This window comes from Saccopteryx bilineata, chromosome X, assembly GCF_036850765.1.
Source record: "Saccopteryx bilineata isolate mSacBil1 chromosome X, mSacBil1_pri_phased_curated, whole genome shotgun sequence".
In the NCBI taxonomy this organism is placed as follows: Eukaryota; Metazoa; Chordata; class Mammalia; order Chiroptera; family Emballonuridae; genus Saccopteryx; species Saccopteryx bilineata.
The window spans coordinates 49651673-49723761 of NC_089502.1; positions in this window are offsets into that span (position 1 = coordinate 49651673).

The following is a 72089-nucleotide window of genomic DNA, read 5'->3' on the forward strand; positions in this document are numbered from 1 at the left end:
CCTTCTCACCAAAACATACCTTTGTCTATCTGGTGCGTGTATATTTCAGGTACACTTGGCATTTTTTCTTTGTGTGTAGTTGTTGAATTTGTTGAAATTTCAAGGGGAGAGATAGGGAGTATCTTTAATACTGCCATTTCTCTGACGTCACTGTAGACATCTTTGATTTTTATATTTTTTGAAGTGAGACTCTTTTGGACATAATAACATTTTAAGAATTCATTTGTAAACTTCCTTTAAGTGTCAAAGATTATAAGCATAACGTTTCCTTTTTACATTTAATTTATTGATTTTAGGGATAAGAGAGAGAGAAGGTGGAGAGGAAAGATCAGGAAACAATCAACTCATAGTAGTTGCTTATGTGCCTAGATCAGGCAAGCCCAGGGCCTCAAACCAGCGACCTCAGTGTTCCAGGTTGATGTTTCATCCAGTGTGCCACCACAGGTCAGGCAGCATATTGTTTCATATTCTTTAAAATTAACAGTCTTTTAAAGTGCTTTTTTACTTTAAAAAACAGAAAAAGTAAATTTGTTATACTCCTTGAAAATTACCTGAGAGCATTTTGTTTAGTGCAATGTAATATTTTCACATATCAGGACAAATATGGAGACACTAACATATACACATGTTATAAAATTGCTAAAAATTTCTTGCCATGGTTATACTACATTTATACCTTAAATCTTCTCTGTATTATGTTAATTTTTATGCTACATTGTTCAGTGAATTTTTGATATATAAAATCAAAATAAATAGATACTGAAAAGAAAACCTTCACATATTCATTATACACTTCTTTTTATAATAAAAATGATGATAAATATTAATCAAATATATATCTGTATCTTATTACTGCCATATTTACATAATAAAACTTACTATGTTCATGAAACACCACTTACAAAAATAAAATTATATTAAAATTCAACTCTATATTAATATTTTAATCCATTGTTAATTTTTAATAAATATATTATCTGTATCTTATTATAAGAATTATTAATTTATTCATTAATTTATTCTATAAAATTCAATTTATTTTGTTACTCCCAGAATTGTTTTAGATCCTGGCAGAAGAATAAACAAACAAAAATATATACATTTGTGGAGTAACTATTATAGTAGTTGATTGCAAACAATATATAAATAAGTGAGTAAAACATAAAGTTTGCCTGATGGTCATAAATGTAATTTTAAAAAATGTGCTCCATGAACATATAAGAAGTATTGTTGACTCATAAATTTGAATGAGGTGAGGAAATGAGCCATGTAGATATCTGAAGGATGAAAGTTCTAGAAATTGGAAACTATCAATGTATGGGGACTTGAGACAGAATTATGCCTGGAATTTCAAAGAGTAATAAAAAAGCTGTATGACTGAAGTGGCATGATAAAAAAAAAGACAAAAAAAAGAACAAAGAAAAAAATAATTCTTAGACACAGACAACAGTATGTTGATTGCCGGGGGTGGTGGTGGTGGCTGTGGTGGTGGTGGAGGGCATGGAGGAGATAGTGATGGATGGAAAACTGAGTTGCAGGGAGGTGAACACACCATATGGTATACAGAAGATATGCTGTACAATTGTGCACTTGAAACCTGTATAATTGTGTTACTCAATAACGCCCCAATAAGTTCAATTAATAATTTTAAAAAGACAGTATATTGGAACAGAACAGCTAATATATGACCTGGTTCATATTTTGAAGTTTACTTAGATTATAGATATTATAGGATGCTATGAAAATATTCTGAGTGACTTGATGTAATTTACATTGTAAAACCATATGTCAGATGCTGTATTAATAATAGATTTTAGAGAGGTAAAGGTGAAGGAAAAAAGGTAATTTAAATGGTTGATGAAATACTCTGGATAAGAAATCATGTAGCCTTGGTCATTTGGCTCAATGGTAGAGCATCAACCCGGCGTGTGGAAGTCCAAAGTTCTATTCCCTGTCAGGGCATGCAGGAGAAGCATCAATCTGCTTTGGCACCCTTCCCCTTATCTTTCATGTCTATCTCTCTCTTCCCCTCCTGCAGCCAAGGTTCTGTTGGAGCAAAGTTGTCCCAGGTGCTGAGGATGGCTCCATGGCCTCCGCCTCAGGCACTAGAATGGCTCCAACCACAACAGAGTAATACCCCAGATGGGCAAAGCATCATTGTCTGGTGGGCATGCCCTGTGGATCAGGTTAGGCACATATGGGAATCTGTCTGACTACTTCTCCACTTATAACTTGGAAAAAATACAAAAAAATAAGAAATAAATCAGGTAATAGTATGGGTAGTTCTAGAGATATTGAGAAGTATTCTAATTCTGAAATAAAATCAACAGTATTTGCTGACAAATTGAGTATGGAATGTAAGATTAAAAGTTCAAAAAAATAATTCCAAGGTTTGAGGTTTTGGAAATGTATGGAAGCAACTGGCATTTATTGAAATAACTTGCCAACTATAGTCCTGGTTTATACATATTGATCTCAGAGTTATTATTAACCTTCCTTCTTTTAACTCAGGTTTGATTAATGAGTTTATGGTTATCTGAGATATAAGGAGGGGAAAAAAGCAGGAGAATAAAGAATTTCAAGGGAGAGGAAGGAATCAATTGAGTGTTTTTTACCATTAAGTTTGAGATATTTCTTGGGTGTTCAAGTAGAAACGTGCAACTGATTTGGACATGAATATTGATCTTATGAATGACTACAGGCAAGATACACAAATTTGTGAGTGGTCAGCATACTGATGTTATTTCAAGCCATGAGACTTAAAGTGTTCAATAGACAATATTAAATACTAAATTAAATACTAATTAAGTAGACTCATTTTCCTGATATTATTGTATCTTCTTAACAGAAATTATTGTTCTACAGCATGTCCAGGAAGTGAAGCAGTGGATAAGCATCATCTTAATGTGCTGAGGACCAGTTTCAAAACCAGGAAGTCGCAGGCTTGAGCCGAGGCTCATCTGACTTGAGTGCAGGCACTGGGTCATTGGCTTGGTTTGAGTGCGGGATGATAGACATGGACCCATGGTCACTTGTTTGAGCCTAGGGTCACTGGCTTGCTGAAGAGGTCACTGGCTCAGCTGGAGTCACTGGTCAAGGCGCATATAAGAAAGCAATCAATGAACAACTAAGATACTGCAACTAGGAGTTGATGCTTCTCATCTCTCTCCCTTCTTGTCTGTTTGTCCCTGTTTGTTCCTTCCTATGTCTTACTAAAAAGAAAAAATAAATTGTTCTACATATTGATGTTTTTATCATTGTAATACTTACTGAACATTTCTAGTATATAAAATAACAATTACTTATTTTCATTGGAAGGAGCATTGAATTTAGAACTGCCAATCTCAGGTTCCTCTTAAGTAAATTTAGAATAATGATATACAATAACATAGTACATAATTATGCAATAATAACAAATGATGCTAAAAATGCAATATTATTTCAGTGCAACATTATTTGTCTCAAATGTATGCTGTGAAGATGAGAAAAAAATAATATATACTGCTCACAAAAATTAAGGGATATTTATAGCTTTATATTTATTTTGAAATATTCCTTAATTTTTGTGAGCATTATATATGAAAGTGCTTTATAAACCATATGAGGGCTCTAGTTATGGAAGAATAAAAGGCTCTTCTACGATTCACTTTGATTTTGATAGACATACATAATTTATGAGAATAGTTTAGGAGGAAAATGTAGTTACAGACAGAGAATATAGTGAAGAGTCAAGTGACATTTTAATTTGTTATTTTTCAGACTTTCATGCTGATATCTCTTTTCTCATATTGTTGCCTCACTTTTCTGTTCATTGACTGTTAATTACTTTTGTGGATATTATATATTAAAACAATATTATTTTCCATATGATTACTTAAACGTTATTTTCTGCTTACATAAGATAAAAGTTGGCAACCAAATGCAAAATAAGATAAGGCCTCTGAAACAGTTTTCTTAGCTTTGAAAAGAATGGAAACACTCGTGATATTAACAACCACTTAGATTCATTATAATTGTATATTAATAGCTAGAAACTAAGTTGCACTCTCCTATTTTTATACTTTAACTCTGTAAGTAAGTGAAACTCTTGACAATTACTTATTGTCTGATAAGATTGGTAATTTAAAAAACTTTCCACTCCCCCAAAATATTATATAGCCTGAGTACATGACAATAAGATTTTAACAGGACACAGAATTTACCAAAACATGCAACATACATTTAAAAAACTACAATCTTTTTAAATTTCTAATCCAACTAGCAGAACAGAGTCAGGGTGACTTCTGGTAAGAGGGCAAAATACCTAAAGCCTGTGCTTGCCTCTTCTCTTAACTACATCAAAATTACAACTAAATTATAAAACAATTAACCTTGAGAACTGCATGAAGATTAACCAGTAATCTTATAACTACATATATAAAGAAGAAGTCACATTGAGACTAGTGGAGACACCAAAGGAGCTGGTCCCACACCCACATGTCGCAGTTGAGAATGAGGGGGGAAATCTCAGTTGCAGAGGTCCCCATTTAAAAGTGAGGTGCCTCAGCCCCACCCCAGGCTTTCCAGTCAAGAACACCAATACCAGGATGAGTTGTTCACACAATATTTGATTGTGAACATTATCAGGGACAGTCCAGGTAAGACAAGTACTGTTGGATTCTCAAGAATCCACTTAAAGGGTCCAAGTGCTAGCTTACTTTCTCATAAATACTTGCTCTAAACTCCAGAGAAGGGACAGCAGCTAGAAAGGTGCCAGGCACACATGGGGAGAAACTGAATTGTGTCACTCAGTAAGCATGCTACAGGGACATCTCCCTTGGGTACAAACAGATGCACTTGTTCCTCTGTTGATCAATCTGGTCTGCAGATGCAGGCAGGCACCATGTTTGAGTTTCCATATGCTGACTAACACCATTCTCACCACAACATGGTGATTCTTTAAGACCCCCACACTAACCAATTCATTTTTTTCCTTAAAAAAATTACATAACTGTTTATATAGAAAAGCATAAAGGTATGAAATAAAAAATTTACATTTCTCACCTTAACAAATCAGAAAAAGAAGAGCAAACTGAATACAAACTAAGCAGATGAAAAAAATAATAAAACAAACAAAAAACAACAACAGTATAAAACAATGAAATTGAAAATGGAAGAAGAATAAAGTTGCTAAAACTAAAAAGTTGTTTATTTTAAAAGATTCATAGAATTAAAAACCTCTATCAAGACTAATGAAGAAACAAAGAAATACAATATAAAAATATCACAGAAAAGGAGAAAAATATCAAAACAAAGCATACAGATTTTAAAAGAATAAAGAATGCTATGAAGACTTTATTTAAAAAAAAAAGTCTAAAACTTTTTTTAAAAGGGAACATATTATAACACACAAACTGCCAAAACTAATTCAAGGAAAAATAGATAAAGTGTATTGCAGTGAATCTATTTTTAAAAATCAAATTCTTACTTATATTCTTTCTAAAACAGTTAACTACAGCACAGGTGGTTTTACTTGAAATTCTCCCAAATATTTAAGAAAGAAATCAGTGGTAGAGCGTCGGCCTGGCGTGCGGAAGTCCCGGGTTCAATTCCCGGCCAAGGCACACAGGAGAGGCGCCCATCTGCTTCTCCACCCCTCCCCCTCTCCTTCCTCTCTGTCTCTCTCTTCCCCTCTCGCAGCCGAGGCTCCATTGGAGGAAAAGATGGCCCCGGCGCTGGGGATGACTCCTTGGCCTCTGCCCCAGGCGCTAGAGTGGCTCTGGTCACGATGGAGCGACGCCCCCTGGTGGGCATGCCGGGTAGATCCCAGTTGGGCGCATGCAGGAGTCTGTCTGACTGCCTCCCCGTTTCCAGCTTCAGAAAAATAAAAAAAATAAAAAATAAATAAAAAAAGAAATAACATGTATTTTATACAGTCTCTTCTAGAAGATAGAAGAGGGAATACTTCCCAAATCATTTTAAGAGACCAGAGCTATCCTTATTGCATATCCAGAAAAAAAAAATCACAAGGAAACAAAATCCAGACTAATAAACCTTATGAAATCCTAAAAAAAAAAAAAAAAAATAGGAAAGAAAATTCAGCAATATAAAGCGAGTATGATGCTCCAAGTCAAAATAAGATTTCTCTCAGGATTATAAGACTGGTTCAACATTTGACAAATAATCAATGTAATACATAATATCAATAGGTCAAAGAACAAAAATTGTGTAAGTATGTCAAATGATGCCAAAAAATAATTTAATTAAATCTAGTACAAATGCATGATAAAAACTTAGCAAACCAAGAATACAATTTGATTCATTCTTCAGAAACTATATACCATAGTTCAGATGAAAAGCTTAATGCTTTCTAAAATTTAGAGCAAAACAAGGATGTCCACTCTCATAACTCTTATTCAACAACCCTGAAAACCTTACACACTGCAATTGAAAAAGAAACAAAATAATTATATCTTGGAAATGAAGAAGTAAAATTTCTATTCAAAGACAACATGATTAAATACATAGAATATTCCATGAAACATACAAAAGTTTCTAAAACCCATAGGTGCATTTAATGAGATCACAGAACACAAGGTCAATGTATAAAATCAATCTTAGTTCTATTTAGTAGCAGCAAAAATTAGACACCCAAATTTATATAATAGTGTAATTTATAATCACATCACAACAATAAAGTACTTTACTCTAAATCTATATAAATATGCTAAATTTATAAGTTTTAAATATGAAATGGTGAAAAAATGAATCAATAAATTTAAGGTATATATTAATTATTAATTGATCTATAAATTTACAAACATCTCAAATTTATAACAAGGATATTTGGTAGACACAAGCAATCTAATTCTTAAATTTATATGGAAGGACAATGAAAATATGATAAAATTGGACACAGATGTAAATGCAGAAAAAGAAGCAAAAAGTCAAAAGTTTTATATTACCTGATTTAAGATACACCATAAAACTGAATTAAACAAGATACTGTTACTTGATCACAAGATGGAAAAAATAAATTTGGACAGAAAAGAGACTCCAAAAATAGACCCATCCAAAAGAAAAGGTCAATTGTGTTTGAAAAAGGTATAAAGACAGGTCAATAAAGTAAGAGTATTTCTTTTGAAAAATAGGCCTAAAACAATTAAATGTTCATATGAAAAAAATGTACCTAGACACATTCCTCATACTTTTTATACAAATATTATCTAATAATAATTAATTTCAGACTTAAGTGAAAAGCATAAAATTATTGAACTCATAACAGGAAACAGAGAAAAAAGTCTTGACCTTAAGTTAAGCAAATATTACTTAGATGTGGCACCAAAGAGTAGTCTGTTAAAAAATGTAATAATTTGAACCTCATCAAAATTAAAAACTATGACACTTAAGAGAATGAAAAGACAAAACACAGAGTGGGAGAAAGTAATTGTACATCAAATAGTTTTCAAAGTATATATGTTCAAAATACTTCTAAAACTCTCAAAACTCAATAGTAAGAAAACAAATAATTCAAATAAAAAATGGAGCAGACACTTAACCTAAAAGGAAAACAAATGGTAAATAAACATATAAAAAGATGCTCAATGTTATGTCATTAGAGAAATACAAATTAAAACCTTAGTAAAATATTACTACACAGCTATTAGAATATGTAAAATAAGAAAAAATAGACAACAACTACCAACAAAAATGTAAAGCAACCTGAAACACACACATTGCTGGTTAGAATACAAATGGTGTAGCTACCCTTGTTACTAGGACTCTAATATTTTTTGTTTTGTTTTGTTCTGTTATATTTATCTACCTGTACTCACTGGGCCAAAGAAATGAACAAACAAGAGTTTGCAGCACAGAAAGTAAAAATACTGTACCATTAAGAAGGCCATATGGTGGCAGAGAGTTCATGCTCTAAAGACTTAACTCCCCTATGGCATGTAAATTATAGGTTATGTATGGCAAAATCTTAAGACACTGTGTGTTAAGCAGAGCAGAGTCACAATGGGAGCTGATTAGTCAAAAGTGAAGTAAGGGTAATAAATTATTTCTTCAGGTCTTCAGGACTGTTCTGAGGTCTCTTCCAGCATCGCTGTGTCTGGTGTCGTGAGAAAATAGATAGAGGATCATTCTATATTAGGGCTCAGAGATTGAAACATAACTTAGGTCAAGATGTTACCTTTAGCCTGCCAGAAGTCAGACCTTGTGGTCATTCGTCAAGTCTGGTATACTGTCTTCTGCTTACTCTGGGGTTGCTGATTATCTAGGTAAAAGAATATGCTGAGCAAGGGGAGAGAGAGAGAGAGAGAGAGAGAGAGAGAGAGAGAGAAGAAATGCTAGAAAGAGAGAGAGAGAGAGAGAAAGAGATTATTCCTAGAGCTATGAGTCAAAACTAAATTTAATATCAAAGTCATAGAGGCCTTCTGTTTCATTCTGATATATAGTTTGGAAAATTCGTATATATGTAAAGATACACTTATCATATAATTAAGAAATTCCACTTTTTTTTTCCTGAAGTGAGAAGTAAAAAGGCAGAAAGACAGACTCCTGCATGTGCTGGTCGCAGGATCCACCCGGCATGCCCATTGAGGGGTGATGATCTGCGCACCTGAGCTGTTGCTCCATTGAAACCTGAGCCATTCTAGGACCTGAGGTGGAGACCATGGAGCCATCCTCAGCACCTGGGCCAACTTTGCTCTCATGGAGCCTTGACTCCAGGAGGGAAAGAGAGAGACAGAGAAAGGCAAGGAGGAAGGGCGCTTCTCCTGTGTGCCCTGACTGGGAATCGAACATGAGAGTTCCACATGCCAAGTGCATGCTCTACCACTGAGCCAACGAGCCAGGGCAAGAAATTCCACTTCTAAGTATTTACCCCAGAAAAAAGAAAATATATACTTGTACAAATGTTTATATACAACTGTTGTATGTTGAATTATGAATATTGAAATTTTTGAAATAAAAATAATTAAAAAAAATTATTTATTTTAAAAGCAAAGCTGGCTGAAAAGAGTAACTACCATCTTAAAAGTCTAAATCTATATAACATCTACTTCAAAACTATCTCTTAAAAATAAAGAGTAAAAATGAAATATTTCACTCGAAACCTGAGGAAATTCTTTATCCACAGAGCGGAAGAGAGGACATAATAAAGAGATGGTCATGTTCATCAGGTAGAAGATGCATTATGCTAGATAAATTCTTAGAAATACAATGAGAATAACTAGAGAAAACAAGTTAATGCATGTACAAATCTGACATTAGCTGTATAAAACAACCATAATAATATATGAAATTTAAAATGTGCACTTAGTTAAAAATCAAACAATATCATATGCAATAAAAAGAGAAAAGAGAAGATTTCTAATTTCTTATACTGTTCTGATCAAGAGGAAAATATCAATTAACAGTAAAATTTAAAAAGTTATATTTGCATGTTAACATTTGTAGAGTAAACATTAAAATAGTAGGTAAAAATGTTTAATTCCCATGAACGTAAAGAAACAGTGAGATAATAATAATACACACACACAATAATTCAAAAGAAAGTAGTGAGAAGCAAAAGGCATAGGTCATGCAAGGCAAATTGTAAGCAAAAAGTAAGATGGTAATTTTAATGCTGCTATATCAGTGATTACATTAAAAGCAAATGGAATAAAAGGACAAACACTATCAAATTAGACTGAAAAACAGAATCTTACTATAAATTGCTTAAAAAGGAAACAACAAAAATATAGAAGGTAGAAAGTAAAAGAGTGGCAAAACATATAAAATGCAAATACTAAAATAAAATACTTGCCTGGTTATAATAATTAAAACCATAATATAATCTATGGTCAGAATAAGCTTAAAGATAGGGCTATATTTTATGATAATAAGAGTTAATCCAAGAAGATCATATAATATTTCTAAACATGTAAACCTAATAAAACAGCCATGATCTTTGTAAAGCAAAATAATTTACAGAACAAAAAGAAGAAATAGATGAATACATAACTAATAGGATGCTTTAAAATTCTAGTCATAGCAAATAAACTATACAAAAATAAAATTAGTAAAGTTATAGTAGATTAGAAAAACAATTTAGCCTGACTAGGTAGTCATGCAGCAGATAGAGCATCGGCCTGGGATGCTGAGGAATCAGGTTTGAACTCCAAGATTGCTGGTTTGAGTCCAAGATCGCTAGCTTGGGAAAGGGTTCACTGGCTTGGTTGGTGCCCCCGTTCAAAGCACATATGAGAAAGCAATCAGTGAACAACTAAGATGCTGGAACTATGAGTTGAAGCTTCTCATCTCTTTCCCTTCCTCTCTGTCTGCCCTTTTTGTCTCTCTCTTGCTCACTAAAAAAAGGAAAAACAATAAAAAATACTTTTCTTAATATAACATTTATAATGTAAAGAAAACCTGCAAAATGTTTCTGTATATATACATATATATTTCTAATAATATGTAAAATGTTTATGAGTATTGATCATGGTTTTGATATTGAGCACATACCTTCATATTAAAAGAGGAATATCATATATCATATTTATTAGATCATAGTAGAATTAAACTAGATATCAATAATAAAGTGATAATAAATAAATCTTCAGAGGGAAAGGAAGAAATAGTAAAGGGTGACAGAAGTCAAATACATGGTGGCAGGAGACTTGGCTTTAGGTGGTAAACACACGAGGCACTACACTGATCATGTATCATAGAATTGTGAACTTAAAACCTATTTAATTTTATTAACCAATGTGACCCCCATAAATTTAATAAAAATAAAACCCCCATGTTTTACAGTATAAAAATGCTTTTTAAATAACTTAATTGTCAGAGAAATAATCACAGAAATTTTAAAATACTTTAAACTGGATTTCACTGAAAATAGTGATAGAAATAAAAAAAGAATGTTTCCCAACTAGTATTAGAAGGTCAGTATATCTTTTTGACTAAAGCATAACAAAGCTAGTACAATAAACTAAAGTTATAGACAAAACGCTTTCATAAACATAAATGAAAAAATCCTAAATAATTTTTTTGCTACATGAATCCATCAATATAGGCAAAATCATTACTTACACAATAACCACATTGGTCATATTCTAGAAACTCATGGCCAATCTAATATTCAAAATTTAATGTGACACATCATTTAAAAACAAACAGGTAAAGTCAAGTGATCATCCCAAAAGTTGCAGAAAAATATTTTATAAAGTTCAACAATAATTCATAGCAGTGACGTCACGAAGATGGCGCCGTGAGCAGCGCGTCCGACAGATCTCCCCAAAATCTCAACAAATTTGTCAACTAGAAACAGAAAAATTTATCTTCGGAGCATCCTAGAGTTCCACACACACACTGAAAGCAAAAGGACTGTTGCTGAGGAGGGAATGCGCCTGTGGTGAGTCAACCCACGCGTGCAGCTGCCCGCGCCGCGTCCCGGGGAGTGCCGGCAGCCACCAGCCTGCTCTGAGAAGCCGCACGCCCCCCGCACTTGCCGCGTCCCGGGGAGTGCCCACAACCGCGGGCGTGCTCTGAGAGGCCACGCGCCCCCCCCCAACCGCGTTCTGAGAAGCCGCGCGCGCGCCCCGAGCGGCCACATCCGTGCCGGCAACCTCCGGAGTGCTCAGGGAAGCCGCGCGCGCGCCCCGAGCGGCCACATCCGTGCCGGCAACCTCCGGAGTGCTCTGGGAAGCCGCGCGCGCGCCCCGAGCGGCCACATCCGTGCCGGCAACCTCCGGAGTGCTCTGGGAAGCCGCGCGCGCGCCCCGAGCGGCCACATCCGTGCCGGCAACCTCCGGAGTGCTCTGGGAAGCCGCGCGCGCGCGCCCCGAGCGGCCACATCCGTGCCGGCAACCACCGGAGTGCTCTGGGAAGCCGCGCCCCCCCCCAGCCGCGTCCCGGGGAGTGCCGGCAGCCACCGGCGTGCTCTGAGAAGCCACGGGCCCCGTGCCATAGTCTGGGAGGGGCGCCAAACCTGTCTTTCCTAGTCAGGAGATTCTCTCCGTGGACGGGGCACCTTACCCAGCCATTGGAGCTAACAATCAAGCGTTGGGCGAGGGGCGCGTAGGCAGCCTGAAATACTCTCTGGAGCACAGCTGCGACCCAATCACTGAAATTAGCTTAACCCATAAAATGTGCGCACCTTCGGTTCTAATTGATAAGATCTCTCTCAGTTCAGCGATCCAAGACAAGAGGCGTGATATTTTTTAAGTGCCTCTCGCTAAAGGGGCGGGGGTAACTTCTGATTGATAGAGCCCCCATATTCAGGGATAAACGCTAACAAGAAGGACTTGGCAGATAATAAGGTCTATACTACACTAGTCGCAAGCAGAGACTAGTGCCTCCTCTTCCCTGCAAAAACAGGCTACAAAGTGTGGAAAGCCTGGGTTGAGAGGTCCAACTAAATGATAGGCGCTGAACAGTCACCTTGATAACAATTGACTCCCACCCCCGCCTGATTACACTGGAGGCCCTAACTGTCAGAGCCTTTCCCAAAGCCTTGCACTGAGTGGGGATAGAGTGGGGATTTCCCAGCTCTTTGAGCCTCTTACTCCCCAGGCAGAAGCAGTTGCAGCCTTATAGCTGGATCACCAGGCTGCTAATTCAGAAAGGGGGGACCAGGAGAGAGAATCCAGGAAAGCAAACTCTCTCATCGTTGGACCCTGCAAACGCCAACAAGCCTTTACTTCCAGCAAGACTAAAGCCAATTATATGACATTGCCATAGAATCCCATCAACTGCAAATCCCTACCTAAGAGTGACACAGGGGCAGAGCCTGGGGTACAGAGTCACCGACTAGGAAGAGGGAGAGAAAAGAAAAAGGAAGAAGTTAACCTCTCAAAATCAAGAAAAACCCACAGACTTTACAACTTGATCCACTAATTTTTTTTTTTATTTTTTTATTTTGTTATTGTTTGTTTCTTCTATCTTTTTGCCTTTATTTCCTCCACCTTGGTCCTTCTATTCTCTGCCCATCGTATGCTTCCCCTTTCTTGAACTCCACTACCCATGAGTGTTGCATTTTATTTTTCTTCTTCATCCTCACCCTCCTTTAAGGTTATACTCCAAAACACTTAACTCTCACTCTCTCCTCTTTTGTTTTTTTTTTGTTTTTTTGTTTGTTTGTTTGTTTTGTCTTGCTTTATTTTGTTTTTTTCTCCTCATATTTTATTTCTTCCTTCGTTTTTCTCTTTTTCTTATTTTTTCCTTTCTATTCGTTTTTTTTCTTTTCTCATTTTACTTTCCTCCCATGTAATCCTCAATCACGAACAAATTAGTTAATTTGGGACTCAAGGCTTTTTTTTTTTTTTTTTGGCTTTATTTCTCTTTTTTGCTTTTGTTTTTATTTTTTTTTTCTCTTGTTTGTTTATTTTTGTGGCATTTTGGGTCCTCCCAACCCAAGGTCTCCATGGTATTTAGTCTTCGCTCCACTTAATACAACAGATTTTTACTTATTATTTTTATTTTTTCTTCTTTATTATTCTTTTTTGGTCCTTTTTTCTGATTCCCTCTTATCCCTCTCAGTATATCTCTTAGTTGACCATCACTTACAAGCAAATCATCTTATGCTTGTCTAAGATTTTTTTTTTTTTTTTTTTTTTTTGCATTTAGTAGGTCCCTACTCCCTTTTTTTTGCCCCTTGAACTCTCCACCCCAAATCAGGCCCTCCATTATAGGCACGATATTTCCCTGAGGAGGGGAGAGGAGGGAAAGAGAAGAGAGAAAAAAAAAGGGGGAAATAATAAATTATTACTGTTTTTTTTTGTGGGGTGTTTTACCCTTTTTTTTTTTTTTTTTTTTTTACTCTTTATTAATTCTAATTAGTGCTATCAATAAGACCACCCTCAGATGCCGATAAGAAAGAGGAAATCGAATATTATGGATACAAAAGAAAGAGAGGTAACACAAATAGATGTGGAAAAATCTATGGAGAAAAGACTTAACATATTGGAAGCCTTGGAGCTAAATGACAGAGAATTTAAAATAGAAATCTTAAAAATACTCAGAGATATACAAGAAAACACAGAAAGGCAATATAGGGAGATCAGAAAACAACTCAATGAACACAAAGAATATATTACCAAGGAAATTGAAACTATAAAAACAAATCAAACAGAAATGAAAAACTCAATTCACGAGCTGAAAAACGAGGTAACAAGCTTAGCTAACAGAACAGCCCAGATTGAAGATAGGATTAGTGAAATAGAAGACAAACAACTTGAGGCACAACAGAGAGAAGAAGAAAGAGACTCAAAAATAATAAAAAATGAGAAAGCCCTACAGGAATTGTCTGACTCCATCAGAAAGAATAACATAAGAATAATAGGTATATCAGAGGGAGAAGAGAAAGAAAATGGAATGGAGAATATACTCAAACAAATAATAGACGAGAACTTCCCAAGCCTGTGGAAGGAACTAAAGCCTCAAATTCAAGAAGCAAACAGAACACCAAGTTTTCTTAACCCCAACAAACCCACTCCAAGGCACATCATAATGAAGATGACACAAACCAATGACAAAGAAAAAATTCTCAAGGCAGCCAGGGAAAAGAAGAGTACAACATATAAAGGAAGGCCTATTAGATTATCATCAGATTTCTCAGCAGAAACTCTACAAGCTAGAAGAGAGTGGACCCCAATATTTAAAGCCCTGAAAGAGAGGAACTTTCAGCCAAGAATACTATACCCATCAAAGCTATCCTTCAAGTATGAAGGAGATATAAAAACATTCACAAATACAGAAAAGATGAGAGAATTTATCAACAGAAAGCCCCCACTCCAGGAAATACTAAGGGGGGTTTTCCAACCAGATTCAAAGAACAAAAGAAAACAACACCACAAGTAACAGCTCCACCAAGAACACAATAAAACCAAACTTAAACTGTGACAACAAAGGAAAAAAAGGGGGGAGAGGATGGAGATTAACAGTAGCAAAGGATGATGAAGTGCAGAAATACTTACAAGATGGGGTACTACAATGAATATGGTAGGTACCCTTTTCATTACTTAATGGTAACCACCCTTAAAAAAACCACCACAAAAACACTTGACTTAAAAAAGGTAGCAACAGAGGAAAGAAGTATGGAACACAAACAAACAAAAACAAATGATAGAAAAACAAAAGAGAAGAATCAAACTAGATACAAAACTAACAGAAAGCAATTTATAAAATGGCAGTAGGGAACCCACAAGTGTCAATAATTACACTAAATGTAAATGGATTAAACTTACCAATAAAAAGACACAGAGTAGCAGAATGGATTAAAAAAGAAAATCCAACTATATGCTGCCTACAAGAAACACATCTAAGTAACAAGGATAAAAACAAATTCAAAGTGAAAGGCTGGAAAACAATACTCCAAGCAAACAACACCCAAAAAAAAGCAGGCGTAGCAATACTCATATCTAATAATGCTGACTACAAGACAGAAAAAGTACTCAGAGACAAAAATGGTCATTTCATAATGATTAAGGGGAAGTTGAATCAAGAAGACATAACAATCCTTAATATATATGCACCAAACCAAGGAGCACCAAAATATATAAGACAGCTACTTATTGACCTTAAAACAAAAACTAACAAAAATACAATCATACTTGGAGACCTCAATACACCGCTGACGGCTCTAGATCGGTCATCCAAACAGAGAATCAATAAAGATATAGTGGCCTTAAACGAAATACTAGAACACCTGGATATGATAGACATCTACAGGACACTTCATCCTAAAGCGACAGAGTATACATTTTTCTCTAGTGTACATGGAACATTTTCAAGAATTGACCATATGTTGGGCCACAAAGACAATATCAGCAAATTTAGAAAAATTGAAATTGTACCAAGCATATTTTCTGATCATAAAGCCTTGAAACTAGAATTCAACTGCAAAAAAGAGGGGGAAAAACCCACAAAAATGTGGAAACTAAACAACATACTTCTAAAAAATGAATGGGTCAAAGAAGAAATAAGCGCAGAAATCAAAAGATATATACAGACAAATGAAAATGAAAATACGACATATCAGAATCTCTGGGATGCAGCAAAAGCAGTAATAAGAGGAAAGTTCATATCACTTCAGGCCTATATGAACAAACAAGAGAGAGCCGAAGTAAACCACTTAACTTCACACCTTAAGGAACTAGAAAAAGAAGAACAAAGACAACCCAAAACCAGCCGAAGAAAGGAGATAATAAAAATCAGAGCAGAAATAAATGAAATAGAGAACAGAAAAACTATAGAAAAAATCAATAAAACAAGGAGCTGGTTCTTTGAAAAGATCAACAAAATTGACAAACCCTTGGCAAGACTCACCAAGGAAAAAAGACACAGGACTCAAATAAATAAAATCCAAAATGAAAGAGGAGAGATCACCACAGACATCATAGAAATACAAAGAATTATGGTAGAATACTATGAAAAATTATATGCCACCAAATACAACAATCTAGAAGAGATGGATAAATTCCTAGAACAATACAACCTTCCTAGACTGAGTCATGAAGAAGCAGAAAGCCTAAACAGACCAATCAGCAGGGAGGAAATAGAAAAAACTATTAAAAATCTCCCCAAAAATAAAAGTCCAGGCCCAGACGGTTATACTAGTGAATTCTATCAAACATTCAAAGAAGATTTGGTTCCTATTCTACTCAAAGTCTTCCAAAAAATTGAAGAAGAAGCAATACTTCCAAACACATTTTATGAGGCCAACATAACCCTCATACCAAAACCTGGCAAGGATGGCACAAAGAAAGAAAATTACAGACCAATATCGCTAATGAATACAGATGCTAAAATACTAAACAAAATACTGGCAAACCGAATACAACAACATATTAAAAAAATAATACATCATGATCAAGTGGGATTTATCCCAGAATCTCAAGGATGGTTCAACATACGCAAAACGGTTAACGTAATACACCATATCAACAAAACAAAGAACAAAAACCACATGATCTTATCAATAGATGCAGAAAAGGCTTTTGATAAAATACAACACAATTTTATGTTTAAGACTCTCAACAAAATGGGTATAGAAGGAAAATATCTCAACATGATAAAGGCCATATATGATAAACCATCAGCCAACATCCTATTAAACGGCATAAAACTGAGGACTTTCTACCTTAAATCAGGAACAAGACAGGGTTGTCCACTATCTCCACTCTTATTCAACGTGGTGCTAGAAGTTCTGGCCAGAGCAATCAGACAAGACAAAGAAATAAAAGGCATCCATATCGGAAAAGAAGAAGTAAAGCTATCACTTTTTGCTGATGATATGATCCTATACATCGAAAACCCGAAGGACTCCACAAAAAGATTATTAGAAACAATAAACCAATACAGTAAGGTCGCAGGATACAAAATTAACATACAAAAGTCCATAGCCTTTCTATATGCCAACAATGAAATATTAGAAAACGAACTCAAAAAAATAATCCCCTTCACGATTGCAACAAAAAAAATAAAATACCTAGGAATAAACATAACAAAGAACGTAAAGGACCTATATAATGAAAATTACAAAGCATTGTTAAGGGAAATCGAAAAAGATACAATGAGATGGAAAAATATTCCTTGTTCTTGGATAGGAAGAATAAATATAATCAAAATGGCCATATTACCCAAAGCAATATACAAATTTAATGCAATTCCCATCAAAATCCCTATGAGATTTTTTAAAGAAATGGAACAAAAAATCATCAGATTTATATGGAACTATAAAAAACCCCGAATAGCCAAAACAATCCTAAGGAAAAAGAATGAAGCTGGGGGCATTACAATACCTGACTTTAAACTATATTATAGGGCCACGATAATCAAAACAGCATGGTATTGGCAAAAAAATAGACACTCAGACCAATGGAACAGAATAGAAAGCCCAGAAATAAAACCACATATATATGGTCAAATAATCTTTGATAAAGGGGCCAACAACACACAATGGAGAAAAGAAAGCCTCTTCAACAAATGGTGTTGGGAAAACTGGAAAGCCACATGCAAAAGAATGAAACTCGACTACAGCCTGTCCCCATGTACTAAAATTAATTCAAAATGGATCAAAGACCTAAATATAAGACCTGAAACAATAAAGTACATAGAAGAAGACATAGGTACTAAAATCATGGACCTGGGTTTTAAAGAACATTTTATGAACTTGACTCCAATGGCAAGAGAAGTGAAGGCAAAGATAAATGAATGGGACTACATCAGAATTAAAAGTTTTTGCTCAGCAAGAGAAACTGATATCAAAATAAACAGACAGCCAACTATATGGGAACTGATATTTTCAAACGACAGCTCAGATAAGGGCCTAATATCCAAAATTTACAAAGAACTCATAAAACTCAACAACAAACAAACAAACAATCCCATAAAAAAATGGGAAGAGGACATGAACAGACACTTCTCCCAGGAAGAGATACAAATGGCCAACAGATATATGAAAAGATGCTCAGCTTCATTAGTTATTAGAGAAATGCAAATCAAAACTACAATGAGATACCACCTCACTCCTGTTAGATTAGCTATTATCAACAAGACGGGTAATAGCAAATGTTGGAGAGGCTGTGGAGAAAAAGGAACCCTCATTCACTGTTGGTGGGACTGTAAAGTAGTACAACCATTATGGAGGAAAGTATGGTGGTTCCTCAAAAAACTGCAAATAGAACTACCTTATGACCCAGCAATCCCTCTACTGGGTATATACCCCAAAAACTCAGAAACATTGATACGTGAAGACACATGTAGCCCCATGTTCATTGCAGCACTGTTCACAGTGGCCAAGACATGGAAACAGCCAAAAAGCCCTTCAATAGAAGACTGGATTAAGAAGATGTGGCACATATACACTATGGAATACTACTCAGCCATAAGAAATGATGACATCAGATCATTTACAGCAAAATGGTGGGATCTTGATAATATTATAAGGAGTGAAATAAGTAAATCAGAAAAAAACAAGAATTACATGATTCCATACATTGGTGGAACATAAAAATGAGACTAAGAGACATGGACAAGAGTGTGGTGGTTACCATGGGTGGGGGGGGAGGGAGGACATGGGAGGGAGGGAGGGAGAGAGTTAGGGGGAGGGGGAGGGGCACAGAGAACTAGATAGAGGGTGACGGAGGACAATCTGACTTTGGGCGAGGGGTTTGCAACATAATTTGATGACAAAATAACCTAGACATGTTTTCTTTGAATATATGTACTCTGATTTATTAATGTCATCCCATTACCATTAATAAAAATTTATTAAAAAAAAAAAAATTCATAGCAAGTTATTTAGGAAATTAAAAACAGAAGATAGCTTTGTTAATATGATAAATGGTATTTATAAAATTCACAGCAAACACCACATAAAATATTGATATATTGAAAGCTTTTTTTTATATTGAACAAGACAATAATGTCTGTTGTCAATATATTATGCTAACATTTTACTAGAGATACTAGTTAATGCAGTAAGATTAAACAAAGTAATAAAAGTTAAAAACTTATATAATGAATAGTGTTAAAATATGACATGATTAAGCATGAGAAAAAAATGTACAGATAAATGGTGCAAATTATTACATGAGTTAGCAAAGCTGCTGAATATAAGACTAATATAAAAATTGTTTATATATATTAGTCATGTGAAGTTAGAAAAATTTTAAGGAATACAACTTATAATATAATCAAAAGTTACAAATACATAACGGTATATAACACTTTTACATTGAAATATAAAATGGGTTTAAAACTTCTTTATTAAATACTACAAAACATTTTTCAAAGAAATTTCAGAACATAGAAGTAATGAATATATACACCATGCTCATATATTACAATTTTAAGAATGTCATTTCCTTTAAATCAATCTATAAATTTAATAAAGTTTCAATTAAAAACCAAACACGTTTTCTGGAAATTCACAAGCTGATTCTAAAATTCATATGGAAATCTAAAGGGTCCTGATTATTCAAGTTAATTTTTAAGAACTTAGCGGAAGAAATTATCCACAAATCTGAAGATTAATTATAAACATAATAAGTTAAATTTAACAATAGAGCTGAACACAGGCCTCTATTAGACTTCTAGGACTACGATAACAGAATACCATGGACTGGGTGGTTTAATAATGAAAATATATTTCTCACAATTATGAAAGCTAAAAGCCCAAGATCATGGTGTTCACAGGTTTGTTTTTTCTTGAGGTCTCTCTTTTCGGTTTGCAGATGTCTTCCTTCTTGTTGTGTCTTTTTTTCTGTTCATGAGCACTTCTGATGTCTTTCTTTTGTCTTATTTTGTGTGTGTGTGTGCCTGTGTGACAGAGATAGAGATACAGAGATAGGGACAGATAGGGAGGGAGAGGGATGAGAAGCATCAAATCTTCGTTGTGGCACCTTAGTTGTTCATCGACTACTTTCTTATATGTTCCTTGACCAAGGATCTACATCAGAGTGAGTTACCCCTTTGTCAAGCCAGCAACCTTGGGCTCAAGCCTGAGGCCATGGGGTCAGGTCAATGATACCACACTCAAGCCAGGGACCTTGCGCTCAAGCTGGTGAGGCTGTGCTCAAACCGGCGACCTTGGGGATTTTAACGTGGGTCCTCTGCATCCCAGTGTGATGCTCTATCCACTACACCATTGCCTGGTCAGGCTCTCTTTTTTATCTTATGAAGACAACATATAATAACACCCTAAACTTCTACCATCAAGTATAGGGATAAACTATAATATATCCATAAAAGAAAATATTACTTAACAATATGAAGAAAAGAACTATTGACACTTGCAACAACATGGAAGTAATGAAAGAAACAAGACAGACACTCAGAAGTATATTGTAAATGCTTCCTTGTATAAAAATTTTAGAAATAGACAACACTGCTCCTTATTGAAAACAATCATATAGTGACTGTTTTGGGGAAAAGTGTATTTATTTAACTGGAAACTTTCTTGTGTGTTGAATAAACACTTATTGTAAGGCACTTGGCATATTTGTATATGGTTGAAAACTTTTCAAGATTTAATTAAATATTCAAATTTATGCATTTATCATATGAAAAATATATCTCTATAAAATACTTATGTGTTACTCTAGTAGACAGTCAAGGAGCATAGTCAAGGAGCACCAGGGAGTCTCAGGCATTGACCAACATGGTGCAGAAAGAGCTTCTTACAAAGGGACTGCTGAAAACTAAAGAAATTAATGGACAGGGCCCAGCATACCAAAAACTAGGAAGATAATTGGATAAAGAAAGAAAAAAACCCCTTTCCTTCCCTATCCCTGTAAGAACCGCAGTAGAGATGGTTTTGAGGTGGGAATTCACTATTCTCCCAAATTATGGCACCTGAATAAACAAACCTCTTTTCTCTTACACCAGCACTTGACTTAACATTTTGACTTTTTTTTTTAGTAGGCAGCCAAATAGGAACATGTGTTTGCATTGTTAAGGTACATTTTTTTGGCTATTCTGATTTAACAATGTGGACCTTGGTGAGTCCCAGAGGGCCTGTTCTTTGGTCCCAGCTGCCTGTGGCAGGCCAATCCTGGGAGCGAGATTGTGCAGACTTCCAGCAGCTGTTAGGAGCTTTACTTAGGAAATATCTCTGCACTCCCATTCAGGCATCAACCACCTAAAACAGTGGGCTGGTGAAAGAAAATGGATTTCTGGGGATTAGATGAATTTTAAGAATGAGTTAGTTGCTCTAGCATGCTTACAAGGGCTCCTCTATCCCTGCAACTTACTTGAGTTTTGTGCCACTTTGGTCCAATTAAGACCATCTGTGATAACAGTTGGTAAGTTATCTCTGCTGCTTAGGCTTTGTAGCACTGGGGTTTTGTGAAATCTGGGTCCAGTTAGAACCACTTATGGTATTGGTTGACAGAAGATAAGATATTAGAACTTATTTGTGAACACTCTTTGGAATAATAGAATTATGGATCAAAGTTTTGTTGATATGTTCTCATTTTGTCTGGGATCTTGCTATGATTATGGTTTTGGGTTTGTACTTTTGTGCCATCAGGGTATGTTTGTTTTAACTCTTTTTGGGAGCCCACTGGTCTGAATTTTACAGATTGGTTTATGTATACTTAAGATTCAATGACTTAGTAGAAATTGGTTTTCTATTGTAACACTGCTTGGTCTATGTGTACTTTAGAGTTAGACTACAGGAAAAATGACACCAACTTAGTTCCCTAAATTACTACACCATCATTCAGTTGGAATTGTTTTGCCAATAGTCAGAGAAATGACATAAAATCCCATATGCCTCGGCATTTATGTCTTTACACAATAAGGATTCAGTAAAGAAAGGGAGCAAAATAATGATACTGAGAAGGGAATTGACTTCACAAACCCCTACCTTATAATCAGACACAAGAAGAAAAGGAAAATGAGGTGATGACTCTGTTTATGCCTTGAACCTGAGGAATGACTAACAACAGAAAGATTTTCCCTACCACCACCCCTGCTAGTAAGTACCCTGAAATAAAACCGAGAGCAGTAACAACTTACTCCTATATGATGAAGAAATTATCTCCCCCTTAAAAGATTTGGAAGGAAATCCTACTTGGCCAGGAAGCATCTCTATTTGGAGCAAAACAATTCCCTTGGATACAATACTCTATGAGAGGTAAAAACAAGAAGGCCAGACCGCTGGACATTACCAGGCATATACCCATTTTTTACTTCAGAATTAATGAATCGACGGAAAATGATTTGGCTTTGGGTGATGGGTATACAACCTAATGAACAGTTTAAATGCTATTAAAATGTTCACCTGAAACCCATGTAGTCTTATTGATCAAGGTTACCCGTTAATTTAATTTTCTAAATAATTTTTTTGAAAATAAATAAATAAAATGAGAACCGCCATACCTGGCCAGTTGGCTCAGTGGTAGAGGGTCAGCCAGGTGTGTGGAACTCCTAGGTTCAGTCTCCAGCCAGTGCACATAGGAGTAGTGCCTATCTGCATCTCCACCACTCCCCCTCTCCTTTCTCTCTATCTCTCTTTGCTCCCCCCCCCCCAGAGCTAAGGCTCCATTAGAGCAAAGTTGGCCCGGGCGCTGAGGATGGCTCCATTGCCTCTGCCTCAGGCACTAGAATGGCTCCAGTTGCAATGGCACAACACTGCAGTTGGGCAGAACATTGCCCCCTGGTAAGATTGTCAATCGGATTCTGGTCAAGCACATGCAGGAGTCTGTCTCTCTGCCTCCCCGCTTCTCACTTCAGAGAAATACAAAAAAAGAAAAAAGAAAACCTCCAACCCCTCATATAGGAAGGATCTTCAGAAAATGACAAATCTTATCACCTGAATTTTTCCCACTCACCGTACAAAATTGTGTAAAGACATACAGACTGTCATTAACATCCTACTAATGGCAGATAAAAAAGCAGCTAGTTATAAATAAGGTTAATGAAGAAGCTCATCACTTCAATCAAGAGAATTCCAACAGGACCCCCACCAATCCAGGGCGATGTCCTTGACAGAGCCCAACTGGGACCAAATGACAAATACCCTGGCTTCCTCGAGCATTATTGAAAGTGCATATCAAAAAGGCTTAAGGAAGGGGTGCCTCTATGATCTAACAATGCCTCTACTGGGTATCTACCCCCAAAACTTGAAAATATTGGCATGTAAAGATAGATGTACCCTCATGTTCATCACATCATTATTCATAGTTGCCAAGACATGGAAAAAAATAATAAATGTCCTTCCATAGAGTATTGGTTAAAAAAGATGTAGTACATATATATACAGTGGAACACTACTCAGCCATAAGAAATGATAACATAATATCATTTATGACAACATGGATGGACCTTGAGAACATTATACTGAGTAAAATAAGTAAATCAGGAAAAGTTTAAAACTGTATGATTTCACACATAGGTGGGATACAAAATTAAGTGTCATGGACATAGATACGAGTGTAGTGGTTGTCAGGTGGAAGGAGTTTGCGGGAGGTGGAGGGAGTAGGGATTTGAGAGAAGGGTATAAACAGGGAAAAATATAAGGCAACAGAGGATGATTTGCCTCTGGTTGATGGATATATAACATAGTTGACTGTCCAAAGGATGTGGAGATGTTTGCCCAAAATCTATATACTCTTGTTACCAATTTTACCCTGTTAAATTTAATTTTATAAATGAAATAAAGAAATGAAAGAAAGAAAGAAAGAAAGAAAGAAGAAAGAAAGAAAGAAAGAAAGAAAGAAAGAAAGAAAGAAAGAGAGAAAGAAAGAGAGAAAGAAAGAGAAAAAGAAAAGGTTCCTCAAGTAAAGAACCCGAATCTGATATGCACCATTCAACAGAAATCAAATAAAGATACTTATGGATTTTAGAAAAGATGTATGAGGTCACTGATGTTTACCCACAAGCACTAGAAATTGTCCAGATGGTAAAGATGACTTTTATTGAGCAAAGTGCCTGGGATATCAGAATAAAGCAACAAAGTTTAGACAGGCATTGGGAATGAACCCCTCCCAGCTGGTGGACACAGACCTTTAAAGTTTATTATGGCCATGAAACAAGGAAATGAAAAAGGCCACCACTTTCTTGGAAAAAGTGTGGGGAAAACCAGAAAAAGAGTTGGAAGCCAAAAGAGACAGGAAAGATTCACTAGTTGACAGTCAATGCTCTTATTGTAAAGACGAAGGCCACTGGAGAAAGGAGTGCCTGGAACTCAAAAAAAAAAAAAATAGATACCCTCACCAAATAAATTTAGAAAGGAATGCAATTGGTGTGTTGGTTTTTGGAGTAACCAGTCGATTACAAAAACAGGTGTTCTTTCAACTTTTCAAATTCCAGCTTGGGGGTCAAAAACTTATGCATAGTTTTCTTAACATGCAAGACTGCCTCATTCCTTTGCAGGGCTGAGATTTACTTTGTAAATTGTCTGAGGATTTTTGAGATAGATAGTCAGTTGAAACTGGGAGTTCCTCTACAATATGTAGACAACTTTCTCCCCAATCCACAGAGAAGACGGAGATAATGAACCACGCAACAAAAGAAGACCCTGGTGAAAATATGTTAAAGAACACATTTGAAATGGGGCCAGTCCTTCCTTATTGCCTTGCTCTGGATTAAGGTAGCACCCTAGAGTGGGCTTAAATTAATATTTGATGGGTGACCTTTTCAAGTTTCTGTTTTAAGAATATTCTCCTTAGATTTAGAACATGAATAAAAAGTAATAACAAAAAGTATAGCATTCAAGGCAAATACTAGTAACTTTGCACAAATTTGCTCACTGATGGTCTATTTATCTGTCAGAGAAGCCTTACATCTGTTCCAGCTGAAAGACTCACTGTTACTAAGGATCTGAAAGACTCAAGGTTCTGAACAGCAGTTAACCAAGAAGTGGACTGGTCCCTGTGACATCCTGTTCACAATACCCTATTCCTTAAAGCTCACAGAAATCAAGCCTTTAACCCACCACACACAGATAAATTGGACATTTCCTGAGGAGGAATCAGATAATGCTGCAACTGTTGACACTGCAAAGGAAAGCTAGACCTGCACTTGTAAAAGAGTTTTAAAATTCTTCCTTTGGAGAAAAGATAGCCTCTCCCAAAGCTAAGTACAATGTTACCTTTTATTATATTCTGCATTTCAGAAACAGTGGCTTCCTTAGCTCTCTTATCCCATTGTTGAGTTTGCCACATAAAATCTCACTCAGGATTTGATCATGTGGATGTTTTAGTCTCTGGTTTCTTAATTCACTACAATTCCCCTAGCAAAACTAAGTATACCCCTCAATAAATACTTAATTGCTTATTTTCGCAATAGGTTTCACTTTGGAACCTCATGTGCAACACCACCTCTTGAAATATGAAGCAGTCCACCAGCATTGCTTACTTATCAGCACCTTCATCAAGACACCACATGTGTTGCTTTCCAAAGGCAGCAACATTGCTCCCTCTGGTAAAGGCTTTCTTCCATTTTGACCTCCTTCTTGTTTAATAGATAACAAAAACTCTCTGGACCAGAGGGTAGCTAGTATAAGACCCCTTGACAGCAGGAAAAAACTACAGAAGATGTGGTCTCCATCTTTTTACCCTTATAAGATTACAATGGTTCACAGTTTTCAAGGGGGTAATTGTTACTGTAAAGAGTCAGGGAGTATCAGGGAGTCTCCATCATGGACCAAGATGATGCAGGATGAGGTTCTTACACCCAGGACACTGAAGACTAGAAACAAGAATGAACAGAATCCCAGTGTGCCAAAAAGCAAAAAAAGATAATTAGATGGGTGGAACTTATCTCCCTTAGCTGTATAAATAAGACTTGAGAGGAAAAATGAGATAGTCTTTGAGACAGGAGTCCAACATTTTTCCAGGTCAAAGAAACTAAATAAATAAAACTTTCTCCTTTTGCACCATCACCTGACTCAGAATTTTGACTTTGACATACAGGGAGAATACTCAGAAAATGACAAATCTTATCACTAGATGCAGTATTAATTATATTAATCTAATCAACTACAGATAAGAATCTATATAAATCTACCCATATTAACCTTAGTAGGAGTTAAACTGAGCTTCTTACTCTAACCTGATATTTTCTCTCAAAACTAGATCTACATATTATATGTTAAAGGTTTTTTGTTTGTTTGTTTAAGTTCACTTTACAGCAATCAGCATTTTCTTTTTTTAAAATAAATTTTTATTAATTTTAATGGGGTGACATTAATAAATCAGAATACATATGATCAAAGAAAACATCTCCAAAAAAAAAGAAAGAAAGAAAGAAAGAAAGAAAGAAAGAAAGAAAGAAAGAAAGAAAGAAAACATCTCCAGTTTATCTTGTCATTCAATTATGTTGCATATCTGTCACCCAAATTCAAATTGTCCTCTGTCACCTCTATCTGGGTTTTTTGGGGCCCTCCCCTCCACCCTCTCTATACCTCACCTCCCTCCCCCCCCAGTAACCACCACACTCTTGTCCATGCCTCTTATTCTCATTTTTATATCTTACCTATGTATGGAATCATGTAGTCCTTAGTTTTTTCTGATTTACTTATTTCACTCCGTATAATGTTATCAAGATCCATTTATTTTGTTGTAAATGATCCGATGTCATCATTTCTTATGGTTGAGTAGTATTCCATAGTACATATGTATCACATCTTCATTATTCATCTATTGAAGGGCTTTTTGATTGTTTCCATGTCTTGGCCACTGTGAACAATGCTGCAATGAACATGGGGCTGCATGTGTCTTTACGTACCAATGTTTTTGAGTTTTGGGGGTATATACCCAGTAGAGGGATTGCTGGTTCCTATGGTAGTTCTATTTTCAGTTTTTTGAGGAACAACCATACTTTCTCCCATAATGGTTGTATTACTTTACATTCCCACCAACAGTAGATGAGGGTTCCTTTCTCTCCACAGCCTCTCCAACACTTGCTATTACCTGTCTTGTTGATAATAGCTAATCTAACAGGTATGAGATGGTATCTCATTGTAGTTTTGATTTGCATTTCTCTAATAACTAATGAAGATGAGCATCTTTTCATTTATCTGTTGGCCATTTGTATTTCTTCCTGGGAGAAGTGTCTGTTCATGTCCTCTTCCCCTTTTTATTGTATTGTTTGTTTGTTGTTGAGTTTTATGAGTTCTTTGTATATTTTGGATATTAGGCCCATATCTGTGCTCTTGTTTGAAAATATCATCTTCCACTTAGTTGGCTGTCCGTTTGTTTTGTTGTCAGTTTCTCTTGCTGTGAATAAACTTTTTAGTCTGATGTTGTTCCATTCATTTATCTTTGCCTTCACTTCTCTTGCCTTTGGAGTCAAATTCATAAAATGTTCTTTAAAATCAAGGTCCAGTACCTATGTTTTCTTCTATATATTTTATTGTTTCAGGTCTTATATTTAGGGCTTTGATCCATTTTGAATTAATTTTAGTACAAGGGGACAAACTGTAGTCGAGTTTCATTCTTTTGCATGTGGATTTCCAGTTTTCCCAGCACCATTTTTTGAAAAGCCTTTTTTTTTTCTCCATTGCGTGTTGTTGGCCCCTTTATTCAAAAATTATTTGACCATATATATGTGGTTTTATTTCTGGACTTTCTATTCTGTTCCATTGGTCTGAGTGTCTATTTTTCTGCTAATACCATGCTATTTTGATTGTCGTGGCTCTATAATATAATTTGAAGTCAGAAATTGTAATGCCCCCAGCTTCATTATTTTTCCTTATAATTGCTTTGGCTTTTTGGGGTTTTTTATAGTTCCATATAAATCTGATAATTTTTTGTTCCATTTCTTTAAAAATGTCATTGGCATTTTGATGCGAATTGCATTAAATTTGTATATTGCTTTGGGTAATATGGTTTTTTTTTCATTATATTTATTCTTCCTATCCAAGAACAGGGAATATTTTTTGATTTCATTGTACCTTTTTCGATTTTCCCTAATAATACTTTGTAGTTCTTGTTATATAGGTCCTTTACATTCTTTGTTACATTTATTCCTAGGTATTTTGTTGTTGTTGTTGTAACCATGAAGGGAATTATTTTTTTGAGTTTGTTTTCTAACGTTTCCTTGTTGGCCTATAGAAAGGTTATGGACTCTTGTGTATTAATTTTCATAATTTTTGTTTAAACCTAAGGAACAAAGTCCAACCTTCAGACATTCAAGCTTTTGGAGATTTGCTGACTTTCAACTAGTTATATAAACAAACTGTGTTGGCTTTCACATTACACCTTCAATGAAGAACACTCAACCCCCTATCCTGTCAATTTCTCTGCTCAGTTTTCTTTTTCTTTTCTCCTCCTTGATAAAACTCTCTACCTACACTAAGACATGAAAATCATTTTTGGGATTAGAGTCCCCCATCTTCTATGACTCCTGGCCCTTGAATAAACCACCTTCCTTTTCAACAACACTTGTTTAATAAGTTTGGCTTTCGTTCTTCAGTCAGCCAAACCTGAGATTAGTATCAGCATCAAAGAAATATAAAGAATTATAAGATAATATTCCAAACAATAATGTGCCCATAAACTGGACAATCTGGAGGAAGTGGACACATTTATAGAAACACACAGTATTTTAAAACTGAATTAATAGGAAACATAAAGTCAATACAAACTGATGAAACCAGCAAAATAAAGGCTACAATTGAAAAAACCCCTAGCAAACAGAAGTCCTGACTGGATGGCTTCACAATTGAATTAAATTAAACATTAAAAAAACTAGCATTTACCATTCTGAAAGTATTCCAATAAAATCTAAGAAAAAAGAAGATTCCCAAACTCTTTTCTTTAGTACAGCATTAATTTAATTCAAAAATAGATAAAGAAGGAAAATAATAAGTCAATATCCCTGATGATCATGGATGTAAATATTCTCATACTAGCAAACCAAATTTAGTAATGCATTTAAAGAATCATACACCATGATAAAAGAAGATTTCTTTCTGGGATGCAAGGTTGGTACTCTATGAGCAAATCAATTAAAGTGACACAGCACATAAATAAAATGGAGAAAAATCATGTGATTGTAACAGTAAATGAAGAAAAATCATTTGATTAAATTTAGCACACATTTATAATAATAAAAAAACTTTCAGCAAAGTAGAAGAAGAGAACACAAATCTCAATATAATATAAGTCATGGAAGACAAACCCCCAACTAACATCAATCTCAATGGGGAAAAAATAAATGTGTTTTCCTTAAGATCAGAAGTAATAGAATGATGTCCACTTTCACCATTCATATTTAACACAGTATTGAAAGTTTTATGCAATATAACCAAAACAGAAAAAAAAGACATTTAAATTAGAAGACAAGAAGTAAAACTAATTATTTGCAAATGAGAGGATTCTGTATATAGACAAAGATTTCAAAAAATACTACTAAAAATAATAAATTAATTTATTAAAATAGCAGAATATATAATTAATATTTAGAAATAATTTGAATTTTATACACCAATATCAAACACTCATGAAGGAAAATGCAAAAAAGTTCCCATTTACAATTGCTTCTAAAAAAGGAATATAAAATAAAAATAAATTTAACAAAAAAAGTAAAATACCTGTAGCCAGAAAATTATAACAATGGAAGAAAGAAATTGAAGATACAAATAAATTGAAGAATATACAATTTTCATGAATAAAAAAAAATTTTCATCATTTAAAAGTCTGTTTTACCTAAAACAGTGTTTAGATTTCACACAATTCCTATCAAAATATATGGCATTTTTCACAGAACTGTAACAAATAATCCAAAAATTTATATGGAAAAACAAAAGAACACAGAAAGCCACAGCAATTTTTTTAAATTTATTTTTATTCATTTTGGAAAAGAAATGGAGAGAGTAAGAGAAGGGGGAAAGGAACTAGAAGCATCAACTCATATATGTGCCAAAACAAGCCAAGCTTGGGATTTTGAACCAGTGACTTCAACATTCCAGATTTATACTTTATCCACTTCTCCACAAAAGGTCAGGCCAGAATTTTATAAAGAACAAAGTTGGAGGTATCATGTTACCTGATATCAAGCTATTATGCTATGGACATCAAAACAGTATGGCACTGACATAAAAGCAGTCATATAGATAATTGGAACAGAAGAAAGCCCCAAAATAAATCCATAATTATATCATTAATTAATATTTTTCAAAGGAGGCAATACATATATTTAGGAAAAAACTGTCTATTCAATCAATGGTGTTGTAAGAATTAGATGAATAAATTCAAAAAAAATGAAACTAGATTAAATTCTTACACAATATACAAGAATAAGCTTAAGATGTAATAGAAACTAAAATGTTATTTGCAAAACCATAAAATTCTTAGAAGAAAGCACAAGTATTAATATCTCAGGAATTTCTCTTAGCATTATTTTTTCTACTATGTGTTCTCAGGAGAAATAAACAAAAAACTGCACAAACAGACCTGAAGATAGCAGCAGAGTAGGCAGACCCACAGACATCCAGCTCTCACCACCAAACTGGAATACAAATCAATTTAGGAAAAATCAGCATGAAAAAACAACTCTGGACAACAAGAACAGCTCTCAAAAATCAAGGAGCAAACACGAAGCCACAACAAACCTGGTAGGGATCGCCTGATTCTCCCCTGCTTACAGGAATGGAGGAGGGGGTGAGGCTGAGAGCCCTAGGGGCTTTCACTCCAGGGAAAAGAGCAGAAAATACTACTCACAGCCACTTGCCTAGTGATCAGGGAATGAGGTGTGTTGAAAAGACTGGTTTATCTTCCAAGTGAAAAGGGGAGAAAGAGGGACAGACAGTAAGGGGCAAAGGAATGCAGGAGACAACCTAAAAAGCTGACTCATTCAGTGCTGGAGGTGGCCATAACTGGGGGAGGGACTGATCCTTCCACAAAACAAGATTAAATTGCTTCCAGATCACAGATCTCCAGATATCTATCCAGTTCTAATCAGTGCAAAAAGACACAGCTGAAAACAAGAAGTGGGGAGGAGGGGCAGTAACTCAGGTCTCCATGGAGATCTGAGATACACATCCCCTACTGAATGTGAGAAAATACCCTGCACCCAGAGAGATTAATTGGTAGAAGAGGTCTTCAGAGTCACAGGTTACACCCACTGCATTCCTGGATACAGTTTCAAGGAAGCCCCCTGTTGAGAACAGTAATCAAGACTATCACTTGTTAAGTAAACAAACAAGTCAAGACTTCAAAGTGGCCCAAATCCAAAAATGGATTACAAATAATAGCTGATGCCAACCCAAGAGGACCTAGAAATAACACAATTGAAAACTGGAGGCAGACAACACCAAGCCTAGACTCAACCAACTCTACAAACAAAATACCCAAACACAGACATAATGAGAAAACTAAGAAGTGCAATCCAAATGAAAAGAAGAAGAGAAAGAACAAGGGATAGAGACTTTGTTCAATCATATCATAGCTGAAACCTTCCCTAAATTAATGCAGGAGCAACTCTCACAAGTTCTAGAAGCACAGAGAACTCCATTAAAGAGAAACCCAAAGAAACCCACACCAAGATACATCATAATTAAAATACCAAAGATAAGTGATAAAGAGAAAATATTAAAAGCTGCAAGAGAAAAAAAAGCTATCACCTACAAAGGAGCCCCCATAAGGATGACATCCAACTTCTCAACAGAAACACTTGAGGCCAGAAGGGAATGGCAAGAAATATTCAAAGTAATGCAGAACAAGAACCTACAACCAAGACTACTTTATCCAGCAAGGCTATCATTTAAAACTGAAGAAGAAATAAAAGGATTCCCAGACAAAAAAGAACTCAAGGAATTCATTACAACCAAACCAATGCTGCAGGAAATGTTAAGGGGTTTCATGTAAACAGATAAAAGTGGGAAAAGAATATAGCAAAAGAGGAATACAGCATTAAAGAATAAAATGGCAATAAACAGCTACATATCAATAATAACCTTAAATGTAAATGGATTACATGATCCAATCAAAAGACATAGGGTAGCTGCATGGTTAAGAAAACAAGACCCGTACATATGCTGTCTAAAAGAGACACACCTTAAAACAAAAGATGCATATAGATTGAAGGTAAAAGGATGGAAAAAAAACATTTCATGCAAATGGAAATGAAAAATAAGCTGGTGTAGCAATACTTATATCAGACAAAATGGACTTTAAAACAAAGGATATAGTAAGAGATAAAGAAGGCCACTAAATAATGATAAAGGCAGTAATCCAACAGGAAGATATAACTATTATAAATATCTACACACCTAATATAGGAGCACCTAAATATATAAAGCAGACTTTGATGGATATAAAAGGTGAGATCAATGCAATACTATAATAGTAGGGAATTTCAATACCCCACTAACATCACTAGATAGATCCTCAGGAAAGAAAACAAACAAAGAAAGAGCAGATTTAAGAACACACTAGATCAACTCGATTTAATAGATATTTTCAGAACCTTTTACCCTAAAGCAGCAGAATATACATTCTTTTCAAGTGCTCATGGTGCATTCTCTAGGAAAGACCACATGTTAGGGCACAAAAGTGGTCTCAACAAATTTAAGAAGATTGAAATCATATCAAGCACTTTCGCTGATCACAATGGCATGAAACTAGAAATGAGCCACAATAGAAAAGCTCAAAAATTCTCAAACACATGAAAACTAAATAGCAGGCTGTTAAATAACGAATGGATTAAGAATGAGATTAAAGAAGAAATAAAAAAAATTTCTAGAAACGAATGACTATGAGCATACAACAACTGAAAATTTATGGGACACAACAAAAGCAATACTGTGAGGGAAGTTCATAGCACTACAGGCACACATTAAGAAACTGGAAAAAGCTCAAATAAACAACTTAACCCTGTATCTAAAAGAACTAAAAAAAGAACAGCAATTAAAGCCCAAATGTAGTAGAATGAAGGAAATAATGAAGATCAGAGTAAAATTAAATGACATAGAGGCTAAAGAAACAATACAGAGAATCAATGAAACTAGAAGCTGGTTCTATGAAAAGGTAAACAATATCGATGAATCTTTAACTACACTCACCAAGAAAAAAAGAGAGAGGACTCAAATAAATAAAATTAGAAATGAGAGTGGAGAAATAACAACTGACACAACAGAAATACAAAATATTGTAAGAAAATGCTATGAAGAACTGTATGCCAAAAAACTAGTACAACCTTGATGAAATGGACAAATTCTTTGAAACATACAATCTTCAAAAAGTCAATCTGGAAGAATCAGAAAACCTAAACAGACTGATTACAACAAATGAGATTAAAACAGTTATCAAAAAACTCCCGACAAAGAAAAGTCCGGGTCCTGATGGCTTCACAAGTGAATTCTACCAAATATTCAAAGAAGAGCTAACTCCCATCCTTCTCAAGCTATTTCAAAAAATTCAAGAGGAAGAAAGACTCCCAAGCTTCTTTTATGAGATGAGCATAATTCTGATTCCAAAACCAGGCAAAGAGAACACAAAGAAAGAAAATTATAGGCCAATATTCCTGGTGAATATAGATGCTAAAATCCTCAACAAAATATTAGCAAACTGGATCCAACAATATATGGAAAAAAATCATACACCATGATCAAGTGGGATTTATTCTGCGGAAGGAAGGCTGGTACAATATTTGTAAATCAATCAATGTGATTCAACACATAAACAAAAGGAAGGAGAAAAATCACATGATAATTTCAATAGAAGCAGAACAAGCATTTGATAAAACCCACCACCCATTCATGATCAAAACTCTCAGCAAAGTGGTAATACAGGGAACACAACTCAACATGATAAAAACCATCTATGACAAACCCACAGACAACATCATACTCAATGAACAAAAATTAAAAGCAATGTCCTTAAGACTAGGAACAAGGCAGGGGTGCCCCCTTTCACCATTCTTATTCAATATAGTCCTGGAAGTCCTAGCCACAGCAAACAGAAAAGAAGAAGAAATAAAAGGCATTCAAGTTGGAAAAGAAGAAGAACAACTATCATTATTTGCAGATGATATGATATTGTATATAGAAAATCCTAAATTCTCAGTCAAAAAACTACTGGACCTGATAAATGAATTCAGCAAAGTGGCAGGATATAAAATTAATACTCAGAAATCAGAGGCATTTTTATATGCCAACAATGAACAGTCAGAAAGAGAAATTAAGGAAACAATCCCCTTCACTATTACAATCAGAAAAATAAAGTATCTAGGAGTAAATTTAACCAAGGATACTAAAGACTTGTACTCAGAAAATTATAAAGCATTGATAAAGGAAATCAAGAAAGATAGAAACAGGTGAAAGCATATACCGTGCTCATGGTTAGGAAGAATAAACATCATTAAAATGTCTATATCACCCAAAGCAATCTATAAATTCAATCAATATTAATTAAATTACCAATGACATACTTCAAAGATATAGATCACATATTCCAAAAATTTATATGGAACCAAAAAAGAACACGAGTAGCCTCAGCAATCTTAAAAAAGAAGAATAAAGTGGGAGGTATCACACTTCCTGATATAAAGTTATATTACAAGGCCATTGTACTCAAAACAGCCTGGCACTGGCATAAAAACCTGCATATATATAGATCAATGGAACAGAACAGAGAACCCAGAAATAAACCCACAGCTCTATTGACAACTGACATTTGACAAAGGAGGTAAGGAAATACAATGGAGTAAAGACAGCCTCTTTAATAAATGGTGTTGGGAAAATTGGACAGCTACCTGCAGAAAAATGAAACTAGACCACCAACTTACACCATTCACAAAAATAAACTCAAAATGGTTAAAAGACTTAAATGTAAATCATGAAACCATAAGCATCTTAGAAGAAAACATAGGCAGTAAGCTCTCCAACATCGCTTGGAGCAATATATTTGCTGATTTATCTCCATGGGCAAGTGAAATAAAAAACAGGATAAAAAAATGAGACTATATCAAAATAAAAACCTTTTGTACAGCTAAAGACAATAAGAACAGAATAAAAAGACAAACTACACAATGGGAAAACATATTTGACAGTACATCTGATAAGAGGTTAATAATCAAAATTTATAAAGAACTTGTAAATCTCAACACCAGGAAGAGAAACAATCCAATCAAAAAATGGGAAAAAGAAATGAATAGACACTTCTCCAAAGAGGATATACAGATGGCCAATAGGCATATGAAAAAATGCTCAATATCATTAGTCATTAGAGAAATGCAAATTAAAACCACAATGAGATATCACCTCACACCAGTCAGAATGGCGCTCATCAACAAAACAACACAGAATAAGGGCTGTCGAGGATGTGGAGAAAAGGGAACCCTCCTGCACTGCTGGTGGGAATGCAGACTGGTGCAGCCTCTTTGGAAAACATTATGGAAATTCCTCAAAAAATTAAAATGTAAACTGCCTTTTGACCCAGCTATCCTACTTTTAGGAATATAGCGCAACACCATAGACCTGCTTCAAAAGGAGAAATGTACCCCCATGTTTGTGGCAGCATTGTTCACAATAACGAAGATCTGGAAACAACCCAAGTGTCCATCAGAGGATGAGTGGATTAAATAGTTTTGGTACATATATACTATAGAATACTACTCAGCCATAAGAAATGATGACATGGGATCACTTACAATATAATGGATGTAGGAGTAAATTTACTCCTGATACTGATACTGATAACATTATAAGGAGTGAAATAAGTAAATCAGAAAAAACTAAGAACTATATGAATCCATACATAGATCGGACATAAAAATGAGACTCAGAGACATGGACAAGAATGTGATGGTATCGAGGAGGGGGATGTGGGGGTAGGGGGCAAGAAAGGAGAGAGGGGGTGGCAGAGGGGAGGGGCACAAAGAAAACCAGATAGAAGGTGATGGAAGACAACTTGACTTTGGGTGAGGGTTATACAGTATAATCAAAGGTCAAAATAATCTGAAGATGTTTTTTCTCAACATATGTACCCTGATTTATCAATGTCACTGCATTAAATTTAATAATAAAAAAAATGCACAAACAAATTGGACAACCTGAAACAAAAAAGTTTTTTCACATAATCAAAATAAATCAATTCACTAAATGAAAAAAAATACTGAATAAATGAAGAGATTTACCAACAATATATTGATAAGCAGTTAATGTCAAACATTTCCAAAGAACTCAAACAACTCTGGTGTACACACAGTATAATATACATATGATGAGTTGTATAATTGTGCCCTTGAAACTGCACAATTTTTTTCAACAGTGCCAGCTTAATACATTCAACTAAAATAATAATAATAATACTCATACAACTCAACATCAAGAAACCAATCTAATTCAAAAATTGAATAAGGTTTTCTGTTTTATATAGCACATATGAATGAAATATGGTTTCTTTCGTTTTCTGTCTGATGTGTTTCACTTAGCATGATATATTCTCTAGATCCATTCACGTTGTGGCAAATAGCAGAACTTAAACTTTACTTATGCTTGAATAATATTCCATTCTATATATACCCTACATCCATACCCTATATTCTATCAAAAGAAAGCAAATAAATAAAGGAGATAAACAAACAAATCTCATAGACACAGAAAACAATATTGTGGTTACCAGAGGTGGTAGCTTGGGTGATATAGGGGTACAGGGGTTTTTATATAGATATGGTAGCAAAAGAAAATTTAATTTTGTATTGTGGACACATAATGCCATATACAGAGTATTTATTATAAAATTGTTCACTTGAAACTACATAATTTTATTAGTTAATGTCACTCAAACAAATTTAATTTTCAAAATTGTACAGAAGACCAGGAAATCACTTCTCCAATGACATGCATATGGTCAGTAGACATATGAAAAGATATTCATTATCTTACTAACCATCAAAGAAATTCAAATTAAAACCACAAGGAGATATCACCTTACCCCTGCCAGGAAGGTTACCATCAATATATGAACAAATAAAAAATGTTAGCAAGGATATGGAAATAAGGGAACCCTCATGTACTGTTGGTGGAAATGCACATCAGTGAATGCACAGTGGAAAACAATATGGAGGTGCTCAAAAAATTAAAAATGGAATTTCCTTATGACCCAATACTTATAATTTGAAGTATATATAGGAAGAAACCAAAAACATTAACTCAAAAGGATATAAACACCTCTGTGTTCACTGCAGCATTATTTACAATAACATAGATATGGAAGTAACCCGAAGGTCCTTCAGTATACTAGTACATAAAAAAGCTGTGATAGATATTTATAATGGAATATTAATTTATCATAAAAATAATAAAATCCTAAAATTTGCAACAATATGGATGGAACTAGAGAGTATTATATTCAGTGAAATAACTCAATCAGTAAAAACAAATAGCATATGATTTCACTTATGTGTAGAATCTAAAGAATAAGTAAACAAAAATGAAAGTAACTTATAGATACAGGGAAATGACTGATGATAGAACGAGAGGTAGGGATTAGGGACTGGGTATAAAAGTGAAGGGATTAAGAAGTACAAATTAGTAGTTACAAAATATTCATGGGGATGTAAAGTACAACATAGGGGATATAGTCAGTAATACTGTAATACTTACGTTTGCTTTCAAATGGGTACTCAAAATATTGAGAGTAACATTTTGTAAAAGATATGATTGTCTGATACTATGCTGCAAACCAGAAATAAAGACAAAATAATATTAAATGTAAACTATAATTGAAAACTAAAATTAAAAAAATATATTAAAAAAACATATACCCAGCAGTAAGTCAAAAAGCTGGAAATATAAGCAAAGCTGCAGAATACATTTCCCTAAAATTTAATTATTTAAAACTCTTGAATGAATCAACCCTTTTTTAAAATAAATATTGTTATTGCTTGAACTAAACTAATTCTTTTTTGGGGAGAGGCGACAGAGACAGAGAGACAGAGAGGGACAGATAGGGACAGACAGAAAGGAAGGGAGAGAGATGAGAAGCATCAATTCCTGGTTGCGGCACCTTAGATCAGTGGTCCCCAACCCCCGGGCCACGGATTGGTACTGGTCCGTGGGCCATTTGGTACCAGTCCACAGAGAAAGAATAAATAATTTACATTATTTTCATTTTATTTATATTTAAGTCTGAACGATGTTTTATTTATTTTTTTTAAATGACCAGATTCCCTCTGTTACATTTGTCTAAGACTCACTCTTGACGCTTGTCTCAGTCACGTGATACATTTATCCGTCCAACCTTAAAGGCCGGTCCTTGAAAATATTTTTTGACATTAAACTGGTCTATAGCCCAAAAACGGCTGGAGACCACTGCCTTAGATGTTCATTGATTGCTTTCTCATTTGTGCCTTGCCGGGGATGTTAGATCAGGCTGAGAGACCTTTTGCTCCAGGTGGTGAGCTTTTCTCAAACCAGATGAGTCCGCGCTCAAGCCGGCGACCTCAGAGTTTGGAACCTGGGTCTTCTGTGTCCAAGTCCAACACTATGTTCTGTGCCACATCCTGGTGAAGCTGAATTAAACTAATTCTTAACTGAGGTTTCTGTTAAACCTTAATTCTGAGTAAAAGTATTATCACTGTTTTTGTCTCCTATTTATAAATTATACCCATAGACTCATTAAATTCTTTTGCATGTAAATTTGCTACTAAGAAAATCAATTATACAAGGTTACTTTTGAAAAGTTCTTAGATTAATTGTGAAGTTTTTAAATCAAAATTAATCATCATTTAGGCCAATGAACCTTTTTCTTAGAGAAAAATTTCTTTGAGTATCAAGACATTTTGAAGTTACTATATTTCAGTTTTTATATTCTTATGCAAGCAACTAGCTTACCAGCCAAAAAATATACCCCCTCAATTGTTTTGACAGTAGGTAGCTTCTCCTGAGGAGGAGGAGAAAAGGAAATAGGCAGTTGGCTTAAGCTGCATGGGGCTGCTCAGGCGGAGGTGTCATTTGGGAAGCACAGTAGGCAACTTGGACTCCTGAGAAGGAGGTGACAGTTGGAGTCAGCAGCAGGTGTTTGTTATGAGAGAAAAGAAACTTTCACCAAAGTTGTCAATGATTATTTTTGTACATCTTCCCAGTGGAAAATCTGGTATTTGGCATTTTAACTGACAGCACCAGTTATGCCTAAAAATAATTATGAAATGTAAGTTTTAAAGGCTAAAAAAATTATAAAAACCTTATTTTTGCTAATGATCAAGTCTGAATCTCAACAATTGGTAAAATATTAAAGATGACTTTATACTATATTTTTCAATTAAAATTTTCTTAAAAGTCAAGTTTCTGAGTAGTTTAACTAGAACATAATTTTTAAATATGAGCCTGACTAGGTGGTGGCGCAGTGGATAGAGCGTCGGACTGGGATGCGGAAGACCCAAGTTCAAGACCCCGAGTTCACCAGCTTAAGCACGGGCTCATCTGGTTTGAGCAAAAGCTCACCAGCTTGAACCCAAGGTCGCTGGCTCAAGCAAGGGCACATATGAGAAAGCAATCAATGAACAACTAAGGTGACACAACGAAAAACTGATGATTAATGCTTCTCATTTCTCTCCATTCCAGTCTGTCTGTCCCTATCTATCCCTCTCTCTGACTCTCTCTGTCTCTGTAAAAAAAATAAATATGAAAGAGATAATCATATAATTAATAAAGAACAATAAAACAGAAAGTCATTACTTGATTTTTAAAAAATAAACAAATTCCAAGCAGTCATGATCATTTCTGTGGTACATAAATTACTTCTTCCACGTTTTATGTACCTATTAGTTAAAAGTAGAATTAATAGAGAGGTGATCTTATTGCAGTTAGCCCATGAGAGAATTGATTATTATAACTTTTTTAAAGATTTTATTCAATTTTCAGAGAGGAGAGGGAGAGAGAGGGAGGAAGAGAAAGAGAGAGATAAAGAAGGGGGAGGAGTGAAAAGCATCAACTCACATATGTGCCTTGACCAGGCAATCCCAGGGTTTCAAACTGGCGACTTCAGTGTTCCAGGTCGATGTTTTATCCCACTGTGCCACCACAGGTCAGGTGATTATTATAACTTTTAATCTGAGATACTTTGGACCATTGGACAAGCTTTCACCAACAAGTCTGGGATATTTGAAAGACCTACAATTTTGAAAGTTAACCAGCATAAAAGGTACAAAATTAGAGTATTCTACTTTAAACTTTGAATAGCATTTTACAAAATATATAGAATTGGTAGAATTATCATTGAACATTCAAAAATATATAAAATACTGGTATGTTTCATAAATATGGAAACTTATTTTTAGAAAATAGTTTATTTTAACAAGACTTTATTTCTTTTGCAGTTTTGATCAGCATATGACACTGGCAAACTCTGCAAGCTAAAGGAGATCAGTGAAAGCAAATAGTCAAACTATTGAAAGAGAGAAGTCACCAGCCAAAAACAAAATATCCAGCAAAGTTACCCTTTAAATATGAGGGAGAAATAAAGATTCTTTTAGACATCAGAAAGCTGAAGGAATATATCACCAAAAGAACTCCATTGCAGGAAATACTCAAATACTTTACCTGACACAAAGAACAAAAAGTCACAAAACTATAAGTAAGATCACCAACAGAATTACAGAGTAAATAAGAAGAATGTGTGACAACAAAAACATAAAATAAGGTTTAATCCAGAAGTACAAGAATGGTTCAATATATGTAAATCAATCAATGTAATACACATTAACAAAATATAGAATTAAAAACATTATCATATCAATAGATACAGAAAAAACATTTAATTAGACCAACATTTACTTGTGATTAAAACACTCAACAAAATAAAGGCCACATATGACAAATCTTCAACTAATGTCATATTCAATAGTGAAAAATAAAAGCATTTCTTCTGAAATTAAGAACAAGACAAGTATGTCCATTCTCAACATTCTCTGGAAGGCCTAGCTGGAGCAATCAGGCAAGAGAAAGAAATAAATGCAATCTAAATGAAGAATGAAGAAGTAAAACTGTCATGATTTTTAGATGACATAGTTATTTATATAGAAATCCCTAATGACTCCACCAAAAATATTAGAAACAATAAACCAATACAGTAAAGTTGCAAGATATAAAATCAATGTACAAAAAAAACTTTCTTATTTTCTATTTACTAACAATAAAGCTTCAGAAAAAAACAAATATGCAAAGTAATTGAACGACAAGATAACCTGGACATGTTATCTTTGATTATATGTATCCTGATTTATTGATGTCATCCCATTAAAAATAAAATTAAAAAATAAATAAATGAAAACATTTTCTTTTACAATTGCAACAAAAAATAAAATACGTAGGAATAAATTTAACAAAGGTTGTGAAGAATCTATACACCATAAATTATAAGACATTATTTAAATAAATTAAAGAAGACAGAAAGAAATGGAATAATATTCTGGGTATTTTTAAATAAATTTTTATTAATGTTAATGGGATGACATTAATAAATCAGGGTACATATATTCAAAGAAAACATGTCTAGGTTATCTTGTCATTAAATTATGTTGCACACCCCTCGCCCAGAGTCAGATTGTCCTCCGTCACCCTCTATCTAGTTTTCTTTGAATATTCTATGTTTTTAAATTAAAAAATCAACATAGTTAAACTATCCATATTTCCCAAAACAATACACTAATTTAATGCAATCACCATCAAAGTACCAATGACGGTTTTAAAAGATTTATAGCAAAAAAAAAAAAAATCACCAGATTTGTATGAAAGCACAATCACAAATAGACAAAATGAGCCTTGGGGGGAAACACAAAGCTGGAGATATCACACTACTTGATTTAAATTATACTACAAAGCAACAATAATCAGAACAACATGATGTTGAGCAGAAAAACAGACATGTAGAACAACAGTACAGAAAAGTGCCCGGAAATAAAGCCACATGGATATAGACAAATAATTTTTGACAAAGAAGCCAAGAACATACAATGGAAACATTACAAAAAACATTAAAAAGATCAGTATTTATTAATTTGAATAAACAAGAGATTCTTATTTCAATCTCTAATATATACATTCAATCTCTTTCATTACATCAAGGATATTTAAAAACAGAATAAAGAAAATATATTGGAAAATTTTCAGAAAGCAACAAGAATATAAAATTTAAAACCTATGAACTAAAGTTTCATCAAAAAGATGTTGTGAGAAAAAAATTATTGAAGAAAAAATAGAATAAAAGGAAAAAAATTGAATGAGAAAACAATGCTTATTCAATAAATGTTTCTGGGAAAATTGGAAAGCCAAATGCAAAAGAGTGAAAGTAGAATCCAGTTTATTCTGGTATACAAAAATTAATCCAAACTGCAACAAAGACCTAAATATAAGATTTGAAACAATAAAATATATAGAAGAAAAGATAAGTGCTACACAATAAACCTTGTTCTTAGAGATTTTGCTTTTGACCCCAAAGGCAAAGGAATTAAAAGCACAAATAAATATCAAATTAAAAGGCTTATTCACAATTAAAAAAAACCAACAATGAAACAAAAAGGCAACCAATCAAATGGAAGAAGATATTTGCAAACAATATCTCCTATAAGGTATTAATATTAAAATATATTAAGAACTCATAAAACTCAAGAACAAACAAAAAAACAATACAACTAAAACATAGGCAGAGTACTTAAAAAGCCAAGACCTGGAAAAAAAAAGTCCTTTGACAGATGATTGGAAGAGAAGATGTGATACATATATACACTATGAAATACTACTCAGCCATAAGCAAATGTGAAATACTTTCATTTGCAACAACATGGATGGACCTTGAAAAGATTATACTAAGTGAAATAAGTCAGTCAGTAAAAGCTAAGAACCATATAACTTTATTCATATGTGGGATATAAAAAACTCATAGACACAGTCAACAGTATCGTTGTTACCAGAGGGAAAAGGTGTGAAGGATATTAAAGAGTAAAGGGGGCCAAATACAATATATGATGACAGAAAAGATTTGACTTTGGGTGGAGGGTAAACAGTGCAATATACAGATCATGCATCATAGAAATATGCATTTGAAAACTATGCAATCTTATTAGCCAATGTTACCCCAATAAATCTTATTTAAAAAGTTTTAAAAATCTGGCAAACAGCAATGGAAATAAGCTAATGTATGAACCAGCCAAAGAAAACTTTCCCATTATCCACTTTACTCCACAAGCAGAGAATCTGTTCAGAAATTCCAGCATGGAGAATGTACAAAGGTCAAGTTATGATGTATACAGATACTTATTATGTACCCACGAACTACAGAAAGCAATATCTTGAAAGTTTTGCTTGAGGAGTTACTAGTATTTCTAGATAGCCACTAGCAACAGAGTCTGTAACTATTCATTAGTTGTAAAAACAAAATCAGCCCGACCAGGTGGTAGCACAGTGGATAGAGCATCAGACTGGGATGCTGAAGACCCAGGTTCGAGACCCCAAGGTCACCAGCTTGAGCGCAGGCTCATCTGGCTTGAGCAAAACTCACCAGCTTGGACCCAAGGTCGCTGGCTCGAGCAAGGGTTTACTCGGTCTCCTGAAGACCAGCAGTCAAGGCACATATGAGAAAGCAATCAATGAACAACTAAGGTGCCGCAAAGAAAAACTAATGATTGATGCTTATCATCTCTTTCTGTTCCTGTCTGTCCCTATCTGTTCCTCTCTCTGACTCTCTCTCTGTCTCTGTTAAAAAAAATAAATAAAAATTTGAATAAGGAAAAAAAGGGACAAACAAGGAGCATGATGATAAACTTAGTATTTTTCATGTTTTTATTATTTATTTCATTGAAATAGATTATTTTTAAAAGGTTGCTGTATTTAAGAGAGATGAGTAAACACAAAATACAATATACATGTGATATATAAATATAGAGCTTGAAACCTATATAATTTTTTTAACCAATGTCACCCTAATTTAGTAAAATGTAAAAATAAAAATTACATGTGTATTTAACTGTAATGGGGATGTGAATGCTATGTGTTGTGTTTTTGACTAATACAAGAAATCAAAAATTGGTACGTGTGCTGTGTATAAATCCTATCTTTTCTAAAAGCTATTAGAATTTTTTCAGGAAACAAATGTTTACAATGAAATATATAGTTATTTCAATAGTCATTTTTAGAAATTTCAAAGTAACTTGAAAAGAAATAAAGTAAATTTGGGTGCATTATATCTACTGAGAAATAGTTCAAAGCAATAATATCAAATAGTATTCTTAAGGTTCTGCAGCTAAGTGATGAAGAGCTTCAAGTGAATTTTTCACTTGCTTTACTATGAAGGTTTCTAATCTCAGTGTGATTAATGCATCCCTCTCTCGTGTAAAAATTCTCTGGGAAGGTTTTGATAATTATTGTTTGTAAACTTGTCATGCTCAAAATAGAATATGTGTAATCTAACTTGAATTGAGTTTATCTGTAAATGAACCAGTTGCTTCCGTTTTACAAGAACAAAATAATTTCTACCTATACCAGCATGGCAAAATATATTCCAAGGATACTAGTGCCACGATAGAAAGCCCTACAAAGATGACATGCTAATAAGTTACCAATGGCTCCAAATGGGGACACAGCTTTTACCATAGCTATGTTTTAAAGTACAAAGTATATATTAACCAAAACAAATAACTGATTATATGGAGTGAAATAAGTAAATCAGAAAAAACTAAGAACTATATGGATCCATACATAGAAGAGACATAAAAATGAGACTTAGAGACATGGACAAGAATGTGATGGTAACAAGGAGGGGGTGTGTGGGGGGGATGGGGCCAGGAAGGAGAGAGGGGGTGGGGGAGGGGAGGGGCACAAAGAAAACCAGATAGAGGTGACGTAAGACAATTTGACTTTGGGTGAGGGGTATACAGCATAATCAAATGTCAAAATAATCTGGAGAAGTTTTCCCTCAACATATGTACCCTGATTTATCAATGTCATTGCATTAAATTTAATAAAAAAATAAAAAAATAACTGAGTCATGATGAAGTCAATTAAATTATTTTAGGCATGTAATATTTTACAGAGGTTAACATTTACCAACAGCTGTAGGTGATGCATTCTTTAGAGATACTAGTAATAGGAAGAAGTTTGGGGACATGGAAATGTTTAGTCTATTAAACATTTTTTCAAAATTAGAAGACAGTTTTTTGGTAGTTTTATTAAAAGTTTAGATTTTTAATATCTAGAGAAAAAAACTGTGCACCCCAAAACTTAATTTATTTACAGAAAAACACATGATTCTAGTTCTAATATGTATATTTACTTTTCAAAAAACTTTTACATATTAATTTCTTATACATTATCTGTGCAATCTTAAACTACTTAAATTCATTGTAATTCAGTTTACTTCCCTGTGAAATGTGAATGATATTACTGTCTATATTATAAAGTTATTGTGAGTGCTAAATAAAGTAATTCATATAAATTATTAATGCCTGTAAAAATGTAAGTACTTGACACTTACTAAATGTTATTTTGTTTTGATGAGGTTATTATTAGAATCTAAGTGCAAAGAAAGAACATGCTTCAGAGTAAAATAATGTTATACATTTCATTTTGCATATGAGTTGACATGTTAGTATGCAAAAATAACATAGTTTGATTTTTATATAAGCTCAGTCATTCTAATATATACTATTTGTTTTCAGCTATGTAATTCTTTAAAGATTAATTTAAAAGAAAAAAATTTTATTAGATAATATAAAGATAAACTTTAGTTCAATCTAGATTTTTAGGATAATATTAGATATATATTCAACTAATTTATATTTATATATTTTTACTTTGGTTTTATTTCTCATTTGTTGATTTAAATATCTTTACCATATACAGCAATGTATCTAATTTGTAGCTCATAATTAGAAAAAATGCCACAATTAATTAATTCTGAGTTTTCAGGTTATTTTCCTGTTTCAAATCTATTGGTAGTGCCACTTGTCTTTTTTTACCAAATGAAAAAGTATTACACTGAGTTAAATAAGTAAATCATAAAAAGCTGCTTGACAAGGTGTTTGTGCAGTGGATAGAGTATCAGACTGGGAGACAGAAGAACCAAGTTCAAAACCTCAAGGTCTCTGGTTTGAACGTGGGCTCATCCAGTTTGAGCACAGGCTCATTAGGCTTGAGCATGGGCTCACTGTCTTGAGCGCAAGGTCATGAGCTTGAGAATGGGATCATAGACATGACCCCATGGTCGCTTGATTGAGCCCAAAGGTCACTGGCTTGAGTCCAAGGGTGCAAACTTGAGCAAGAAATCACTAACTCTGCTATAGCCCCTCAGTCACGGGACTTGTGAGAAAGCAATCAATGAACAACTATAGTGCCACAATAAATAATTGATGTTTCTCATCTCTTTCCTTTCCTGTCTGTCTGTCCCCATCTGTCCCTCTCTCTGAACCTCTTTCTGTTTCTGTCCAAACAAAAAAAAAAAAAAAAGAAAAAGAAAAGAAAGAAAGAAAAGGCTAAGAACTGTATGATTTCACACAAATGTGGGATATAAAACTGAGACTCATAGACATATGTAAAAGTGAAGTGGCTCCCAGGTGGAGAGGGACATAAGAGAGGAAGATGGGGGATGGGTGGGAGGAAGGGTGTAAAGAAGGACAAATATAAGGTGACAGAAAATGATCTGATTTTGGATTATAGATATACAATACAATGAACAGCTCAAATGCTATAGAAATGTTTACCTGAAACCTATGTACTCTTATTGATCAAAGTCACCGTTAAATTTAATCTTCTAAATACAATTTTTAAAAAATGAAAAAAATTAAAGATAATTTAAAAATACTTTTAGCCTTTTTATAATGATTTCTAAAAACTTGAGAATATTAAAAAGATAATGAGAACCATCTTTTTCTTTTCCAGATAACTGTATTCACATTTGACATAGCAAATGGAGCAATGATGCTTTGGGATTAAATAAAAATTTTTGAAGTGAAGATGTTGTGTCCGTTGTTACTCTAAGCCATATTTGGTGATTACAAATTATGTGGTTGGTATATTAACCTCAGTGATGCAGCATGGTGTGGGAGAGTAGGAGTGGCCAAAGCTGAGGAATAGTCAGCCTCTCCTTATAAACTTTGACTGTACTGTATTATTAATCACTCACTCACTCATAAACATACATTTTGCAGTAGAGTGTATTTTGAATAGTCAGAGATTTGACATATTTACATAATTGCTTCAAGACAAGAACTATTTATATTTCTGATTAATGGCTGTCTTTTAATCTATTAATTTCCCAAATGTGTTTCTCAAAAGAAAATTCCAATTTTTTTTTGATTCAGGATTCAATTGCTGCTGAAGAAAACACAAAGATGAAGAGACTAAGATTTATGTAGTAAAATATTTATATATATTTATTTAACATGCATTTAATTATTATTTACTTCAAGAAACAAAAATAAAAATACATAACATAAAATCCTCTCTCTATATAAGCCACTCTGGCATTCATCTCCCACCATCTATTAAGTTACATCCTTGATATTAGAGGGAGTAGAGACTTATTAAGGATAGCTATCAAAGAAAAATGATATTTGTACAGTGTACTTCTAATGTTTAATATATTTGATATCTTTGAAATTATTTATAAGATTTGCAATCTTATATCACTACTAAATTTTATACAGTAGACATGGAGACAGATAGTCTAAACATATTAAGCCCTAGCCATGTAGAATAGCATATTTAGCTATTTAAATATCTGAACTCTGTTAAATATTCTTACTAATTATTGTGTCAAAGCAGATGAATCAATGAATAAGAAGTATAAACAGCTATCACCCAAAATAATTTGGTGGTTTGAAGTTCTTATGCTCAAATATATCCCTCATACTAGTTTCTTTTCAATGAAGTCTAAAGTTTTATTAAAATCACAGAAGAGGGAATAATGTCAACAGCATTACATTTAGATAGGATTACTAGATCTTTCTCTGTGAAGTTTCAATAAGTTGGAGAGTTATAATTCAACAAAGGATTCCTTTCTTAACTCACAAACACATGTGAGAGATCCCTGCATTGAGACATATGAGGACAAAGGAGAAAAGACTGGGGGAAATGGCTCCAATGAAAACTGTGTTAAGTCTAGTGCTCACAGTTGCCTTAGCAGACATGATAACAGTGAAGGGTCTAGGTGAAATCCCCACTGGACAAACTGGAAGAGCAGAAACAGGAATCAGGCCTGAGTGGCTTGTACACATTAAAGCTAAGCCAAAGGTCAGGGGAAGAGAAGTGGTGTCAGTAGTCATCATCACCAGACAGCAATGATGCAAACTTGGAAATTGGCCCACCCTATCCATCCCATAGGCCTACCCAGCAGTAAAATTCTCTCTTAGAAGATTATAAAAGAGCTAAAAATTTTCTAGCCTAGTGATCTGTACTCATTATGGTTAAACTGGCCAGAGAGAACAGAGCCGCAGACAGGTGAACCCACTTCTTTCTGCCCACTCTTCTCTCACCTATCACAACAAAACCTGTTAGGGACAGCTGTGTCAATTGAGACATAGCAGCTTTGCTGGCAAATTCTAGCTAAAAAAAAATGCAGTGCTGGAAACACAAAGTCCAGGAGACCCTTAGCTGACTACTTTTAATACACAAGAGTGGTGTTCTATACTGAGGTGAACAGGCAGTAGATATAACAAATACCTCCTCGGAGAATACAGGGCATTTTCCACAATTGAAACGACACTTTCCTAAAGAAATCACAGAAGCTCCATTAGTACAAATATCAGTAAAACAAAAGCATGTGCTTCAGTAACACTTACTGAGGAAAAAAAAAGAAAGACTTCTACTTATCAATTTATTAAACATGAAGTTATATACTTAACCTTTTATTTTATTTTTTTTTCACAAAAATGCCCAGGAAAAGAAATAAGCCAACAAGCACAATGAATAACCACGGTAACAAGTGAATGGAGAAATTTTTTTTTTAAGTCTAGAAAATAAACTTAAGACATGGAAGACTTTGATTTAAATGACAGAAAATGCAAGATCACAGTTTGGCAGAATTATATAGAAAGAAACTCAGAACAAAACAATTTAATGAGTTCAGAAATCAACGAAGGGAATAATTCACCAAAGAGATTGGAACTATAAAAAAGAGCCAAACAGCAATTATGGAGCTTAAGAACTTAATAAATGAGATAATATTTAACTAGCAATTGATAAAAATAGAAGATACCAGATGGACTAAAAAACTAGTGAGATAGAAGATAGAATTCTATGAATGACCCTGGTAGAAAAAGATAACATTGAGAGTTTAAAAAAAGTAAAAGAGCTATAGAAGAACTATCTGACTTCATTAGAAACAGTGATATAAGAATAGTAGTTATTGGCTCAGCGGTAGAGCGTTGGCCTGGCGTGCGGGGGACCCGGGTTCGATTCCCGGCCAGGGCACATAGGAGAAACACCCATTTGCTTCAACACCCCCCCCTCCTTCCTCTCTGTCTCTCTCTTCCCCTCCCGCAGCCAAGGCTCCATTGGAGCAAAGATGGCCCGGGTGCTGGGGATGGCTCCTTGGCCTCTGCCCCAGGCGCTAGAGTGGCTCTGGTCTGGGCAGAGCGACGCCCTGGAGGGGCAGAGCATTGCCCCCTGGTGGGCAGAGCGTTGCCCCTGGTGGGCGTGCCAGGTGGATCCCGGTCGGGTGCATGCGGGAGTCTGTCTGACTGTCTCTCCCCGTTTCCAGCTTCAGAAAAAAAAAAAAAAAAAAAAAAAAAAGAATAGTAGTTATACCAAAAAAGCAAGAAATGAAAAAAGAGAGCCTAGTCTTCCAAATGATACATGAGAACTTTCCAGTCTATAAAAAGAACTAGAACCTAGAATCCAAGAAGCTAAAAGAACACATCTATACTTTAATTTAAAATGGCCTTTTCCAAGGCATATTATGTTAAAATAGTTAAAAATTAACAGCAATTAAATGTGAAGGAAGCCAAAAGATAGATGATAATTTATAAAGAAAATCACATTAGATTATCATTGGATTTTAAAGCACAAACTCTTTAAGTTAGGAGAGAATGGAATAAAATTGTTTAAATTATTGACAGGGAGAGATCATCAGCCAAAATAATATAGCCAGCAAATTAATTCTTTATATACAAAGAATAAATGAAAGCTTCTAGAAATATAGAAGTTGAGGGAATTTACAACTACAAGACCTGCAGTATAAGAAATGTTAAAAGATTCTTTTCAAATTGAAACAAAAATATACAAAACTGTAGTATGACAGACAATACACAGATGCAGAAAATTTGAACTTTGTTTAAGAATAGGGTATTAAAAATATACAGGATAAACGTTAGAGTAAATACAAGCATTTAAAAGAAAATAGCTACTGTAATTGAAAATGAATACACAGCATAAAAATAATTGTGACAACAAAAATATAAAAGAAGAGGAAAGTATAGACTGAGTTTAAAAAAGTAAATGGAGAAAAAAAGCTATAGTATATATAAAGTTTGCTATATTTTTTTAGAACAGTTAATATTTTTATTAAAAATATATTTTACAAAACAAAAATGTTTAGTGAGAATAAAAGAACAACTTAATAAAAAAACAAAAATAACACTAGGGAACAAAAATTTTTTTTAAAGATTTTATTTATTCATTTGAGAGAGGAGAGAGAGAGAAAGAAGGGAGACACGAGGGGGAAAGAGCAGGAAGCATCAACTCCCATATGTGCCTTGACCAGGTAAGCCCAGGGCCTTGAACAGGCAACCTCAGCATTTTCAGGTCGACGCTTTATCCACTGCACCACCACAGGCCAGACAGGGAACAAAATTTTTATTGCATCCACAAAAACAATTGTTCTTACCTAATTTGAGTGTGCTGATCTCAAATCTGACATTAGTTTTTCTCTGTAAGCTATAATTTTTTTGCAATTCAAGATTTTAGGTTTCCATCTTATTGTAAAATTTTTAACATTTAGTTTAACATAATGAAGTAGAATGTCTTCTTGGGCATCATCTTTGTGAAAATATAATAATTTATAAAATGTAGTAAATACATTAATACACTAAAACAAAATTGCATCAGAATTTGTCTACAATTTTGAAATAGAACATATTAAAACACTTATTGTAATCATAAAATTTGTGCAAAACTTATTTAAATTCTATTCAGGAAAAATTTGCGTTTGTAGCTCTTGCATTTGTGTACTTGTTGAGGACAATCTCGTTTGATGCTCCAGCAGTAATCTGCTCATCACTAACAGCTCCAAGATTTTCGGAAAACTTATCAAGGTGACTGTTCAGGAAATGAATCTTAACTCCCATGTTACATCCAATGTCGTGGAAAGCCAACAGCATCTTTTGAACAAGAAGTTCATAGTTTTCTGCTTTTTTGTTGCCAAGAAAGTTCTTTGTAACTTCCACAAAAGACTGCCATACTGCTTTCTCTTTCTTTTTCATCTTTCTGGCAAATACTTCATCACATATAAGGGTTTGAATTGGAGGTCCATCGAATACACCTGCTTTTATCTTCTTGCAAGACAGGGCAGGAAAAGCAGAAATAATATGTTGAAAGCATTCACTTTCTCTATTCAAAGCCTGAACAAACTGCTTCATTAAGCCAAGTTTGATGTGAAGTGGGGGGAAAATGATCCTGTCTCAATTAACTACAGGTTCATTCACAACATTTTGTATCCCTACTTCCAGAGTTTCACGTTTCAGCCACTCCTTCTGTGTCCAGTGTTTCTCATGAGTTCGGCTGTCCCACAAACACAGAAAGCAAGGATACTTCATGAAACCTATCTGTTGTCCTTGCAGAAAAGTTACCATTTTAAGATCCAGACAAATGATCCAGTTATGCTCCTCATACTTCAGAAAGTCGAGGACAATTTTTATGGCATTGTTACTAAGTCATTCAATTCAGGTTGACTAAACTGATGAAGGGTTAATGACTGCTTGGCATCAGAAGAAGACTCTTCAGATTCTACAACCATTTTTTCATGCATCTTATCAAAATACACATTATCACCATGTTCACTTTCTTTGGCCTTAGAAGAAATAAAACCATTAAAAATTGGAACTGGGAGTGTCTCAGAATGTGGGATAGGTCGTATTGCTGAAGGAATATTAGGATATGCAATCATAAGCCGTTTTTTCTTGCCAAAGGCCTTTGTATGGATGAGACAGAAATAACAGTCACTGCTGTGGTTTTTAGATTCACGCCAAACCATGGGAATACTAAAAAGCATTCCTTTGTGTTTTCTTTTTATCCAGTCACAAAGCATTTCCTCACAATTATGAGGAGCCCAATTATTGTCTTGATCGCCAAGGGGAACTTGAAAATAGGCAATATATGCACGTGTCACAAATGATGAAACATTGCCGCTTTGACGTTGAAGTGTGTAACAGCCACATATATAACAGGTGTCAGGACTATTCTTACATTTATGCTTACTTGAAGAAGCCATGATTCAATCTTAAAACAAAGTAAGAGGGTGTTGTATCAGATAATATTTTTTTTACATTTAAAAACAACTACAATTATGTAAAAATTATGTTTGTAAAACATTAATTGCCTTGTGGTTATGTTCAATCCAAGAGTCGTTGCCCTTTAACTCCAATTTAAAAACCAATGCATACCATTAACTGTAACAAAAAAGAAACTAAAATTGCATAAAAACTAGAGCATGCACCAAAAAACAGATTTTAGATTTGGAATCAGCGATGCAGAGATATATAGAAACAGTTCTAAAACCTTATGCAACAGAAAAGGAAAAAAATAGCCTCAGCAATCTTAAAAAAGAAGAATAAAATGGGAGGTATCACACTTCCTGATATCAAGTTATACTACAAGGCCACTGTACTCAAAATAGCCTGTTACGGGCATAAGAACAGGCATGTAGATCAATGGAACAGAACAGAGAACCCAGAAATAAACCCACAGCTCTATGGACAACTGATATTTGACAAAGGAGGTAAGGAAATACAATGGAGTAAAGACAGCCTCTTTAACAAATGGTGTTGGGAAAATTGGACAGCTACCTGCAAAAAAATGAAACTAGATCACCAGCTTACACCACTCACAAAAATAAACTCAAAATGGATAAAAGACTTAAATGTAGGCCGTGAAACCATAAGCATCTTAGATTCAAAGATTCTTAGAAGAAAAAATAGGCAGTAAGCTCTCCGTCATCTCTCAGAGTAATATAGTTGCTGATTGATCTCCACGGGTATGTGAAATAGAAGACAAGATAAACAAATGGGACTATATCAAACTAAAAACCTTTTGTACAGCTAAAGACAATAAGAATGGAATAAAAAGACAAACTACACAATGGGAAAACATATTTGACAATATGTCTGATAAGAGGTTAATAATCAAAATTTATAAAGAACTTGTAAATATCAACACCAGGAAGACAAACAATCCAATCCAAAAATGGGAAAAAGAAATGAATAGACACTTCTCCAAAGAGGACATACAGATGGCCAATAGCCATATGAAAAGATGATCAACATCGCTAATCATTAGAGAAATGCAAATTAAAACCACAATGAGGTATCACCTCACAGCAGCCAGAATGGCGCTCATCAACAAAACAACACAGAATAAGTGCTGGCGAGGATGTGGAGAAAAGGGAACCCTCCTGCACTGCTGGTGGGAATGCAGACTGGTGCAGCCTCTTTGGAAAACAGTATGGAGATTCATCAAAAAACTGAAAATCGAACTGCCTTTTGACCCAGCTATCCCACTTTTAGGAATATACCCCAAGAACACCATAGAACGGCTCCAAAAGAAGAAATGCACCCCTATGTTTGTGGCAGCATTGTTCACAATAGCGAAGATCTGGAAACAACCCAAGTGTCCATCAGAGGTCGAGTGGATTAAAAAGCTTTGGTACATATATACTATGGAATACTACTCAGCCATAAGAAATGATGACATCGGATCATTTACAATACCATGGATGGACCTTGATAACATTATACGGAGTGAAATAAGTAAATCAGAAAAAACTAAGAACTATATGAATCCATACATAGATTGGACATAAAAAATGAGACTCAGAGACATAAACAAGAATGTGATGGCAATGGGGGTGGGGGGGTGGGGAGGGGGGATGGGGCGAGGAAGGAGAGAGGGGGTGGGGGAGGTGAGGGGCACAATGAAAACCAGATAGAAAGTGACAGAAGACAATTTGACTTTGGGGGGGGTATACAGCACAATCAAATGTCAAAATAATCTGGAGATGTTTTCTCTCAACATATGTACCCTGATTTATCAATGTCACTGCATTAAATTTAATAATAAAAATAAAAAAATAAAAAAATAATAAAAAATAACAAAAATAAGTATGTAGTCATTGTCATTTTATTGTTTTCTGGTTGTTTTTATAATCTATTCTGTTTCTTATTTTCTTATTCTCTTTTCTCATATGTTGATGTATTTCTATAGTTATGTTTAAATTCCTTTTTGTTATTTCTTGTAAATTTCATGGAATTTTGTTTTGTGGTTACTATGCACTTCATATATATCAAACTATGCTTATACCAGTTTATATGCTTTAATATATATTAAACTATGCTTTTCCCTCTCTTTTTCTCTTTCTCAAATTCTCTCCATAAAATATTTTATTTCATTTATTGATATGACAATGATTATTAAAGTTATATAAGTTTTAGGTGTACAATTCTCTAATACATTGTCTGCACATTGTATTTTGTGTTCACCACCCAATTCAAGTCTTCTTTCATCACCATTCATATCTTCATTTTTTAAAACATATTTTTTCCTTCATGCTGTTCCAGCTGTCTTTTTCTACAATGTCTTCCAGAATGATAACTTGATTATGTGCTACATCTAACCTGTTGTTGATTTCTTCTAGTGTATTCTTCATTTTAGGTGTTTCATTTTTAGTTTTGATTGATTCTTTTTATATTTTCTTTTTCAAAAAATATATTCCTTTTTAGCAGTTTTCTGAGTTAATCTATTCTTCATCTAAGTTTATTGAGCATTCTTATCTTTTAGATAAAGATATCTAAAATGTTTGTCTCCATTTCATTTAGTGGGGTCGTTTTTCCTGGAGTTTCATCCTTTTCTTTCATTGGGAAGATATTTTTCTGTCTCCTCTTCTTTGCTGACTCCTTGTGTTTCTTTCTATGTATTTTATATTAAGTAAATCTGTTATTCTCTTATTATAGAAAGAGTTCTATATACAAAGTATCTTTATATACCCAATGGTATATTTTTCTGTGGAACTGAAGATAGATATTCCAGTAGTGCTGTCTGCATAAGCTATGTATGCTCTCCTGTTGTAGTTGGGCCTTGTTTTTATTGGTATATTAATTGGTGAGTTTGACCCTCAGGTTGACTGATTATTAAGGTTGACTGTGACTACAGTGAATGATCCATTGTGTGTGGTTGACCTTATGCAGAAGGAGACATTTTTGTGTGGGTCTGATATCGGCTGAGTCTGCACGTTAGGTGTGTCATTTTGGGAGATGGTTGAGTAGTGCTTTCATGTGTTTTGAAGCCAGCCATTTGATGTGTTGCATCTGAATCCTCAGAAGTTCTCCAGTGCAGGTCAAGGTCAGCTATTACATATATGGTCCTTAGGCCCACCTGGTAGGAGATACAAAGTGATGTGTGGTTGGTTGCTAACTGTTGGATGTTGGACTTGGAGATGCTTAGAAAAGCCTATGCTGGGCCCAAGCCGGTTGGCTCAGTGGTAGAGCATCGGCCTGGTGTGCAGGAGTCCTGGGTTTGATTCCCGGCCAGGGCACACAGGAGAAGTGCCATGTGCTTCTCCACCCCTCCCCCTCTCCTTCCTCTCTGTCTTTCTTTTCCCCTCCCACAACCAGGGCTCCATTGGAGCAAAGTTGGCCCGGACGCTGAGGATGGTTCTATGGCCTCTGCCTCAGGCATTAGAATGGCTCTGGTTGCAACAGAGCAACACCCCGGATGGGCAGAGCATCACCCCCCTGTTGGGCATGTCGGGTGGATCCCATCCGGGTCGGGCATATGTGGGAGTCTGTCTGACTGCCTCCTTGTTTCCAACTTCAGAAAAATACAAAAAAAAAAAAAAAAGAAAAGCCTATGCTTATAAGTTTAGCCAGCTGCTTTTTGTGCCTGGCTTGGGAGCATCTGGTGGGCACCACAATGCAAGGTGAGACTAGCCACCATTTATGCTAGGCTTGTGTCATCTTAGTTGAAGCTATGTTCCAGGTCAGGACTGTACACCACTTATGCCAGGTTTGGGTGACCTAATGGGAGTTGTAATGTAAGTTGAGCCTTGCTATTGTTTATACTAAGTTTGAGGCCACTTAGCAAAAGCTACAAGGCATGGGGAAGGCTGGTTACTGCTTGAACGGAGTTTCTGAACCTTTTCTAGGATTGGGAAAGTCTCCAGCACCAGATGAGACAGACTGCTTGTGTGGAAGCATTGCTGAAAGAGACTGAAGCCATGGTAGTGGATTGGATGTGGTGGGGTATCAGAGAATCACCAGGGTAGTGAGAAGAGTATAAAGCAGGTAAACAAAGAGCACAGATTTGGCACCCACTCTTGCTGGGCGAGTGAGGTAGAAAGAAAACTCAAGAAACAATGACTCTTATTAGTGATTTTATCCCTGGAGACTATTGCTTGACTCTTGCCCTTGTCCTTACCTTGAAGTTAGTCAATCTAGTTACTCCCAGTATGTTTCTAGAACTTTTTGAGTTATTGTTTCTGTGCTGCAGCATGCAAAGGGTTCATCTGTGAGTTTTTAGTTTTGTGCCAGACTTTTAAGTGTTGCATGTCTTGATATCCCACAGCGTTTTTTATTTCTCAGACACAATAAGTGCTGGTTTGCACAGCCAGATGGCATGGAAACTCTTCTTCCTGCACTGGTGACACAAACTGTGGAGACCTGTGTGGGGCTGGAACACTTGTTTTTTGGGCACAATCTCCACAGACAAAATGTACTCACTGATTTTTAACTGCCACACTGTGAGTGTGAGACCTGTATCATTCTGCATCTGTTTCTTCTACCAGTTTTTTTTTTCTTCTACCAGTTTTAACATCGTTTCTTTCTTATATTATTTTTATTTTTAAAATTATATTTACTTATTTTTAGAGAGAAGAAACAGAAAAAGAAGAGATAGAAGTAAGAAGAATTAACTAATAATAGTTGCTTCTTATATGTTCCTTGACGAGGCAAGCCAAGGGTTTCAAACTGGGACCTTAGCATTCTACGTCAATGCTTTATCCACTGCACCACCACAAGTCAGATCCTTTTTATTCTTATTTATATGCCTATGTTGAGCTAGTTTTTAGTTGGTTCACAATGTGGTTTGTTCTACAATGTAGTTGTAAATTTCATGTTGATCATGGGAGGTTGGGAGCACTGAGTTTACCTACTCCACCATCTTGACTCACGAGGATTCCCAAAGCACTTTTCTATTTCCTATCTGATTTTCTACCTTGACTAGTGTCTTTAGAGGAAATATGACTTTGAAAACTGAATTCACATGTCTGAATACTCTTTTTCTCCTTAATTTTAGCTTGGCAATTTTTTATTTGTTATATTTGAAACTTGCTGAAAGGTTATTTTTAAAAATATGTATTTTGTTTCTTGTTTTAGCTGTCCTAAATGAGATGGTTGATCTGAATTACCAAGTATGCCAGTACTAATCTAAAAGTCTTAATATGATATGTCAAAATAAAACTATATAACATTAGACCCACAGAGTCATAGATCAGGAGGTGGGAAACTTTATGGCTGAGAGAGCCATGAATGCCACATATTTTAAAATGTAATTCTGTGAGAGCCATACAATGACCCATGTACATTGCACATTATCCAATAAAAATTTGGTATTGTCCCAGAGGACAGCTGTGATTGGCTCCAGCCACCTGCAACGATGAACACAAGCAGTAGGAAATGAATGGATTGTAATACATGAGAATGTTTTATATTTTTAACGTTATTATTGTTTTTATTAAAGATTTGTTTGCGAGCCAGATGCAGCCATCAAAAGAACCACATCCTACTCGCGAGCCATAGATTCCTGACCCCTGTCATAGATTATAATATTTACCGACATCCACGTGCTACTAATTATAATTAACATTATAACACTAATTATATAGTATAGTGTATGTATCATGAACTGTGAAGTCCTTCAGAGCAAGGGTAATATTTTAACTATAAACTATGCAAGTAATACATTGTGCAAGATACAAAGAATACTTAATACATACATACATAATTGTGAATAATTGTCATTGAGTAAAGTTTCTAGAGTATGATTCACAATTTCATTATTGACTTAGAGTTTAGAAATTATTTTGTGTTTTCTTTTTATCTTGATAATCTCTTTTCTGGGAAACAATATATCTTCTACTCTTCTCATAGCAATGTAGCCAAAGTTGCATTTAATATTATCATATAAAACAAATGAAAAAGGTCATTATATTTCTCAATTTTCATTATGTACAATTTAATGTTTTTATGGTCATATTTTTTAAGATACCCAAGTGATATCTATAATAATCTTATTAAACATGTGCTATAAAAGAAATACATATTTCTAAATAACTATTTTATTATTTTACTTAAATAAGTTATTTTAAAATGTATATTTATATAAATAGATGTTAAATCTGTACAAAATTAACTAAATTTTACCAAAATATTCAAAGGTAATAGTGCTGATACATTCAGATTAACCTAATGGACTAATATTTCAGCTGCTACATATCAAGCCTGTCACTTCATGGATTAAATCTCCCATGAAAGATATTATTTGTGCTCTGATTCTGTAAAAGTCTCTTATGTGGAATAAAATTTTATATAATCTTGAAAAATATTTTAGAGATTCATTCATTATTGCAGTTTTATTTATGTGCTTTAACAATTCACTGGCCACCAACATATGTTTTACTTTTTCAGAAAAGTATAATTTTTTGTATAGAAAAAGTTGTACAACTAAACTTAAGTGTAACAAATAAGATTTTAAGATTATGCATGCCTGACCAGGCGGTGTTGGAGTGGACAGAGCGTAGGACTGGGATGCAGAGGACACAGGTTCGAAACCCTGAGGTCACCGGCTTGAGCGCAGAGTCACTTGCTTGAGCGTGAGATCATAGACATGACACCATGGTCATCAGCTTGAGCCCAGAGGTTACTGGCTTTTGTCCGAGGTCGCTGGCTTGAGCAAGGGGTCACTTGCTCTGCTGTAGACCCCCAGTCAAGGCACATATGAGAAAGCAATCAGTGAACAACTAATGTGCTGCAATGAAGAATTGATGCTTCTCATCTCTCTACCCTCCTGTCAGTCTTTCCGTATCTGTCCTTCTCTCTGTCTCTCTTTGTCTCTGTCATACACACAAGAAAAGATAATATATGGATATTTCATATTAGTAAAAAGAAAAAAAGACATAATACTTGCACTAAATAAAAACCATATGTTCATAAGTATACATATGTGCATGGTACATGTATATGTATGTGTGTATATATTTGTATATATAATAAATATGTAGTATTAAATTGTTAAAAATATTTGAAGTATAAAGAATGAAATAAAAGTTAGGAGGAATTTTCAGCATCCTCAGACTATCTTTATTCACATGGTAGATTTGTAGCAAAGAGAATAGTAAGGAAATTCTATCAGATAGCTGCCTATATCTTCTTAGTTTGCTATTGAGATTTTTTTAAATCCATATTAACGTAAAGAATAACAACCACACATGGAATCTCGAATGCTTTTAAGTGTTACGAGTGTAAAGAAAATAATAAAACTTTTTGTTTCATTTTTGGAATTAAGCTTTATAATTAACTTATGAGTTAAGCTATATATTCATTATGAAGTCACTGAAAAACTGCTAGAAATGATCCTGTTCAAGGACTTGTCAATAACCTTATGGTAAACTGAATATAAGATAAACTTGTCTGATTCTTGTTGCTTGTCTGTATTCACATGAAAAGTTCTTACTAGAGGATAGTCTTTCACCACAGTCTGTCTATCTACATAGATGAGTATTAGTAAATTCATCTGACCACATTTTAGAACTATAAATTAGTTTACTCATTGTTGATAGATTTATTCTTGTAACTCAGACTTTTATTCTTAATTTTGAACTTATTTCTTCCAGTTGTCACATAGCAAACATTTCACAAATATCCACTCACATCAAAACAATTAAAATATTTTATGTCAGCTTGTTTAATATATCATTCTTATCTCAAATGTCCAGGGATGAATGGCATGTCCATTTTTTTTGGCTCATTCATTAATTTTCTTTAGTTTATTATGATCCTGTTTGTAGAGATTGTTTTGCTTAAGAGTTTTTCTAAGCTCTGAAGTAATAATATAAGTATGTAAGAGCCAAGTTAACTCTGTGATATGACAATGAATTAATTAAGATAAAAAATATAAAGAAATTATCTTAAAAAAACTTGCTAAAGAATGTATCATTCTTTTCAATTTACCTCTTAAATGTAAAAACGTAGTAGGAACTAATAAATATGAAGAAGCAATTTTTTTTTAAAAAAAGATCTTCTGGTACTCTTTTTGCAGAGACAAACAAGCCCAACTCCAGCTTTATATTGATAAAACAGGATTTGTTGAGAAGTCTATGCATATAAAAGTGGGGTAAGGATGACCCATGATCTTTTTTATCTCTACTTTTAATATTCTTTAATCAAATATCAATGCTTAGCTGTTTTGACAAGTTATAATGAAAAATACTCCAAAAACTACATACAGAAAAATGAAATATGTTAATAAATAAAATGTACATAAAATAATATGTACCTAGATTTAAGATTCTAAATTAAATGTAATAAATTAGAAGGTAAAGTGTATACTAAGGCCTTAATCTTAAATAATTACATTCTAAATAAAAATTACACACATAATTGTTTTTTTATTGGTGTCAAAGTTGTATACTTGAAAGTTGTTAAGAGAGTAGATATTAATTATCCTCGCCATACACACAAAAAAAATTAATTAGATGATGTGTTGGCTATGTAAATTGACTTGATTATGGCAATGATTTCACAGTATATGCACATATCAAAACATCACATTGTACACTATAAATATATATAAATGTTATCAATTATATACAAATAAAGCTGAAAAATAAAATGAACTTTATCAAAGTGAAAATTATTTGCTATACAAATTTTACTTATGAGAATGAAGAGACAACAAAAAGACTAAGAGAAAGCATTTGCAAATTACATATCCAATAAATATCTTAAACTTAGAATATGTAAATAACACTTAATATTAGACAGTAAACGGTAAAACACAATGTATAAATTGATAAATGCTGTAATCTGAACAGAGACTTCACCAAAGATGATATATGAAAGCATATGAAAAGGTGCTCGACATTATTATAGTCAGTAGTGAATTACAAAGTAAATAAAACCATAAGAGGTATCATTACACAGGCATTAGATCGGTAAAATAAAATAAAACTAACAAGATCAAAATTATGGGAGTTATGGACAGCAATAAGAACTTTAATTCATTGCAGTGGCAATTTCAAACTCTATAGTTATTTCTGAAAACTGTTTGGCAGTTTCTCATACATTTAAATACACACTTATCATGTGTCCCAGCAATTTTATTTTTAGGTACTTACCCAAGTGAATTAAGAACTTATGTTTACACAAAAGTCTGAAAGAAAATATATATGGCATTATCATTCATAACCCACCTCAAATGAAAAAAAAAATCCTTCAATACTGAATGTTTAAACAAACTGTGGTATATACCCATATAATGGACTATTACTCAACAAGAAAATAAACAAATGATAAATTTATACAATAGATGCCAGGCATACACACACACACACGCACACACACACACACACAGTATAATTCCATTTAAAATGCATAAATGCATTTTGGAAAAAGTAAAATTTTAGGGATGAAATAAAAATCTGTGACTGCTAGGGTTTGGGGGAAGAAGGAGAACTTGATGACAAAGAGGCCATATAAGGAAATTTAAGGATGATGAAACCGTTTTGTACAAAACTGGGTTATGGATACACTACTTTAAGCTTTTGTCAAAACCCAGAGAACTGTATACTTCAAAAATGGATCTCCATTGTATGCAAATTTAAAGTCAGGGAAAAGCCTTGGCTGGCTGGCTCAGTGATAAAGTGTCAGCCCAGCGTATGGAAGTCATATGTTTAATTCCCGGCCAGGGCACACAGCTGAAGCATCCATCTGCTTCTCCATCCTTCCCTCTCTCCTTCTTCTCTGTCTCTCTCTACCCCTCCGACAGCCAAGGCTCCACTGGAGCAAAAGTGGCATGGGCACTGAAGATGGCTCTATGGCTTCTGCTTCAGGTGCTAGAATGGCTCTGGTTTCAACAGAGCATCATCTCAGATAGGCATCGCATCGCCCCCTAGTGGGAATGCTGGATGGATCCCAGTTGGGCACATGCGGGAGTCTGTCTCTCTGTTTCCCTGCTTCACATTTCAGAAAAATACTACCCCCAAAATTAATTAATTAAAAAGTCAAAGACAAATGCATAGAACTGTATTTAAATGTATAGTACATTACCTCTTCAAAGGGAATGAGAGAAAAAAAACTAACCTAAGTTCTTTATCAATCCGTGTTTTTGGGTTTCTTTTTGTTTGTTTGTTTGTTTGTTTTGTTTTTGTGACAAAAATAAAGAGAGACAGAGAAAGGGACAGACAGACAGGAAGGGAGAGAGATAAGAAGCATCAATTCTTCATTGAGGCACCTTAGTTGTTCATTGATTGCTTTCTCATATGTGTCTTGACCGGGGGGCTACAGCAGACCCAGTGACCCCTTGTTCAATCCAGTGACCTTGGGCTCTAGCTGGTGAGGTTTGCTCAAACCAGATGAGCCTGCACTGAAGCTGGCAACATCGGAGTTTCAAACCTGGGTCCTCCGTGTCCCAGTCCAATGCTCTATCCATTGCGCAGCCACTGGGTCAGGCAATCAGTGTTTTGATTAGATACAACAAAGGAGGCAAGCTAGCGTGAACCTTGTTGAACATGATTATCCTGCATATAATGTAATTTTTTTCATGTAGAAACATATATATTTATATAAATAAATAAATCTAGACATATGTGTGCATGTATGGGTTAATAAACATACATAGATTTCCTGGTGCAGTCCACAGAAATGAATCTAGAAACCGTGACATGCTAGTAGCAATAAGCACACCTAGTTCCATATATAGGTTTCTCAATACTCTTCTCCAATAAAGTGAATCAAAGTCTCTTAGATAAATGAATGATTCTAGGGCTGGGAGAGGGAAACCACACAATGGATCTTGTAATGTCAGAAAAACAAGAACATCAGAGAGAGAGAGAGAGAAAGAGAGAGAGAGAGAGAATTTAGTCATGGTAAATGGATACACGGGTTTAAGTAAAAGAACAGCGCCAATGACTAAATCTAGAACAATCTGACCAACAAAATAAATAATTACTGTTTTTGATTGTAGTCTAAAGACTAAAATAAACAATAGTATTTCAATACTGATAAATAAATGACTAAGAAACAAATAATAAATGGAATGAGAAAGATTTTTCTTCCAGAAGATTTTCATATGATAAAGGAGAGGGAAGGCTGAGGATAGAAATTCACCAGTGGAATGCAGCAAAAGGGATAGAACAGGAAAGACCTATCGATAACTGCTAGAAAATGTTAAAGACCCTTCACGGTAGCTCAGTCAGTTAAGAGAGTCTTCCTGAAAGGACAGGATTGCAGGTTTGATTCCCAGTTAAGGCACATAAAGAAGCAGCCTTATGTTCCTGTGTCTCTCTCCCCCTAAAATTTTAAAAAAGAAATAAAGAACAGAAAATGTTACAAAGTGCTAGAAGAAACATTAAAGAGAAAGAGGATATTTAAACAGCCTCAAGTCATCTCCCTAAACATAGTTATTAATCATTGTGGTGGGTTTTGACAAATTTTTATCATGTATTTGTTATTTCTTCCTTCAGAAGATGGAGTTTAGGCATCGTAAGTGTGGGCTAGACTTAATGACTCATTTTCAGGAAATTGAGAATAGAGAGAAAAAAAGAGTAACTTTTCAGTGGAGAAACCTGGAAAACAGCATCCCAAAACTAGATTTACAAAAGTGGATATTTAACATGTACCAATAAGTCATATGTATATTATTTCTCTCATGATATAATGAGAAGAGTAATATTTATAGCATCATTACCAAAATTCCATTCCCTCATTCTAATCATGATAAGAGAATACTAGGGAAGCTTAAACTGGGTGACATTTCCAAATTCCTGACCAGTATTCAAACTGTAGTTGCCATGAGACTAAGGAGGTGGTATGGCATAAGAGAGATAACAATGTCTATGTTCTAGTCTCAGTTGAGCCAAAGTAAACCCTGGTCACTGTTTCTGTATCTCAGTTTTAAATCTGCAACTAGAAGGAGTTGAAATTTGGATCTTAGTTTAAAAATAAAATAAAATATTTGTGAAGCAATTCCATAAAGTGTCATTTGTGTGTCTACTTTGGTTTATATAGAAGCATGTGTTCCCACAATACATTCACAATGTTTAAGTTGTGTAGTTTATATAGCAATCTGTATTGTGAAATGTTACCAGCTAAATACACTTCTATATGGATTTTTGATTGCTATATAAGCATATTAGCCTGCTGTGTTTGTGCTTCTTAGTATATCGATAGGGAATAATAAAGAATACCAACATCTACCATTACTGGTTTTAACAATAAAATAAAAACTCTCAAACTCAGTGTACCAAGATACGGTTAATTACAAGTTAATTTACAATGTACTTAAAACTTATTTTTCCTCCTTTGTTATCTCTTAAAACCTTTAAGAAAATAATAATAATAAAAATATTCAGTCCTCTTCACATGGTTAAAATAATAGGATAGATATTATAAATTTTAGTTCCTATGGTTTGCTCATAATTTAAGAAGTAGATAAGTTTCATGGTTATAGTGCTCTGATAATGATAACTGTCATTTTTCAAGCACTTCATATGGATTTTGCAAAATTTTCATTTGGTCATTAGAACAACTTAACAGATAACAGTGAGAGTGAGGTTCAGAAAGTTTCAGTATATTGTCTGAAGACATACAGTTTATCAGCAGCAAAATTTGAATTCAGCTCTTAATAGCTTTGAGGAATATACTTTTAAACATTACACTATAATAATTTGACTTTCCTTGACTTATACTTGATATAATTTTATGTATAAAATTTTATTAGTAAAATTTTAATTTTTACCTGCTGAAATTTGGTTGGGGAAGTGATATGTTAAATGCCTGACTTGTCCTCTGAGGTATTCAATCTTGAGAATACATTTATAATTGGTTACTTCTGCATTAAAAAAAAATCTTCTTGAAAGAGTGTCTATATATATCATTATTTTATTGACATCTACAAAATAAAAAAATATATAAATGCTGGAATATTTTAAAATTTTACATTGTAGGTAGAGCACAGAGTGCATTCCTAGCAGCTGTGGCTGATGCAACGCTGTGAGAATACTCCAGCTCTCAGAAGCCTGGCATACCCAGGAAGGAAGCTCACCCGTTATAAGGAAGTGACTTAGCGCCAACCAGGCAGCTCCCTGACCTTTTCAGCCATTGGCTATGAAGGACATGCTGTAACACCCTATAGGCTGAACCTGTGTATATAAGCTAGCTAACTTCCTGAATAAAGTGGATCTGCGTTACTGAACCTGGTCCCTGGAGTCAGATCTTTGTGTCTCCGTCATTCTCACCCCCAGCAGGACTTGTCCACATTACATAAAAAATGACACATTGAAATTTCATTCAATACCTTACTATAAGCTTTATTTTGATAGTACATAAGTGGCCTTGGCCAGTTGGCTCAGTGGTAGACTGTTGACCAGTGTGGAAGTTCCAGGTTTGATTTTCAGTCCGAGCACACAGTAGAAGCATCCATCTGCTTCTCCCTACCTCCTCCTCCTCCTTCTTCTTCTTCTCTCTCTCTCTCTCTCAATCTCTCTCTCTTTCTCTCTCTATCTCTCTCTTCTCCTGCACCCTGGTTTGATTGATTTTAGCATTGACCCCAAGAGCTTCACCTCAGGTGCTAAAAATAGTTCGGTTGCAAGAGGTCCCAGATGGACAGAGCACAGGCCCTAGATGGAGATTGCTGGTGGGTCCCAGGTTGGGGGACATGTGAGAATCTGTCTCTGTATTTCCCCTCCTCTCACTTAGAAAAAGAAGAAACATAAATAAATAAATAAATAAATAAATAAATAATAGTACAAAGGTGAAAACTAAATTTACAATAGAAAACCAATAGACTATAGAATACTGTAGTGAGACAAACCCTAATTGTCTAAACTGTCATTTACTATGAAATCTAGGTCAAACCTCCTTTTTGTAATAAATATAAAATATTATGGAATGTTTCAATTAAAAAAATATGGTTTTGAAAGAAATTATGGGAGTCCAGTACCTAATACCTTCATTCTAGATACACACACACACACACACACACACACATAATCTTCATTGTACATGTGTATGTATATGTATATGCATATAAGTTATTCACAAAGATATATTTCTCTTCATATCTCTTTGTATCTTTGATATCTCCTTTTATTTCATCTCTGATTCAGTCATTTTTCAGTAACATGTTGTTTAACCTTCACATATTTATGTGGCTTTTGCTTTCTTTGTGGAAATGATTTCTAATCTCAGAGCACTGTGGTTGGAAAATATGTTCAGTAAAATTTCAGGCTTTTTAAAATTTGTTGAAGCTAATTTTATGTTTCAACATATGGTCTATCCTTTAGAATGTTCTGTGTAAGAATGTATAATGTAGTGTTCTGGAATAAAAGGTTCTGTAAATGTCGATAATATCAATTTAGTCTAATGTGTCATTTAAGACCAATATTTCCTAGTTGATTTTCTATTTGGATGATATATCCAAAACTGTTAATGAGGTATTTAAGTCTCCTGGTATAATTGTGTTTTTTGTTAATTTCTCCCTTTAGATTTGTTAGTAGTTGTTTCATTTATGTTATTGGTCTCTGATTTGGCTCATATATAAGAAAAAATTGTGCCTTCTGGATGTATTGTCACCTTTATCATTATAAAATACCCATTTTTGTTTTTAAATTTTTTTCAACTCTTATAAAACTATTTATAGTGTTGTTACATTTTATCTGGAAATCTGTTTTGTCAGATATTAGTATAGTAAAACTATTTTTCTCTGGATGCCACTTGCTTGGTAAATTATTTTCCACCCATTCACTTAAAGTCTATATTTATCCTTGCAGTTGAGATGTGTCTCCTGAAGGTAGCACATGGTTGTGTTTTAGTTTTTAAATTTAATCTGTTATTTTGCTTTTTATTGTTTATTGATGAAGGGAAAGACTCGGCATATAAATGGCAGTTAACTTCAGACCAGGGGTTACTTGGAGACAAGAGATCTTGGAGTGTGTTAACCATAACAGGAGACTGGCCTGGGGTTACTAGAGTACAAGTACGCAGGATTCTTAGAGGAGTGCCTCCAAGAATCAGATGTCCTTTATGATTGGTAAGCTCTGAGACTCTGATTCTTCTCTTGTCCTTGATCATGAAGGAAACAGTAGAGACATGCAGGACTGGGGATGGTATGTTTGGGAAAAAAGGCTTTTGTAGCTTTCTAGCTTCATCTGCTGAGCTGTGGCTTTTGGAACTCAATAAATACGCAGTGGCACAGTTTATCAGGGTTCATTCCACTTCTGAGTTTCAGCCCTCTGCTTATACTACTTACATCTGATGTGTCTTATTCCTTGTGAGTTCAGCTCGTAAAAGAAAAATTGTAATATATTTATGAGGTCACTCCATTTACATTTAAGTGATTACTAATATACAAGGATTTTCTATAGACATTTTGTTTTTGTTTTCTGGTGGCTCTCTTTCTCCAGTTTTTTCCTTGATTTTCTTTCTGTTGTTATTTAATGGTAGTGTCCTAAGATTTTTTTGCTGTTTCTTCTTTTTTTTTTTAAAGTTAGGTGTTTCATCTTAAAATTTTTTGAGTCATTACTATATTCTAAAGAAAGTTTCTTATATACAGTAGTTCTTTTATTTATTAATTTATTTTCCTTCCATTCCCCTTTGCAAATCCAGGCCTTTAACCTCTATCTTTTATGTTTCTGTTGGTCAAAAATTATTTTTATTTATGTTATAAGTTCATTTCAGAATTGCAATAGCTATTATCTTCTTCTTCTTTTTCTTCTTTCTTATTTAATTTACTTCTTTTATATTTTATGATATATTTAAGTTTATAAAACACTATTCTAAAAAAAAGTTGCAATACTTTGCTTCTATCTGGTTTAGGTAACATTACTCATAGTATTAAATATTTCTGGGTTTTGTTGTTTTGTTTTGTTGTGTGTGTGTGTGTGTGTGTGCATTTGTGAGAAGATAAACTATGTCCTAGATATATTATCCTTTCAGTAGTTTAACTGTTTGATTTCACCCTCTCCTAGCTTGTGTGGTTTCTGCTGAGAAATTTCATGATAACTTATTTGGCTATTATTTATAGGAAACTGTGCCAGAGTACATTTTCTCTTCTCTGGCTGCCCTGAGAATTCTGTTTCATTAATTTTTGACAGTTTTAATATAATATGCTTAAAAGAAAGCTTTTCAGAATTGAGATAATTGGGTGTTCTGTTTGCTTCTTGAATTTGAGTGTCTAGCTCTTTCCATATGCTTGGAAAGTTGTTATTGATTATTTGAACAACTCTCTGTTTTTTCCTTTTCTTCTTCTGGTATATCCATTATTCTTCTACTACTCTATCTGGTAAAGTCAGAGGTTCTTCTAAAGGTCTTTTTTTTTTTTTTACTCTGAAATCTCTTCATTCATGTGCATCGTTTCTAGATTTCTATCATTGATATCACTAATTATTTCCTCTATTTGTTAGCTCTATTTTCTAAGCTCACTAGTTCATTTTTCATCTCTTTTTTTTTGGTGCCTCAAATAGTTTTATTTTTATTTTTCATTTAATGATTTGGCATGTTTTCAAGGGTCCCACTCAATATAACACTCTCTACCTTCCACATCGTGCCCACTATGTCTCATACAAAGTCTCTATCCATTCTTACTTCACCCCTTTTGCCTTCCCTTTCCTTACTTCCTCTTTCTCTCTGGGAATTGCTATCCTCTTGTCTGTTTATATGTGTTATGTATCTATAATTTGGCTAAATATTTCACCTTCTTTAATCCCATCCCTTTGTCCTCTTTTCCTCTTAAAATTATATATCTCTTCCCTGTAACCCTGACTCTGTTTCTGTTTTATTCCTCTGTTCATTGTGTTCATTAGATACCACATATAAGTGAGATCATATGATATTTGTCTTTCACAGCCTGTTTTATTTCATTGAGCATAATAAGCTCCAGGTCCATCTGTGCTGTCACAAAAGGTAAGATTTCCTTATTATTATTTTTTTTTTGTATTTTTCTGAAGCTGGAAATGGGGAAAAGACAGTCAGACAGACTCCCGCATGCGCCCGACCGGGATCCACCCGGCACGCCCACCATGGGGCGACGCTCTGCCCAACAGGGGGCGATGCTCTGCCCCTCAGGGGTGTCGCTCTGCTGCGACCAGAGTCACTCTAGCGCCTGGGGCAGAGGCGGAGGAGCCATCCCCAGCGCCTGGGCCATCTTTGCTCCAATGGAGCCTTGGATGCGGGAGGGGAAGAGAGAGACAGAGAGGAAGGAGGGGGTGGGGGTGGAGAAGCAGATGGGCGCTTCTCCTATGTGCCCTGGCCGGGAATCGAACCCAGGTCCCCTGCACGCCAGGCCAACGCTCTACCGCTGAGCCAACCATCCAGGGCCAAGATTTCCTTATTTTTCATGGCCATTTAGTATAAAAAAAAGTTTTATCCACTTGTCTACTGATGGACACTGGGGTTGTTTCCATATCTTGGATATTGTAAACAATGCTGCAATGAACATGAGGGTGCATTTCTTCTATTGAATTAATGTTTTAAGATTCTTAGAATATATTCCTAGAGGTGGGATAGCTGTGTTATAAGACAGTTTTAATTTTAATTTTTGGAGAAAATACCATACTGTTTCCCACAGTAGCTGAACAAATCTGCATTCCCACAAGCAGTGCAGGGGGGTTCCTTTTTCTATACATTTGTGCCAGCAGCTGTTGTTTGTTGATTTATGGGAAAAAATTTTTTTGACATCAGTAATCATTAGAGAAATACAATTTAAAACCACAATGAGATATCACCTTTTTAAAAATTGATTTATTTTCAGTTCAAGAATTTCTATTTCATTTTTTTAAAATCTCAATCTCTTTTGTAAAATACTTATGTTGTTCATTAAATATTTTTGAGTTATTTAATCTGTGTTTTCTTGTGTCTCACTGAGGTTTTTTAGAACTTAAATCTTGAATTCTTTGTCATTTAAATTACATATTTTTATGTCTTTATGTTTATTTTTTGGAGACTTTTCATTTCCTTTCTCAGCTGTTCAGTTACCTTAGTTATTCATGGTGTTTGACGAATTCTTTTTCTGTTTAGACATATATGGAAATGAGATATTTTTATTTGGTGTGGCACTTCTTCAGTAGGTTGATAAGAAGTGATTTTTGTGTTCCAGTTGATAGCATTGAATTGCAATTTTTTTTTTAAAGTTTTTGATGCACTGCTCTGGTTTCCTGGGTCCTTATGGAGTGTGTAAAATGCCTTGTATTCCCTAGAACATTGGTCTTCAATTTTTGGGGGGCCACAGACCGGTTTAATCTCAGAAAATATTTTCACAGACAGGCCTTTAGGGTGGGAAGGATAAATGCGCAAAATAAAATTATACAACGTAAAATTGTATGCGTAAAAACTGTGGTAATTTTAAATATAATTGTCGATCTTACAAGACAAGCGTCAAGAGTGAGTCTTAGACGGCTGTAACAGAGGGAATCTGGTCATTTAAAAAAAATAAAACATTGTTCAGACTTACATATAAATAAAACGGAAATAATGTAAGTTATTTATTCTTTCTCTGCAGTCCAGTACCAAATGGCCCACGGACTGGTACCAGTCTGCAGCCCGGGGCTTGGGGACAACTGCCCTAGAATGTTGAGTATTTCATCTGTGACTAGGTTACCTGGGAGTAACTCCCAGCTAGTAATGTAGTGGGTGATGGAGTTCCAATTCTGTGAAATATCAGTTCTGTCCCCTGCAGGCTGATGCTTCCAGCAGTGCAACTGTGATGTGTGAAGCCAAGGTGAACTTGGAATCTTTGTAGCTTTATCTTCCCCAGTAGTGGTGACTACCAGAGCTCATGAAGAAGCAATAAACATTTTCTCAAGAAAGAAACACTTAAAATATGTCAATGAAAGTTTTTATTGTATTTTGTGATAGATGTTTTCCTGACACCTATAAGCAGTAATCATAGGGACTTGTTCTTATAAAAACTAAAGAGAAAAAAAAAAAAAACTAAAGAGAAATGAGTTGACCTCCTAAATTGTAGATGTGCATTAACCATTATTAAATCTTATTTTCTCACTTTTTAAATTTTGCTATTTCAAACAGAAGTTCTATTGGCTTGTCTAGAACTGCTTTTTCTGGATATTTTTTAAACTGCAAATTAAGGTAAACAAAGGGAAACTTATAAATGATGAGAACATCTGGGAAAATTTTTTTCATAAAACAATGTTTATTGCCAATGAATCTTTGTACAAAGGCAACTTTTCATATTTTTG